Source organism: Scomber scombrus, chromosome 12 (assembly GCF_963691925.1).
Source record: "Scomber scombrus chromosome 12, fScoSco1.1, whole genome shotgun sequence".
NCBI classification, from domain to species: domain Eukaryota; kingdom Metazoa; phylum Chordata; class Actinopteri; order Scombriformes; family Scombridae; genus Scomber; species Scomber scombrus.
The window spans coordinates 15421054-15476163 of record NC_084981.1 but is presented as its reverse complement, the minus strand read 5'-3'; the positions used below and the strand labels follow the sequence as shown (position 1 = coordinate 15476163).

General features: G+C 41.7%; 3 protein-coding genes across 4 annotated transcripts; 1 reads left to right on the top strand and 2 right to left on the bottom strand.

Annotated features, from left to right (window-relative positions):
- Window positions 1–1780: 1780 nt before the first annotated feature.
- On the bottom strand, window positions 1781–10299 carry alox5a (arachidonate 5-lipoxygenase a). Its single transcript, XM_062430057.1, has 14 exons — window positions 9981–10299; window positions 8705–8903; window positions 8497–8578; window positions 8292–8414; window positions 7654–7760; window positions 7312–7484; window positions 7008–7154; window positions 6697–6900; window positions 6536–6622; window positions 4439–4617; window positions 4153–4274; window positions 3688–3788; window positions 2532–2702; window positions 1781–2335 (listed from the first exon to the last, which is right to left on the bottom strand). Exons 1-14 carry the CDS (start codon window positions 10128–10130, stop codon window positions 2156–2158), a joined length of 2025 nt encoding a protein of 674 aa, XP_062286041.1. The 5' UTR covers window positions 10131–10299; the 3' UTR covers window positions 1781–2155.
- A 760-nt stretch (window positions 10300–11059) lies between these two features.
- slc25a16 (solute carrier family 25 member 16) lies at window positions 11060–18937 on the bottom strand. Its single transcript, XM_062430909.1, has 10 exons — window positions 18687–18937; window positions 18042–18167; window positions 16993–17085; window positions 16766–16899; window positions 16471–16534; window positions 15930–16051; window positions 15758–15824; window positions 15470–15632; window positions 15266–15334; window positions 11060–14105 (listed from the first exon to the last, which is right to left on the bottom strand). The coding sequence occupies exons 2-10, from the start codon at window positions 18133–18135 to the stop codon at window positions 13949–13951; spliced, it is 963 nt and encodes a 320-aa protein (XP_062286893.1). The 5' UTR covers window positions 18136–18167; window positions 18687–18937; the 3' UTR covers window positions 11060–13948.
- A 1587-nt stretch (window positions 18938–20524) lies between these two features.
- tet1 (tet methylcytosine dioxygenase 1) lies at window positions 20525–54770 on the top strand. 2 transcript variants are annotated; one of them, XM_062431066.1, is made up of 12 exons: window positions 20525–20814; window positions 21434–23804; window positions 44692–46945; window positions 47433–47523; window positions 48178–48271; window positions 48651–48859; window positions 48953–49103; window positions 49432–49521; window positions 49958–50095; window positions 50268–50444; window positions 50577–50721; window positions 50830–54770. In XM_062431066.1, the coding sequence occupies exons 2-12, from the start codon at window positions 21603–21605 to the stop codon at window positions 51897–51899; spliced, it is 6621 nt and encodes a 2206-aa protein (XP_062287050.1). In that variant the 5' UTR covers window positions 20525–20814; window positions 21434–21602; the 3' UTR covers window positions 51900–54770. The 2 variants fall into 2 exon arrangements, with proteins under 2 accessions (XP_062287050.1, XP_062287051.1); XM_062431067.1 differs by lacking the exon at window positions 20525–20814 and adding an exon at window positions 21230–21278.
- The last annotated feature ends 340 nt before the right edge of the window (window positions 54771–55110 follow it).

Genomic DNA, 55110 nt, shown 5'->3' with positions numbered 1-55110 from the left:
CCAGCATGTTGCATCTTCTGTTTGATTGAAAAATGTTTCTCTCACATCTGGCTGTATGTTGCTCAGATGAGACAAATTGTCCCAACACACATTTCTGAAAAGAAGCACAGACTGAATACTGTCAACACATTATTTCAGCATTTCTATCAGGGTAACATTTTCAGTCCTCATTCATCACTAAACAGATCATTTATCCGTGCAAGGCATCCTTATGTATGCATTATCACTGACTGAGGAGCTGACTGCAGCGCCATCTGCTGGTGCAGTCTGAGATGGGCAGCAGTTGATTTCTCAGGGCGATATGTTTCGGGCTTTCAGCCATTGTAAGTGCTTTTGTGTATGTGGGAGCACAGCAATGCCAGGCTCATGTTGAGCCTCACAGCCATTCCAGCAACACACACATTAAAAAAAAAAAAAAAACTGTCTTTGATACCAGTATACTGTCTGTGAACAACGATGGTCCAACAACATACCTGATAATTACTGCTCAGCAGCAGCAATAACTGAAATCAATGCTTTGTTATTTGCAGCAATGCATACTGTATTTGTGTATATGCCCCTTGGTGACTTGAGATCTGGAGTCTAATATAATTTTAATACATAATATGAGCCGAGGGAGTTGTCGTGCATCAAGTCGGATTAAGACCTAGTAACGAGAAGCTTTTCTGAAACTTCAGTACCCACGAGGCTCTGTGCAATTAGACAGATAAAAAGTGCAATTACCCTTTTGTTGTTGTTCTATTCTATAGTTATGTACTGGTGTTTAATGTCCAGGGTGTCCTCTGGGTATAAAATGATTTTCTTTATTTTGTGTTGTATTTATTTTTAAAAGAAAACAGTACAATTTGTTCATTTAAAACCCCTTTCATTGGTAATTTTATGCAACTTACACTTTTTTTCCCCAGGCATAAATACTAGAAAAATCATTTTCACTCTTTGTTTTGCACTTACCTCTTTTACCATTTAGATATTGGTGTTAAAAAAAAGAAAAAGAAAAAAAAAAGTGGTTGTGAATCCTTAATCTGCTCTTCCTTCTCATTTTTTAAATAGCTTGTCTACTTTTGTTTTAAACATGCATTATCTGGACATTAACCTACACAATAAAATTAGAGTATTTCATTTTATTCATACAGTACGTGATCAACATGAAATATTAACACATATGTCTGATATTGTTAAGCTGGATAGTAGATTGTGTTTTTTTGCTTTCTACTGATAGGAGCTGGCTCCTTTCATAAAGTCTGAAACAGAAGTTATGAGTATTGAGGCCACATTAGGACGTTTTTTTTTCCCACATTGGCATGTTTCTCTCTGAGAGAAGCTTAGTCTTTCTTTCTTTCTTATTGTCTGTATCACCCTGAGCTAATTTCTTCACTTTTAGTACCCATTTGAGCAGGACGTCGACTGAGAAGGAAAGCCACTTTTCTCAGCGACACTGTCCCAGTATTGTAGGTTGAAGTCTAGATTTTTCTGTTTCTGTCTCCGCCCTGTTGCTTAAACCCATCATGTCTGGGAAAAGTGTAACTTGCATAAAGCTACATTTGTTTACTACTGACTGGACTTGAACATATATGACTGTTCCCCTGTCTTATGATATCATTCCACAAGTTTGTCTGTGAATTTTCTTTGGAATAGTAACTGTAAAAACTTTGGTAAAAGTACTTATGTTTTTAAAAGAAATATTGATGTGTTTTCAGTTTAATTTCCCATGTTTGAACAAAGTATGTAGAAATAAAAAGAACAACCAAATAAAAATTAAGTTACTTTTAAAGCTGTGAGATTTGGCTCATTTTTTTAATTGCATATTGAGTGAATCATGGGGTCTAACATTAAACATTATGCCAATTTGTTGGTGACAGAAGCAACATTACAGCATATTTGACAAGGTTCATGTTCATATTATATTTATCAGATGTACTGCAATCAAACATTTATTCAACTACACACTGTGGCTATAGAGGGAAATAGATTTAAATTGGCAACTCTATACAATAACAATAACATAACTAATTTGGTCCAAATAACTGACAAAAACAATTTAAAAGCAAAGTTAAGGTTTGTATCAAAATCATATCATTTTTTTATAACATGTTTAGACCATCAGCAGAACGTCACTATGCTTTTTGCAAAATAAAAAGAGACATGATCATATTCCTCAAACTGCAACACTGTTTGGGATTTTGTCGGGGGACATGTTGTAGTACGGCAGCTTCTTTCCCTCATTCCTCATTTTGATGGTGCTGCTTATCTCAGCCAGCTGCTTCCTGAACTTTTCCATGGCTGCCTTCACTGGCTTCTCAATGAAGTGCTCATCAGGATACATGCCCAGGTACAGCTGTAGGGAGAGAGGGAGGAGATGGGTCACCGCAAGAAGGAAAGTAAAAGGAAGCTTCGCGGGAAATCAGAAACCGTTACGCGTCTTATGTCAAAGTTACGATTGTATTGTCTGGCCCTTAAAACAACCCAGTCTGTGTGGACAGGTGTGTGAAAGTGCGCGAATGATTGCTGCTGTGTTTGGACACTTTCCATACCTCATTCTCTTGGTACTGGCTGAGGGCCCAGACGGCCCCCAGGTGCCAGCTGGAGCGTCCGCGATCAGGGAGACTCTCAATAATCAAGTTCACATCTGCCAAACCCTTCTTGTTGGGTGGGGGTCTCCGCATGGTAGATGGGGCATTGGGAATCCAAGAGCACCAGTCATACTACACAGTGTGCACAAAGATACAGTTTGTGCATACAGTCATGTCAGTAACTAAGTAAATGTACTTAAGTTCAATTTTGAGGTACTTTTTTTTGCTACTTTCTCCTCCTAAAATCTACTTTTTACTCCACTTCATTCATCTGACAGCTGGAGGCACTAGTCACTTTACAGAATAAACATGAATTTATTTTAAAAAACAATGTTAGAAATTAATATTAAACTTAAAGATCCCTTCCAGACATGGTTTAAAATACACAAAAAGAATCTGCTTGGAATAATAATTTTTTATTCTTTTTAGCTTTTCCACAAAAAATGTTCAATTACCTCCTTAAAATCTACTCCTCACTCAAAAATCACCTTCATGTTCACTGTGTCCATTCACAGTGTTTGTGCACTAGAGGCTTCAGTCTATGATAAATATCTATAAAAAGCATCTACGAGTTCAGTCTATGAGTAGAGTAACGGGTCTAAAAAGATAAAATTATCCAATATTTCATTAAAAAAAGGAAAATACACATATGTGTTGCAGGACTTCATTGTTTCTTCTTTCTTTATTGTGATCCAGTGGACAGAGACTGACTTAACTACCTACCTGTACATAAAGCAGTTCAAAGTTGCTCCATCCTGTCAACAGTCAATGCTGCTTCTTCATCAGTATTAACAATCTAATGATGTCATATAACAGCACCTCACTCTCAGGGACTGTTTTTCTAAAGAACGAATACTTTTACAGTTGATACTTAGTTGTTGATAATAGGATTATGTACAGGATCATTTTATATTGTTGTAGTGGTACTTTTACTTAAGCCAGGATGGAGGATATGAATACTGTGTGCATGTGTGCAGACCCACTGACAGTAACTGTGCATAATGCATGTCAACTAAACTTCAAGAATTCATCCACAATGGCGGAGCTGAAAAAAAAGTAAATCAGTCATATAAATAAAAAATATTGGATGTCAGGTTGCTGATTATCTGTTACTCACCTGTCCAAAGTTGACAGCTGCATGTCCGGCTGAAGCAGTGAACACAACAACAGTCAGGTACTCTGTCAGCTCCTCGCGTGTTTTCAGGGACTTGGGAAACTCTGTGCACAGATAGAATTGACAAATTAAGCCTAAATATTTCTTTCACATTCTTTTGCAATGGTTGCAATGTGGAAGCTCTTTGCACAATTAAGACAGGTATTGGTGAAATGCAGGAAGCTCATAGCAACACAGTGACATTGTCAGACTCCTGAGGCAACCTGTCTTCCTCCTCAAACATCTGTCTATGACAGAGCAGATATGAATTTGTAATGCTCTCTGTTCCCTGTTGTACCTGTCTTCACCTCCTAGACTAATGTAATATTGAAGGTGTGTGTCTTCTCTCCTTGGAAAAAGAAACTTAATGTATTGTTTAGTCGCTGCATTTTGATTGTTATTGCAATGCTAAAGAGGAATTCTACCTACCACAGTAATCGAAGTCCTGCATACCAAAGCTGCACGCATCTTTAATGAAGGCCTGGATTTCTTCGTCTCCCTGCATTGTCTCATCGCTGGTGTAGTAAATATGTACCACATCTGACACAAAGCTGACAGAGAGAAAACAGCACAGCAGTCACGTACAGAGCCAATAAAAAATGCTGTAACTTCTCTCCATTTGAAAATCTGTCACTCCCACACATGAGAGTAGAAATGTCCCCACACCTCTCACTGTTTACCCTTTGTTATGACTGTTTTCTTTCCTTTTCCTCACCTCTTTGTAGCCTCCCACACCTTGAGGCCATCGTCTCTGAAGAAATAGGTCGGCAGCTCCTCCTGTTTGTCCACACCGCGGGCTTTGATCATATCAGGGAAGCACAGAGACCTGAAGGTCAGAGTCTTCATGGCCTTCTGAATGAGCTGGACATGACCACCTCCACCTGTTGCGTTTGCCTTGATGAGAATTTTTTAAAAAGACATACTTCTTATCCTTGCAGCTGAATTCTGTGCTTGTTTCCTCCTACTCCTACGTTTACACACAACCACATATATACAAATCTCATTTACAGCTTTTCTCAATTGCTTTGGCACATTTCTTGAAACCTTTTTTTTTTTAAATTCTCAGCACAGAAGATTTCACAAAACACATCATACATGCAACAGAACACTATAGTTAACCTGTAAATGGCTGTAACTCACCCAAAGCCTTTAATTCATGTTTTAAAATTAAATTATTGTGTCAGTGAATAAGTCAATACTATTCAGACGCCGATTTTGAGTGTGCAAGATTTTACATTCCACTTTGTAAAGCAAGACATTAGACTTAGATTTGCATGAAATGTGAGCAGTGGTCTACTATATGCAAGAGTATAGTAAGACAATAGTTATTAGTTAGTTAGTTATAGTGAAGGGAATCACTGGACATCCTGTGGCTCCTCTGTTTGCAACAGATGCTCAATGACCTCAACCTAATGCTCTAACCTCCAATGCAAGGGGAAAGGAATCATCTTATATGCAGCAATTATCTTCTGCACACTGCCGCTGTGATGTCATTACAAGCAGCATCCTTTAGAGACGTTTGATTTTGTGGTCAATGATCATATACACTTTACACCTCCATCGCACCAATCCAGTGTTCACAAATTGTAGTTACCCTGCTGCCCTCAAGTTCTATAAATGTGTTTTGCTATACTCATGACTGACACCTGTAAGCTAACTGGACAGCGTGAACCACTGAATGATCTAAGATGTGAGAAACTAAACACAATTTATGAAACGTGGGCTCTGCAGATATTGACTATTCTGCATGTGATGACTTATGCAATGAAAGAATACTAATATATTTTTGAGAATAAAACTAGTCAACTGAGAAGAAACATGATCTATTTTGATCACAAGACTCATACCAATAATTGTTCAAATTGTGGATAATTGTGCTAAATTATTTGCCTAAACGTGCTAAAACACTTGCAAATGGTGATAAATCTTTCTGTTGTGCACAGGCAACAAAATGTGAAGAATTTCACATATTGTTTTGATGAATTCAAATGTTGTTCGAGAATTGAGCCAAAGTGAGAAAAACTGTCAAAAATGTTTTTTTCTTCTTGTTCCGCTCGCTCTGCAAAATGATGTAGGTGCAGAGTTTGGCACAAAAAGTCTGTTTTCACAGAAAGTTTCTCTGTGCTCACCTCAAATCTTAGTTCTAGGTGTGGACCCACGAGCATGATTTGTGATATCACCACAATTTTTTAACCCAACTGTGGTCCAATATTCAACTTGCACAAGTGTGATATGGAAACCTGAAGCCTCCAGTGTACAAATACTGACAATGTACTTCAGAGTGAAGGAGGAGACATCTTGCATTCAGTAGTTAAACTTTTTGAAGGAAAAATGTTTATGCATTCATAGATTCTGGGTTTTGAATGATGAGGAGTTGTATTCTTAAGGATTTTTAAGGAGTTAATTGAATTGAATAAATTACTTTTTCATATCAGATGCAAATGATTATTAAAAGAAGAATATTTTTTATTTATTTATGTCTGGAGGAGATCTTTAAACAGAGATAATGAATATGCCTTTTGGGGTCTTTTTCTCTCCATCTCATTATTTTGTATGTTCTTTTGTTGGATTTTTGTTTGGTTTTAACTCAAAAATAATACCCTCTATGAACTATAAACCAGAAAACAATAAAGACTGATTATGAGATGTCATGTTGTGACTAAAGTGACATTATACATTATAATAGTCATGCAGATTTGATGCTCTTTCTTTTCCTGTTTCTCTTTCATCTCGTAACAGGAACATCAACTTCCCTTTTCTTGTTCTCCTTTTCATCTCTCTTTACTGCTTTACTATACAGTCACACGCTCACCTTGTCAAAGATCCCACACTCACAGATGAGCTGCTCCCTGGCCTTGGTGTTTATAGCGATGGTGAAGCGGATGTGTGGGATGAGTAGCTGTGGGAAGGTGCATCAATCAGAGTTAATCACTCAAACTAGAAGTCAATTAAATCAATCAGAGTTTCTACTACCTTATACACAGGGTGGACAGCGGGCAGGTTTCTGAACATGGCGATAGCAAACATCTCTGTGATCAGATGTGTCCTGAGCAGATGTGTGATGGTTTGGTGGTGCTGGAAGTCAGCTGAGCGGACCCAGATCTTTGCCAGCAGCCAGTCGTATTGATCATCAGTGGGCAGGTAGATCGGGTTGTGCTCCCCTGGAGTCTGCCCCAACTGGGAAAGACATTGGACGAGGGAGGAATATGAGGAATGGATCTATACTAAAAGAAATGAAATAACAGTGCAACACACACCAATATTGATGCTAAACATCACTCTACCTGTATGGCTATAGGCAAGATCTTGTTCTGAGCGTTCTTGTACAAAAGACAGATGGGAGCCGCCAGGTACTGCAGGGTGCATGGGTCTGTACAGTTAGGTCTGATGCCGTCTATCACCTCGTAGTCCACTATGTAGATGTTACCTGCCTGGAGCCAGAGCATTGAGCTTTAAGATGGCATAGTAACCACAAACTGCTGTCATCTGATATGACTGAAAATATATGAATGAATGAAACTTTGGAAAAGAATGTAAAGAAAGAGATTAAAAGAAAGCAAAATGAAGCCATGATAATTGTGTGTCTACCTCTATTTCCTGCTCCAGAGTCAGTTCTCTCTCCAGGCTGACAGAAACCATCTCATTTGTGACAGGAAACTTGTCGGGGAGTTTGGTGCATTTTTCAATCACTACAGGGTTGCAGCCATTCAGGAATTGGTACCCAAACATGAAATCCTCCTTCCAGTGTTGCATCACATACTCTGGATAAAACATAACATACGACGTAAGACATAAGATATAAAACATAATATATAATATAATATAATATAATATAATATAATATAATATAATATAATATAATATAATATAATATAATATAATATAATATAATATAATATAATATAATATAATATACTGTTTGAGGCTGACCTGAGATTGTGTTTTTGATTCTCACAAAGATCTTCTCAAAATCAGCAAAGTCATTCCAGGAGGACTGGAACATGTGCATGAACTGGTTCACAAACAGGTTCTCAATTCTGGAAATTCATAGTTATCATAATTATTATCATCATTGATGCTCTTATGCTCTTAAGAGCATTAAATGCAAACTCATTTCAACAATTTCTGTCTAGAAAGATGCAGCTTTGTTGAAGAAAATTGCATGCTTCTTTTTTTCCTTTGAGCTACCTCCAGTTAAATATTTAAAGATTATATGTAATTTTCAAAGCTTTGTCATTTTTAGCTTTGCTCAAAACTACATGGGGGCTACTGCACATAGCAAATAGTTATAATTTGGATCTGTTTCGTGGTGTTGTGAAGATCACATGCCTGGATGATTCACAATGCAAATGTCCCTGCTGATAAATACACAATGGTGCCTGTGTTTTGCAGGTAATCCTGAGTAGAGAAAATATTGGTATGTTATCAGGCTGCAGCTCAGTATCTCATCAGGGATGTTTTGCATTGAAAAAGACCTCTGAGGCTGATGCCCCACTGACAGCTTCAGCCTTCTCAAATACTGTAAACCTGATAAAGTTTTCAGACAGGCTGTTAGAGGAAGCACGTACGCCTTACTGTAGTTCAGTACAAAGTCCACTCCCTTCTCACTGTCAAACTGGATGTCCCGGGGTAGATCCTTGTGTCTGTTAGCATCTATGCTCATAGGAAATCCTGGCTGCCACTCTCTCCATCTATAAAGGACAGCAGGGTATTATTGACTAGACTCACATTCAATAACAGACATGTTATTGTGCATGTGCAAAGTAAACCTGCCTGAAGTTTTTGCGCCTCATTTCAAGCTCTGCCTGTCTGTGTTGCTTGACCAGACTGGTCTTATCATGCTGAGGCAGGCGTGCTGAAATAGACACAAGACAAAGTGAAGAGTCGATCATGCTTGTTTCACTTGTGTTTCACTTGTGACTGATGAAAAGAAGGAAACAGGTAGTCTGTTAGGCAAACAAACAAATAAGCTTCAGACTACCTTGTCCATCCCGCAGCACCACTTCCTTGTCATCCACCAGCCAGCGGAAGCAGGGGAACTCCACATAGTCTCCTTTAGGGGTCTTGACTGTGATGTACCTGCAGTACCAGTCATCCTGCATCCAGTACTTCTTTTTCTCGATCTTCACCAGCACAATCTCACCCAGGTCCTCCCCGACCCTCACATCATAGGAGTCCACCTGCAATTCAGTCAGCGGCTAAACAAACAGCAGGTGCTGGAAAAACAGTGTTGTGCGCCTCAGTTTTTTTTTTCTTCTTTCCTCGTCTGTGTTTTGAAGTTAACATACTGTGTAACTTTAACATTTTATATCATGTTGTAATTTTATTTCACTCAATGATTAGTCCTTTCTTTCCCACTTAAATGTTAGGTTATTTTGGGATGACAGGATTAACTCAAATCTCCTACATTTTATTACTTTAATCTCAATGGCAAAATAGGTCTAAAGCATGACAACTGGATGCTAAAATATATGTCGGGACCTTCAAAAAACCTGTTTACATTCACTTTTGCTTGGTTTTATGTATTTTTAAAAAAAACTTTTTTTTATGTATTACTTATATATAGTCTATCTTGTGAAGCAAGAGGTGTATACTCAGACTTGTCCAGATCATCTTTTGTTCAGGAGTTTGAGTGGCTTTCATCTGGTCATTGATTTGTGGAACCAGTAAAAGGTCTAAAACATCCTCTGTTTCAGTGGCTTCTGGCCAGGTGAACTCTTGTTCTTACCTGTGTGTTTGTCTTTTCTATTATTTTTATGACTGATGTCACCTGGCTGCAAACCTAATTCCACCTCTTGGGGACAATAAAGATTGATTATTGATTAATATGTGCAGTCTGATCTAGAAATGAGCTGTATAAATTAACTTTACTTACAGCCCATCCCTATCTTCAGGCAATATTTGTCATTTGAAAACAAATAAATGCTGTTGTCTTTGAATAAAATATTTACATTGAACAGTGAACACTAGACAGTTTATATATATATATATATATATATATATATATATATATATTGTACATAGAAGAGAATACCTTTCATTAAAAAAGCTCCTTATGTCCAAAACAGTACTGTGGTTGTTTTATCACCAAAGCTAAATGTAAATTAACTGAATAAATTTCAGGGTTATTTTTATCTCTGTTGTAACTTCCTCTTTTTCCAGTAACATGCAGGAACCTGATCATTCATAAGAAGATAAAACTGGAAGTATTTGTCATCTTCATCCTCACAGCTCTGCAGCAGTGTAACGTCACTTACCGCTCCTCTCTCGAAGTCATTGTACAGAGCCTTGTCCAGCAGTGTTCTCTCACTGCATCTCTCCGTTCCAACCAGTGTAGTGTAGATGTAGTCATCTGTTCCCGCAAACCACTGGCTCCCTGTGGCAACAGTCACAGTGTAAGTAGGCATGACAGTCACACAGGATCAAGACGACTCCAAAAACGTCCAAACAGCGTGTCCCAAGATGAAGAAATTTATCAGAAAAGCAATTTCTACAACCACTCACAAATGGTTTGTCTCAATATTTTAGCAGTTAAAACTGTCTTTCACTGCACTGTGCACTTCACTACTTACAGGTGTCCCAACTTCTTACAAACTGTGAAAATGTGTAATCAGGCAAAAGAGGGAAGTGCAGGAAACTAATACTCTCTCCCCACCTCTTCTATGGCAATGAGGTCAGTTTTGTTCCTCATTCTCCTGCATTCTCCTGCCTAGATGTGTTATCAGTGGCGATGTATACAGACATGCATGAGGGAAGACAAGGAAAGTTGCACACCCCCCACCCCCGGAAGTTGCTACCAAATTCATTTTCTTTGTCTGCAAATAAAAAATGTTATAAAATCATAATAGATTTAATTTCTGCATAAAAAATGGAATAATTGAGTTTTTGAGCTGTCCAACTGTATTTAGCATCAGTGAAGTGTGGACATGAAAGACATAACACATCAAATTTACCAGTCAAATCAGTATGTGACACTGGACAACAACTGGTAGTGTATTCCAGCTTCAGTGAAATAAATGCAAATAATGCAAATTTATGAGGCCCTGTGGGATTCATAGGCCTCTAAATAAAACTGTCGCATCAACATGATTTGTACGTGAGAAATGATAGTTAACGGTTTCTACTTCAAAAGTTTGATTCTGAAACATTAAAAAAGTATGGAAACACATCTGTGCTAGTCAGCTACTATCCCTGCACCCCCTTTTTTTTTTTTTTTTTTTTTGAAGGGAGCAAAAGGAGGACTCATGTTCCTCCTGTAATGATACATCAGTCTGACAGTAAGGGATAAGATCATTCACACATTCAAAAGACCAATATCAAAGGCTTGGTGCTGATTTAAGAGGGTGGCATTTAATGTAACTGCTTAAAAAAGGCAGGCAAGGAGAAAAAATTAAATACATACAGTATGAGAAAAGAAAATGCATTTTGTTTGTTCAGTCATTCTCAAAACTACATTACATCTGTCAGTCACAACAAACATAGCATGATGAAGTAGTACAGCACAGTATTGTATACAGTCTCGTTACTATTTTCTTTATGTCGTGTCTTGTATGTTATTAATATTGGAGCACTTTGATTTTAAATATGAATGAATGCCATACAAATGAAATGTATTCATTTACGATTATTACATTTACATATATAAATATATAAATATTTAATTTTTTACATAATTATCAGTTGCATTGAGCAGCAGGTCCAGAGCTGGTCTGTTCTTGAAGGATTGATACAAAGAAAAAAGAAAAAATAACTGCAATAACTGTGATGAGTGAAAAACCAAAGGAGGAAATCAACAGAGCAGTTACATGAAAGTTTCTGCGGTACTGTAGATTAATAATCAGGAAAACAATATTGTTTCACAAACGGCAAAGAGTTATGAAACTTGTATTAATTTGCACCTTTTGAGGTATTTTGGGAGAATTATATGTTCCAAAATATTTAGACTTTTGTTCAAAATGAGTTCACACACATAAGACATCAAGCTGTTTCGACTGGCTGGGCAATTTCCAATTATTCAATGAAAACGAAAAGTAACTGAAGTTAACACTTTAGTTATGATAAGTCATTCCACCAATGCCAAGTGTATCAAGATATAAATATCTGCAGTAGTTTTTACTGCTTGATATTTTTCCTCGTTATGTGTCTTCAGTTGAATGTTGAGGTTTGTGGCTTTACGGTTTTAATGTGGTGACAACCACCCAACTGAAGAGTTGCTAAGAGGTGACCGAAGCCTTTCTTAACACTTCACTTCCTCTGTAGTAAATGACTTTCAGATCATTCATTAGTTTATTGGAAATCCAAGGTATTTTTCAATGTTCTGCAGTGGTTCTCAACATGGAAGTCAAGACCTCTCCGATGGGTTGCATGGTCAATGTGATCAAAAGAAAGTGATTTCTGTTGCATACATTTGTGTCTGTGTGTTTGGACTTTTCTGTAATTCCTGCTATTTTGTAAAATATGGGGTAGTATCAAGTCTCTAGCTATTATTCAAATGAAATGAGAGGTTTAGAAAGGAGACAGGGTTAGGGGTTGTGCTTAATTTTCAGGTCACAAGACTAAAAGGTCGGAAGCCACTGTTTTGTGATTTCCACCCATTCAAATACAGTGATCTAAAAAAAAACATAGGCATCACCTGCAACGTGTGGTGTGAAAGTCCAAATAAAAACACATGAATCACTGGTGATGTAAGACATCGAAAGCAGAAGGCAAGAGACTGAAAAGATGCTTGTACAACAATCAAATATGACTCACACTAAGACACACAGGCGATCACCTCAAGGCCTGCAGCGCACTTTCCTCCATTCAGTAATTAATGTTCAGCCTTCCTGGAGCAGTAAAGGCAATCAGCCATATAATAGCTCCAGTTAAGATCTGCATATATTACTGCATGTCTAACAACTTGCTTTTGTTAAGCAAAAAAGGACAAAATCATAATTTGACTTGTATTTGATAACGAGATTTGTGAAATCTGTATGACTGTGAAGTCCAGCTCTGATGGTAAACAATATAATTTGTGTTCAATGCTGCCACCCAGTGGCAACAGGCAGCTAAATCAATAAATAAAAGAAGACAAAGCTACAGTTACAGTATGAAGTGCAAATTTCTCCTGAGTCCCCTCTACCAAGTGTGTCTGTCTGGAGGTGTCAGAAGTACATCCATAATACAATCCACATGCTGACATCTCAAGAAGTCACAATAACTCAAAGTATCTCTCTGATTACAGCAGAGCATTAATGTCCATAATTCAGTACCAAAAAGTACAGACTATGTGCGCACATTAAAGAACCAATAATTCAAAAAGCGAACCATAACTGCTCCATTCAAGGTTTGGCAAAAAAAAAAAGTCAAACTGAAATAATGTGTAAACCAGGTCTTTTTTTATAAAGACCTGCTGTATACAAAAAAGGACTGTTAATAATTGATTTTAAATTAATGTAGAAGACAAAGGCAACTCTATGCACAAACAAATGACTGCATCCCAAATCTGCAAGAACCACAGTACCTACAGACACACTACACCCTGAATAAACATTAGAAATCATCCGATTCATTTTAAAATACCTTTCAACAATAACCTAAGAAGCAATGACACACAACTATCAAGGGTACCAGCCAGGTACCAGATAAACCATAAAGAAGCGTTTAAGAGTGACATAACTGCACATCACCAAGTTTCCTTCTTTATAAGGAATTTTATCATTTTCGTATGATTTTAAAATCTCTTCGGCAGGTCATGAAAGAGGCAGAAACAGACGAGTGAGTTTATGAGCGAGAGGGCTTCTACACAATTAGTGGGTTGCTGCATTGTTGCCAACAACATAAAACAGCACACACATGTTGGCACGAGTCGTCCAACCAAGCCACACCAACGGTGCTGCTGTCTGCTGTATCCATGGAGACACTGATGAGGGAGTTGCTCAAAGTCAAGCCACATGTCGTGAGAGGTTGAGTAAATCATCTCTCAAGAAGGTGGCGAGTCAAAAAAGCAGGAAGTAAGAGGGGACGAAATAGCACAGAGATGGAGTACCTTTCTGTCCGAGATCCAGTTTCCTCTTTCAGCATTAACTGACTTCCCTGCGACCTTCAGTGAAGTCGGGGCAAAAAAAAAAAAAAGGCGATGCCCACACTGAAGGGTTTAAGACGAAGTGAGTGAGCCTCAGATCACTCTATGAAGGAAGCACTGAGGTCGGTCTGCTTAATGACTTGGAAGGTAGAAAAACAACAGCTAGTTCAGGTGGAGGAACTGCTTCATGAACTCGTAGGTGGTAAAGGCCACGGCCTGGGAGGGGATGCAACGGATGTAGTTGAGAGAAAGGCCTCGGTACAATCCCTTCTTGACCCCATACTCGTTGTACACATACGACAGGGTCTTGCTCAGCGATCTGTTCGGGTGCAAGAAATAACACACTTTTTTAGAACAATAGGAAAAAAAATAGAAAACTGCTGTGGATAAAATAACATGTCTCTTAATAAAATCAATTATTCATGCAAATAGCCTTTTTAAGCAGGTTTTTGACATTTTTATTTTTATCATCATGTTTTTTATATGAGTTCACTAAAGCAAAACCCTCTCAACCATGCTGAAATGGTAGTTAAGTATTAAGTCTTTTATCTTTCTTACAGTTTTGTGACTGATATTCCTGATGTGATTAATATAATGTAATTGTTGAGGTCTCCCTGTAAGCAACAGGAAACTAGTTGTTGCTGCACAGCACAGCAGCCATATTAAGAGAGAAAACTTCTCTTGAGCTGCAGACAAACAAGTTCACTGATGTACTGCCTGAATGCTTTGGCATTCTTTAAAAATCTTAAATATGAATGGAAAGCAGATAACGCAACAACAATGAGCAGAGTCTGAACAGGCATTACATGAACTTACACAGGAATGAACGGTATGTTGCTGTAGTTTTGCAGCTCCACTGCTACTCTACTCCTCAATGTTTTTTGTGCTTTAACATTGTATCTACTGTCAACAGCCTCCCAACCTCTGGAATTTTCCTCCCCAGTTTTCAGCATTAAGTAATCCTCTACATATAAAACCAAATGTGGAATCAGCTATTTCAAAAGCAAACTCTTCATTTAGCGTCCAACATACCTGTACGCTAACTTGGAGAGCATAAGCTTCACATCGTTTTTTTTAATTTATTTTTTTAAACAACATAGAAAAATACAGAAACAAGAACTGTATTTTCTTTATTTAGAACCCCATTTTGCAGAGACTGCAGAAAAACCTGCCTGAGACTACTGTTAACAGGTTCATTTTTAAAACAACTCCCCCAATTACAGACACAATAACAACTTCAGAGTAGATGAGTGCCAATTAATTATTTAGCAGCTATTCTATTTTTTGTCACTTTGAGCATTGAAATGCATCATGACAAAATTATTCAGTGATACATTTAAGAGGAACTCTGAAGGCCAGAAATAGCTGAAACCACAACTAAACCTTTCCAAGAGGACTGCACATTCTGACAAGTGTGATGAACATCGGAGCATCATGGTTTAACAGAATATGGAGAGTGGGAACATTGGTGGTACTTACACACACTTGTCAGAGTCAGGAAGCACAGCTCCTAACTGCATTCTTCTCCTCGCCACATCCAAGGGGTACCTAGGAAGAAGAAACACAATATGATGGATCAGGCATCAATATACAAGTGTAATCAATAACACACACAGGCAGCCACGCTATCAGTGCATCATTTATGAGTCTTAGGCGAGAAGCCTGTCTGCCCACACTGCTTACGATATTGTCTGAGCGATGGCACCGGCAACCCCTCCACAGAGCAGGTTGACGTAGGTTTTCAGAATAAGGACATCCGGGTTGTCTGAAGAGGGACGTCCCAGCATCTCTGGGAAATGTTTCAAACCGAGGCTTTTCAGGGTACCAAAGGTAAAGAATGAAAAACCTGAAAGAGCAGCAAAACAATGAACAAAGGTCATATGTGGGAAGGAGGAAATCTGTTCACAATAATAATAAAGCTAGTCATCATTAAATTGGGATTAATATATGCAGAATAATGCCAATAATCACCTGCATAAGGGGCCATTCCGATAAGTGTTGGAGTGAGTCCCCTATAGAAGCCCAAGAAGCCCCCTTCCTTTACGAAAAAAAGAGAATCAGGTCAGATTGTATATGGTAAAAATTTAGACAAAAAAAATTATAATGGAAGAAATACTAAACGTTCAATTTTTTGTACACTCACCTTAAGGTAGATGGTGTGGAAGGCGTTGGCAATTCCAGTGTAGCGATGCTCTCCTTTCACCTGGAAGGCCAGCCTGGCTCGAACCATGTCCAGGGGATAGGTGCATATCACCGCAGACATCCCTGATGACACACATGAAACAGTTCATGACTATGTATGCTTGTGAATTACTGAGATTAAACATACATTGTGCCACAATTTCATGTGATTGACTTTCCCTTCTTGGTCTCTCCATGTTTTGGCACTGCCTGCACACAGATTGTAGCTGGAAGCCTGGCCATTTCAATATATTGTATTTTTGATTGAATACAATTGAATTGAATTGAACTGAATTGTAATTAAAGAGTACCCATCACGACACAACATGAGATGCTTTGAGGTGAGAATTGCAAAGACTGCTTGCCACCAATAATAAATGAAATGACATTAGAAATGTCATGTATGCCAGTTTTCATTCCTTCATAATGCTTGCACTCTACTGTATACTGAGGTGTACAGTACATGATATCTACTTGTCTTATCAGTGACAAAGATAGATTACCTGCCAAAGATCCTGCCATGAGTCGGTGAATGTGTCCAGAGATCCCGAGTTTTTTACTTAGCAGCTGTAAAGGGAAGGTAAATATTATCAGTTTTTATATCCGTTTCACCAACAGATAAAAAAACACACCAGTCAGAAATGTTTCTAACTGCATCAAGCTGTAGTTTATTAAGCAACAAACACAATATAAAAGCATGTAACATTCCTCTAAACACTTTAAACTGTTTTACTAACACTCAGTTTTTATGACATTGCCCTTTGAAAGGGTTAGTCCACGATAAAAGATGCACTGTACCTTTTTATATTTGTCAAAGGCCATGAACTGGATGGCCCCATATGGAAATATCCTAACCATCATTGCCCCATTACCCTTGTACAAGCCAAGGTAGCCTTCTTTCTTTGGCACAGCTTTGAGAGTGGAAATCACTCCTGCAAAGAAAGATCAGACGTTTCAAAGATGTGGCAGGGAAGTGTGAAAACAAACACTTCTTGCCTTTGCATGTTTGGCTGCTGATGTTTTACCCAGATGTTTGTAGTGTGGGTTCTGGGCCTGAAGCAGAATCTTGACTCTGTCCAGAGGAGCAATGGTCGACTTGGCACAGCATCCTGCTACGCCTAAACAAAATCAGAGAAACAGCAATCATGTATTTATCATTAAATATTCAGCTTTCAATGTGAATGTGAATGATTGATGAGGTTTTTAAATTCATCTGGAGCAAAGCTGGCAATGAAACAGGACTGCAGGTAGAGCTCATTGGGATAATTTGTATTTGAAGTGACATGAAGCCTGAGGTTATGGCACTAAAACTGATACTAATGGAAAGTAAGTCTACAGTGTTTTTACTATGTGAGATCCCTTCATGATTGGTTGTGCTATTTTTTCGGCATCATGTGTCAGGTACCTTTATTGTTCTTAGAAGGGAAACTCTATTTTTGCTCGCTGCCTAATATAGTGAGGTCAGATCAGGGTCAGTAGACAAAAAGTGCAGACTCCAAAACCACTAGAGATTCAGTAGTTGGCTGAAGTGCACTTCAGCAGTAATATATATATATATGTATACTATATATATTGAACCATAAGGACATGTAATGAAATGTGTACAGACAATCACAGGACCCAACCATGCCTGGCCAACGTTATACTATGACAGGGAATATATTAAACTCAATACAACATATGTAATGTATGTTGACTGTAGTCTACAGACATGTCAAGGATATTTAAACTGCAATACAAACTTTTAGTATTTAACACCAGAGTACCTGCTGTTATATAATTGTCCAAACTGTGCATATGATCAGAAGCACTGCATGTGAAAACACTTCCCAAAGGGATACCTTTGTCTTTCTTTCAACATAACTACTATAAAGGCTTTGGTGAAGACACCTTTTTAGTAAAGTTCTGAAGGATGGCTGTGCAGACATCAGTTTTTAAGTCAGATAAGAGAACAAGCGACAGTAAAGCAAAGGCGAAAACATTTTCATAGTAAAAGATTGGATTCAGACACAGAAGCTTGAACTGGAATCATATCATCACTGTTGAGACTATAAACTGATGTGTCAGATCATACCTCCAGCTACGAAGGAGCGAAGCCAGTAGTAGTCCCTCTTGGCTGAGGTATTGCTTATGGCAGTGGGTGTGGAGGCCGCAGCCTCCGTAGTCATTCTGTCTGCTCAGGAATCTGTTGCATCCATGGCTGTACAAGTTGGCAAAAATACTGTAAATGCACATGTGACTATGGGTATTAAGACATTATAAAATATACCATTATTATTCTGGCAAATATTTCACCTGTAGGAGAAAATCAGACCATTTGTTTGTACTGATATGAGGTAAGACAGTCAAGATTTGCAATTAGCATTTGCAGCCACAACCTGAAGATAGATTTAGCATAAAGAACAAGATGACATGTTTTTCAAGCCTGTCTTAAAACAACAGTCAAATATCCAAATGAAAATAGGTTTTCTTGCCATAATCATTCCTCCTGTTCATACTGGCCACTAGAAAATCCCTTCATAATAATGTATTTAAAAGTTTATCTGAAGCTTCAGCCATGCAAAACCTCCTCCAGTGTTAATGGGCACATGATTGTTGTTTTATGACACACCAGAAATAAATGCGAACCTGTCCTTTGACTCAGCTCTGAGACTGAAATAATCTTGGCCAGCATCCAGCACCGATAAAATGAGTTGCTGTTAAAAAAGCAGATACTCACAAGATAATCAAACCCGTCTGAAGCACACAAACAGCAACGGGAAAGGTCGGCTGGATGAATTCATCTGTTTCTCCTCCAGCTTCCCGTTTCCTTATTTAATCCCTGCCAGTAAAATCTCGCGTTACCATGTGAAATCAGGCAAGTATCGCACTGTTGAGGTCGTCCTTCACTGTTTCAATTACAAAAACATGCAGGAAAAAATGTAGTTGTGGATTAACCGGGGGGACTTTAAAGGCTCATGAAGCCACATCTGTGCCCTTCGCCCCGGAGACAACTGAGCTGCTGGCCAAAAACAGGCGCCTGAAAATGACGTATGGTGACGTTGACGAGAGAGTTGGAGAGGAGGGGGAGTGACTTATTAGTGGAATAGTTTTTAATATAATTTATCATTTTAATATTATTATCACATTGCTGACAACGAACACAACTGGAGAGACGAGATTTAAATTAACAGCTTAGAAATTGTTATTATACCTGAGGGCAGCAGAGAGCGTTGATATTTTTAAAAGCACATTTAAGATAGCCTATACCTTTTTAATCTGTCTTTATTTTTACTCTGTTGTTTAGCTTATGTTTTGCCTATTTTTACTACTTGGACTATTCTTTTTATTTCTATTTTATTTTCTGATAACCCAACTTTTATGCCTGGTTTTGCTTCATCACGTTTACTCCTAGTTGTTTTATCACTTTTTCCTCTTATCTTTTTTCCTTTGAATTCACATCCTAACTTTTATTATTTCCTCATTACATATATTTTTATATTTTTGTTAATCTTTTAATGCCTTTTATTTTATTTGGGTATTCTTCATTTTTACATTTTTATCTTACCTCTGGTGTTTCCTCGCTGCAGATTCATGAGAGTTATGGTAGCGTTTCCTCGCTTTTCTGTTTGTTTGGTTTTTGTTTGTTTGTTTGTTTTAAATATGTAAAGCACTTGTAATGTGTAACATTACCATGTATGAAAAGTGCTATATAAATACATTTTGATTGATTGATTGATTGATTGATTAAAACAGACTGCATATTCCAATGGTCCTCTTTTTACCAGCAGAGGTAGCTTGCTGACACTAAGGTACAATAAATCTTTATTTAACGTGACCAACTATTAGTTTTATATGTTACAATTATATTGATCTAGCGCACTCATGCGTCCACTTGTTTAAACACACCTGTATGGAAGGCAATTTCCGCCAATGTGATGAAAAAAATATGTAAATCATTATAATGAGAAACTTTCTGAAAAAATGACTTAGAAACTCAAAATAATGAGAAACCATCTCAAAATAATCTAAAATAAAAAATAAAATAATTTAAAATACAAATAAAAATGACTCATTATTTTGAGATAGTATTTATTATTTTGGGTTACTAAGTCATTATTTTGAGATAAGTCATTATTTTGAGATAAGTCATTATTCTGAAATAGTATCTCATTATTTTGGGATAAGTCATTTTTATTTGAGATAGTTGTTATTTTGAAATAACTTAAGTCTAGATAGTATTCCATTATTTGGGTTACTAATTCATTATTATTGGTGTAATATGTCATTATTTTGCGATAAGGCATTATTATGGGTTACTATGTCATTATTTTGCGATAAGGCATTATTTTGAGATTCTGTGTCATTATTTTGAGAAAGTTTCTCATTATATTGACATACATTATCTTTTTTTTTTTTTTCATAACATTGGCGGAAATGGGTTTCGCCACACATCTCTGTGTGATCCTGGACTGAACGACAGCTTGAAGTCCACTCCTGGTTTTCGTGTCCACCTTTTTCCTCTAGAGCCGACGACGAGTTTTTTGGGCCAGTGGAGCCCGTAGGTTGCGTCTGGCGGAGGCAGAGAGGCTGGGGGCTGAATGGATTGGCATAAGAGGGATTTACATTTTAACTGGTGCCGTGCTCCGTGAAGACTACACGGTGCTGCACGCTGAAAAGCAACTATACCGACTCGCTCGACATATGTTCACGTCGGTGCTTGTATCATGTCCATGTGTCACCGTCGAGAAAGGATTGAACTTGCCAGCAGTCTATATTTGCCGAGGAGGGAAACCAATACAAGGTCTCGCTGTCTCGCTGGAGCGGAGTATTATTAGCAGTTCAGACAGTGCAACTGTCTCTCTCTGGTATGTAAAGCATTTCAGCCAGTAAACGACGTGTAAATTAAAAAAAACCTCACGGACAGCAAAACAAGCCGTACCAAAGTAAGGTTTTTGGCCGTGTTGGGGGGTTTTAGTGGCCGGCGGCGCTTTAAATGACAGCGGTCAAGTGCAAAAATAATAATAAACAGCGACGTTGAGGGCGTTTTTACACGGTAATAACCTCCTCTTCCGCCAGCCAGAAAGACGAAAACAGGATCCGACCTCCGGCCAAAGCCCACTCCTCAACGTGTTTGCCCTTTAAACTGTTCAAGCCACGTTAACCAGTCAGGAAGCTGTACTATTTGTTTTTATGTACTTATTATCTTAGCAAAAATATCCTACTCAGCATTGGTGCATTAAATTGTCTTTATTGACGTCAACCTTAAAGCACTTGATCGTCCGAGTAGATGTTTCAGGCGTGGCAAAAAGTGTAATTTAAAGCAGACAAAGTAAGGAAACATGGATTTATATTTGTACAACTTGTTTATGATGTTTGTAAGTTACTGCAACAAACGTTTTATTTACATTATTAAACTGTAAACACATTTAAAGGTGCTGACATGATTTGTATTTTCATTTTTTTCTGTTTACTTTTCCTTTATAGGTCATGCACTGCAATTACACAATAACTACAGCATCATAGTTTACAGCTCCAGAATAAAATACACAAGAGGAAGATTTTTGAAAGTTAAAATTGTCTGCTGATTAAGAGTTAAACATTCATCTGGCTCCCATGCTGGCTTTCAGAAATCCTCCCCTCCATACCCTCAGCCATGCCTGCTACTACCAAACCCACCAGGAGACAGACACCTGCTCAGAGAAAAAATGGCCAGAAAGTGATCAGCAGCAGAAGGCAAACTTGTAACTCAAATAAAACCAGGGGTAGAGCCACAGAGAGGTTCCAGAAAACACCACCAGCACCCAAAAGGTCGACAGCCAGGGCTCAGGCGCAGTCGGGTCAAAGCCCCCGTGGGAGAGGGGTTTGTGGACCTGCTGGTCAGGGCCCTGGGAGGTCGCCTGGCAGAGTTAACCATGCCCTTAATGTAACAGGATCTGCAAGGCTTAGACGTCTGAGTAATCCACCTGACCACTGTGGCGAGTTAGAAGACCCCCTAGGGCGGAGGAAGTCCCTGCGTGGAGCACTGGTGTCTACTACTCCCTGCCAGCCTCCTAAACCTAGTAGAGGAGGGAGAAACAGCAGGGGGAGCGCAGGGAGAGGACCAGCATCAGATAGCTTAAGAAACCAGTCTACAAGCACCACCATCAAGGATTCAACTCCTGATGATAGAAATAAGAAACTGGACACCTGTGATGCTGAAGAGATCCTTCCGGTTTCTCTGAAAACTGATTTTGAAGTCCCAGCTAAGATAATGGAACAGGGTCTAAAAGTCAGTAATGCTAAAGAGGGCAGCCCTCTTAAAGCTGATTCACCACCGTGTAATGACACACTGGAGGACTGTATGCAGGGCAGCTGTGACAGTACCGTAACAGAGCAAGACAAAAAGACTGTCAGCCATAACAGTGAAGATGACCTGAGGTGTGTGACTGGGGCTTCTGTGTGTGATGATGTTGATGGACAGCTCAAACTCTGCAGTGACAGAAGTGAAGATGGCCCCTCTGACCTCGCTATGCTAACGAGTAGTGGCTCACCACTGGTGCAGGGCAGCAGCGAGGGTAACAACACTTCATCTCTCGTAGGAAAGAAGCTTGATCATCTCATCAGTGATCGTAAGCAAGATGATGTGCTCACTCTCCACGAAGAGGAGGGCAACATGCAGGACTTAAAAGAGAACAGGACAGGAGAACAAGTGGTTGTTGACACTGAGAGGAAAGAGGAGATACATCATGAGAGAAGGGAGAGTTTAGAGGCAGAGAGAGTTGCTGAGAGAATAGACAAGACTGAGGAGGAGATGGAGGAGATTGTTGAGAGGCTGGGTAATTGTGAGGGAGAAGAGGGAGGAAACAAAGGAAAGAAGAATTGTGTTTTCATCAATCCTGCTGACGCCCACCCCAGCACTTCTCCCTGTCAACCCTCAGATGAACCTCCCTCTAATGATGTTCCGACAGCACAGTCAGAATCACTTGTAAGGGTGCTACCTGTCTCCAACACAGCTACCTCAAATCCCACCAAAGCCCCTACCACCTCAGAGTCACCTGAACTAGAGGTTCTGAGCCAGGGTAAGACAGACATGCAACCTACCATTCAGGGTGCTAAACCTCAATTCCCAGGGTGCTCTGTTGTCCCTGAGACTGCCCTGTTGTCACAGACTGATCTATTGACCCGGAGTACGCCGGTTATTATCCGTAGTGACTCCCTCAAACCTTGGAGCTTGAGGGACACAATACAGGGGAAAGCACAACAACAGCAAAGCCTTGAGAGTCCTTCTTCTCAGGAGGAAAGACAAGCTTGCACACCAGCAGAGACGCAGACCAAAGAAAGTGAATCTAATCGAGAGCCATCTGAGCACCACAACCACAAAGAGAATTCTTTGCTGCCAGTGTCACTAGTTTCTCAGTCGAGCACAGATGCCCTGACAGCTGAGTGTGACCCAAACCTCAGCGAGGACAGCATTGTGGTAGCAGTGCCAGAGCAGGACTCGGTGCCAAAGATCTCAACTCCCTCTGTGGACAGTAGCTCCACATTCTCCTGCAGCTCGGAAAGTACTCGCTCCTCTTTTTCTTTTGACACTGAATCAGAAGCAGGGTACGGAGAGCCAAGCCCCTCCGTTATGCCAGGATCCTGGGGGCCGGACGGGGCCTGTTTGCCCTCCTGGACCACTCCAAAATCACAGAAGAAGGAGAGGAAGAAGCGGAGCAGGTGTGGGGCGTGCGAACCATGCCTGAGGAAGATCAGCTGTGGCCAATGCAGCTGTTGCCTCAACCGCAGGACTGGCCACCAGATCTGTAAGCTGAGAAAGTGTGTGGAGCTAAAGAGAAGAAGAGTTTCATACCCACTCACTCTGTCTGCTGCACAGGTGAGGCTTCCATTATGCTGCATGAGTGCATTTTAATAACATGTAGTGGCAGCACATTGTAGCACATTGTATTGCAATCAGGTGTTCAGTTCATTCCCACAAGGAGGTTTATTGAGGCTGACAACAATTCAAGTGGGAATTTATTGGAGCCTCTTTTTGTTTCTACAAATAGGTGACTTAAACAAACTGATAAACGAGTGGTAGTTACAGTCTGACAGCGGTGCTTTTGATCTCTGAGGTTTCCCAGCCGCCCACTAGTATTAGCGGTGATCGAGAGTTGAATGTGCCAAATAGTTGAAACAGTGGGTTTCACTTTCACACTGAGAATTTCCTCTGTTGGGAGTAACTGATGGTGTGCGCTCCGCTTCGCAGTGTCTTCCTGTTAAATGTAAAACATTGAAAGATAAAAAGGGGAAGTGTCCGTGTGTACACATGAAGAGATAATAGAACAGAGATCAGGTGTTAATACATGTGTATGCTTCATTATGTCCTGCTTTAGAGGGGAAGCCGCTATCACATGACCAGCAACAGCTCAGCACGTGGTTGGAGTATGTGTCGTGTTTTTGTTTGTTGGTGTGTGTGTGTGTGTGTGTGTGTGTGTGTGTGTGTGTGTGTGTGTGTGTCTCTGTGTGAGTGTGTGCGCGTGTGTGTGTGAGTCATCCAAGGCACAAGCAAGAGAAAAAGCTATTTTATGAGTTTCATGTGGTGACTGTGTATACGTGGATGCTTGTGTGTGTGTGTGCATGGGCACGGGTATATCATTAAAACCAATCTGAGTCGGATGTTATCGCACAGCAGCACTGAATGGCATTGTGTGCGCATATTTTAGAAGGGAACCCAATAAGACTATAAACACCTAGCACACTGGTTAAGAGGGGAATAGTTGTGGTACTGTTTCCTCTGTGTCGCTGTTATCTTTATTAAATTAACTTATTAGTCAAATAAGAAAGTATAGCTGCATAAAGGCTCAGATATTTTCTCAGCAGTTGAGAGCAAAACAGAGGTGAAATGCGTGTGAATATTGGTCTTTTATTTTTTGATTCTACAGAAACACAACTTCAATGAGATGATTATGTTTCTCTGTGTATGCAAGAACCTGTTTGCCAATAACAACTGTATGACCTAATATTATGTCAGGAGTGTGTGTTTGCAGCGTGAAAGCGTTAAAGTACAGTTAATATTATTCAGATTTTGCCTTTAAAAAATGTATAAATGAAAAAAAGCAAGGTGTTTGTGACATTGCATGTACCATTTGTCATTATGGTGCATGTTTAGAGACAACAGGCTAACAGACATCTCATTCATTCTGGCAAGTGGGAATAACAGTTCCTTACAGCAGCTGGCAGTTAGAGCTACTATATAACCATGTACATAGTTCAGTGGTGTCCATGTGGCTGGGGGAGGGCTCTGCGTGAACAACTGTGAGTGAGGGTCCATGTGGCTGTGTAGTCTTGCGTGTGCAAGCGTGCATGCATACACTGACTACACCAACAGCGCCCTCAGAGTCAGAGCATTGGCAGTAGCAGATTAGGACCGATTATATAACACCTGCAGAATTAGTACTGGAGACCTTTGTGCATTATTTCTGATTATAAGAGGGGGTGAGGAGGAAAAGATTAGGACAGGCAGAGATTTACAAACATATTATTTGTAATGCCCAGAAATATGGGTCAATGTGTGTGTGGCGCAGAGGGGAAGACTCATTTAGTGTAGTAGTCAGCTGTGGCTCAGGAGGTAGAGCGGGTCGTCCTCTAATTGGAAGATGAGTGGTGCGATCCCCAACTCTTCCAGTCTGCATGCGTGTGTGTGGCAGCGTGCATGGCAGCCTCTACCATCAGAGTATGAATGTGTGTGTGCAAATTAATGTTGGCATGCTGTGTAAAGCACTTTAAGTGGTTGGAAGACTAGAAAGGCGTGGTAGAAATGCAGTTTGTGTGGTGTCTCATTTAGCAGCCAGGGTGACACTAACGTCAATCAATCAATCCATTTTTTTATTTTTTTTATTTTTTTATATAGCACCAAATCACAACAAAATGTATCTCAAGGCACTTTTCACAGAGAGCAGGTGTAGACTGTACTCTTTAATTTAATTAAAGTAAGATGACAGAAATGTAGATTCAGTCTCATTCAAACAACAGAGCCGCATGTTGTTTTCCCCATTTATCTTAACTGACTACTACAGTAAACGCCTGTGTTTGTAGTTTAGAAACAGTTTTTTGTTTGATCATGTGCGCTCGCAGGGGTGGAGCCTGCTCTAGGTGCTTCACTGTCAAGACACTGTGATGAGCTGTGGGTCAAATACCTTTCTCCTTTATTTAATTCTAAATGCAAAGCAGGTAGAGCCAGATTAGCCTTAATCATTTATTGGAGTATATTACTCAGGGAAACACACTGTGAGTGTATGTGTGTGTTGTATTGTGTACTTTTAGTGTGAGTAATATGTTAATATATGCTGGCCAGTCTTGAAGATCAAGCTCACACACCCTTCCAACTAACAAACATTTCTAACTCCAAAAGATTGTGTAAGAAAGGGCAGAGGCCAAGGAGAGCTGTTCATGTAGTGGCATGTGAATTATGTTCCTGTTTTTGCCATACTGACTTTGGTTGGTTTGGCTATGGCTTAGTTTGGTTTGGTCACACAACATACAACACAGATTCAACAGCGTAAAAGTGACATGTATGAAGGCAAAATGCAAAAAAAAAAAAAACATTAGCCATGAGCGTGTGTGGTTTGTGTGTGAGTATGCAGCAAGCACAGTGAGAGAGGAGGTTTCTTTTTAAAAATGTCTGGTTTCACTCAGGCTTGATGGCCCCCTCGTGGCCTCGCCTCGTATTGGGCAGAGGGGACAATGCTGAGACCTGGCACTGAATGCACACAAACACTAGCACATACACAGCGGAAACAAAATATATCAGTTCATAGAGTGCAAAAGCTCCTGTATTTGTATAGTGAATTTCACTGAAACAGTCCTGACATGTTTAGAGCTGTAGGCTGCATAGCTGACTCAATTTTTTATGGAGATGTCAACACTCATAGATAATGTTATTAATATTCACATCTAAGCAAAATAGGACAAATTGCTCCACATAGCCATTATCTGCATGTGAACAAAGAGGAAGTGAGCTATTGTACAAACAGTTGGACAACAGTTGGTCATTTCTGGTCATTGATTTGACTTCCAGCACAAACCCTTCCTGACTGAAGCACTGATATTAAAGATGCAAGACATTTTTTTAAAATAACAAATTCTATCATTATAATGTAGCTATGATATGCAAACACATCCTTCATTTACTAGTATAGTGTTTACAGGTGTTTGTGGGAGAAGAGCAAATATTACTTTAATTTAAAACGCATGAAATTATATTGGCATAGAAGTTTCAAACACCTTTGCTTTTGCATTTTGTCTAAGTAGAGCTACACATTATAATATGTGTGTTGCTTCTTTGACAAATGCAAATGACACAGCTCTCACAGATAGCATTGCACATGTGAGTGTCTTCTTTTTTCAAGACCGTGTACCTGGTGAGGTGTAATTTAGGTCAGTTTTAGGTGCACCATAATGACATATTCACAGTACAATACAGCTGCAGACACTATACTTTTTACAAATAGTAACCTACATGCTTCCAGTCAGCCAGCTCAGCTCAGTCCAGCTCCTCCTGCAAACTAATTTATCTCCAGCGCTTCTTCCACTCCTCCGTTTTCTGCTGCAGTGCATTTGCCAGAAGAGTAGCCCAGCTGAGATAACACCTGTATAAGGAAAACACTCGCCAATCCCTCAGACAGTGCTCTGTTATGGAGGACGGGCAGCCTGCAGCACCCGAGGGTGACTGTCTGGGATAATAACAGATATTCAAAGCTGAGCCTGTGTTAATTTTTCCTGTATGTTTGTGTCTGAATGTGGACGTTTAGTCATATGGCTGGGTGTGTGTGTGTGTGTGTGTGTGTGTGTGTGTGTGTGTGTGTGTGTGTGTGTGTGTGTGTGTACTTAGATATATTTCAGCTTCACGTCATCATGCAGCAAAACACCCTCATTGTCCTCCAAGGGAAGCTGCTTAATGTAAAGTGAGGGTGATTTCTCCAAGCAGACGCGCCTGTCAGGTCTGAACCCCACTTCCCCCTCTCTCGCACACAGCACTGGAGGTCTTCAGCACAGACGGTTGCCATGGGGACCTCATTGTCTGTTGCTGATCTTTGACCTGCCACGGTTGTCTGATGGAGTATTCTCAGTGTCGCAATGAGGATTAGTGGCGATAACCAGTAGACACCTATTACGATGGGTTTAAGGCTTTGAACCCGGTAACCTACATCCAGGTAATTAGGTTAAACTATGCAGGTTATCCTGCTTATGGAGGGTCAGCAGCCAGCAGCTAGGGCTGCTACAAGAGACGAACACCTCAAACATGGCAAAAATACCTACATTATCTCTGTGCAATGTCAATAAACACATTCAGTGAGATAATTCTACTTGTTGCTGATCAACTCGTGGCAGCAGTGTAATAATACTCTGTATTAGCTCTTCTTTATATCATTAGGATTGAGAAATATGAGCCACATTCTGCTTTATATACATTTCTTTAATTGAAATAAACCACCATATGTTGTAGCACTGTGTTGTTATACTGTTATGCAAACAACCTCATCCCATTCAACATGGTAGAAAATGTCACATGTACAAAGGCTATTAAGAATATTGAGCACTGCTAATGATTAAGTAAATCTTAATTTTTTTCAAGATACTGTCAAATATTCTCAAACAAGCATAAATCTGACTGCCATCCATCCATCCATCCATCCATCTTCTACCGCTTATCCGGGGTCGGGTCGCGGGGGCAGCAGCCTAAGCAGGGAAGCCCAGACTTCCCTCTCCCCAGCCACTTCGTCCAGCTCTTCCCGGGGGATCCCGAGGCGTTCCCAGGCCAGCCGAGAGACATAGTCTCTCCAGCGTGTCCGGGGTCTCCTACCGGTGGGACGTGCCCTGAACACCTCACCTGGGAGGCGTCCGGGAGGCATCCTAACTAGATGCCCGAGCCACCTCATCTGGCTCTTCTCAACGCGGAGGAGCAGCGGGTCTACTCCGAGCTCCTCCCGGATGACCGAGCTTCTCACCCTATCTCTAAGGGAGAGCCCAGCCACCCTACGGAGGAAGCTCATTTCGGCCGCTTGTACCCGAGATCTCGTTCTTTCGGTCACTACCCAAAGCTCATGACCATAGGTGAGGGTAGGAACGAAGATCGACTGGTAAATCGAGAGCTTCGCCTTTCGGCTCAGCTCTCTCTTCACCACGACGGATCTGTGCAGAGCCCGCATTACTGCAGACGCCGCACCGATCCGCCTGTCGATCTCCCGCTCCATCCTTCCCTCACTCGTGAACAAGATCCCGAGGTACTTGAACTCCTCCACTTGGGGCAGGATCTCATCCCTGACACAAAGGGTGCAATCCACCCTTTTACGGCTGAGGACCATGGACTCGGATTTGGAGGTGCTGATTCTCATCCCGGCCGCTTCACACTCGGCGGCGAACCGATCCAGTGAGAGTTGGAGGTCACGGTCTGATGAAGCCAACAGGACCACATCATCTGCAAAAAGCAGTGACCCAATCCTGAGGTCACCAAACCGGAACCCCTCAACGCCCTGGCTGCGCCTAGAAATCCTGTCCATAAAAATTATGAACAGGATCGGTGACAAAGGGCAGCCCTGGCGGAGTCCAACCCCACCGGAAACGAGTCCGACTTACTACCAGCTATGCGGACCAAGCTCTGACACCGGTCGTACAGGGAACGGACGGCCTGTATCAGGGGGTCCGATACCCCGTACTCCCGGAGAACCCCCCACAGGACCCCCCGAGGGACACGGTCGAATGCCTTTTCCAAGTCCACAAAGCACATGTGGACTGGTTGGGCAAACTCCCATGCACCCTCAAGGATCCTGCAGAGCTGGTCCACAGTTCCACGACCCGGACGAAAACCACATTGCTCCTCCTGAATCCGAGGTTCGACTATCCGACGGACCCTCCTCTCCAGTACCCCCGAATAGACCTTACCAGGGAGGCTGAGGAGTGTGATCCCCCTATAGTTGGAACACACCCTTCGGTCCCCCTTCTTAAAAAGAGGGACCACCACCCCAGTTTGCCAATCCAGAGGCACTGCCCCCGATGTCCACGCGATGTTGCAGAGTCGTGTCAACCATGACAGCCCCACAACATCCAGGGCCTTGAGGAACTCCGGGCGGATCTCATCCACCCCCGGGGCCTTGCCACCGAGGAGCTTCTTGACCACCTCGGCGACCTCAGCCCCAGAGATAGGAGAGCCCACACCCGGGTCCCCGGGCCCTGCGACCTCCGCAGCCGCCCCCCGCTTGGCCTGCCGGTACCTGCCTGCTGCCTCCGGAGTCCCACAGGCCAAAAAGAACCTATAGGATTCCTTCTTCAGCGTGACGGCATCCCTCACCGCCGGTGTCCACCAGCGGGTTCGGGTATTGCCGCCACTACAGGCACCGACCACCTTGCGGCCACAGGACCGGTCGGCCGCCTTGACAATGGAGGCGCGGAACATGGCCCACTCGGACTCAATGTCCCTTGCCTCCCCCGGTACATAGTCAAAGTTCTCCTGGAGGTGGGAATTGAAGCTCTCTCTGACAGGAGACTCTGCCAGACGTTCCCAGCAGACCCTCACAATGCGTTTAGGTCTGCCAGGTCTGACCGGCATCCTCCCCCACCATCGGAGCCAACTCACCACCAGGTGGTGATCAGTTGACAGCTCCGCCCCTCTCTTCGCCCGAGTGTCCAAGACATGCGGCCGCAAGTCCGACGACACGACTACAAAGTCAATCATCGAACTGCGGCCTAGGGTGTCCTGGTGCCAAGTGCACATATGGACACCCTTATGCTTGAACATGGTGTTCGTTATGGACAATCTGTGACGAGCACAGAAGTCCAATAACAGAACACCGCTCGGGTTCAGATTGGGGGGGCCGTTCCTCCCAATCACACCCTTCCAGGTCTCACTGTCGCTGCCGACGTGAGCGTTGAAGTCCCCCAGCAGAATGATGGAATCCCCAGAGGGAGCACCAACCAGCACCCCCTCCAAGGAGTCCAGAAAGGGTGGATACTCTGAGCTGCTGTTTGGGCCATAGGCACGAACAACAGTCAGGATCCGTCCCCCCACCCGAAGGCGGAGGGAGGCTACCCTTTCATCCACTGGGGTAAACTCCAACATACAGGCGCCAAGCCAAGGGGCAATAAGTATTGCCACCCCCGCCCGGCGCCTTTCACCAACGGCAACTCCAGAGTGGACGAGAGTCCAACCCCTCTCGAGAAGACTGGTTCCAGAGCCCTTGCTATGCGTCGAGGTGAGGCCGACTATATCTAGCCGGAACTTCTCAACCTCACGCACCAGCTCGGGCTCCTTCCCCGCCAGAGAGGTGACATTCCACGTCCCTAGAGCCAGCTTCTGCAGCCGAGGATCGGACCGCCAAGGTCCCCGCCTTCGGCTGCTGCCCAGCTCACATCGCACCCTTCCCCTCTGGCCCCTCCTGCGGGTGGTGGGTCCGCTGGAAGGGGGTCCCATGTTTCCTCTTCAGGCTGTGCCCGGCCGGGCCCTATGGGTGCAGGCCCGGCCACCAGGCGCTCGCCATCGAGCCCCACCCCCAGGCCTGGCTCCAGGGGGGGGCCCCGGTGACCCGCGTCCGGGCAAGGGAAACCAAGGACCATGTATTGTATTCGTCATTTGGGTTTTGTGAGCTACGCTTTGTCTGGTCCCTCCCCCCGGACCTGTTTGCCTTGGGTGACCCTACCAGGGGCATGAAGCCCCCGACAACGGAGCTCCTGGGGTCATTGGGACACGCAAACCCCTCCACCACGATAAGGTAGTAGCTCAGGGAGGGGTAGTAGCTCAGGGAGGGGTAGTAGCTCAGGGAGGTAAATCTGATATCATATTTTATTCAGATGTATTGATTGATCTCTGCCCAGCAAAATGCTCTTTATAGAAATATAGAAACACACAATATAGTACATTTAACCATATAAATATAATATTATCCTAAAATAGAATTAAATGCATATAAATGAATTAAATTAATTAGATATCAAACTTTTCTACATTTGACTGCTTGAACCTTTGTTAATGCTGAGCGGTGGGCAGAGATGATCGCCACATTCGTACACCTGTCTCTGATAATAAAAACACACAGGTCAACACCTCAGCGCTTACTGGACAATGAAGAAATCCTGTCTGTCTGGAGAGCAGTTAGTCTGTCAGAGATATTCTCATGCAGCCACATCTCAGCGAAAATGAGAGCACAGCAGTTTGTCAGTTTATTGTCAATGGAGTTGACGAGAGAGCTGGTCAGCTGATGTTAGCCTTTAGCCTAACTTGGATGCCAGGTCGCTTGCCGCGCTACCGCTTTTGGCATCCCCCTGGGCGATGCCACGGTCTTGCAGGTCCAAGGTCTTGCAGCGTGGTGTCTGGAGCAAGCCAAGGCAACACAGATTCTCCAAATTATCACCATCTGGTTGTGTTTGGCAATTAAAACCTTTTGCAGTGATGACGTTAATGAGCTCCACGGTTGGCATCACATGACTGAAGTAATGAGGTTATCATCACAGCCCTATGCACTGCATTACCACACTGTAATAACATGCTGTAACATAGTCAATAATGTTTACTGTGATGCATTACCTTTCTCAAACTAGTTTTAAGTCTCTTCAAATTGATTGTCACGCTGTACTGAGGTGCAATAGAACAACTGGCTGCCTGCAAGGTAGGAAACCGTGTAAAAAAATTGTCAGAAGAAATGTAAAGTGTGCATAATCAAACATGCCAAAATATTCAATGAAACACGAATGGTCTTTTAACAGATGGCACAAACAAATTTTCTGAGCCATGATAGAGTTTGATGTGTCACTTTAAATTCTCCATTCGTCACTGAAAGCAAAATCATCTCCTTTCACAAAAATGAGCACAGATTCCTCCACATACGCATGTGGGCACTCTGGCAGTGAGCTGAAGGCAGATGCACCTCCACGCTCTCTCTCTTTTTTTTCCTCTTCATTACGTAAACGTGTGGGACAGAAGGGGGCCGAGGTAGCGAGGAGGGTGCAAGATTCGTGAAATGTCAGAGGCACTGCCAACATTTTAACAGAGCCAACTTGTTATGACCAAGCATAGTGCGCTGTGCTTTAGCCTACTCGCTCTCCGCAGACTTCTCCTCCTCCTCGGCACAGACACGCATTTTATTACACTGGCTTGCCTCTGATTAGGGCTGCTTTGTTTTTTCTGTTAACCTGGTCCAAGCCAATTAAATTTAAAACAACCCTGTGAGGTAGTTATCTGTAATAGCTGCAGGGCTTGGGTAGTGGCCAAGAAAAAAGGCTCTGTGAAAGAGGGGGAAATGTCTGTTTTATTTGATTTGGGGCTCTGTCATTTTGCCAGAGCACGCTATACATCCGCAGATGTATGGCCAAGACTGTAACAGGTTGAAGGCTTACATCCAACCAGAGACATTGATTTAATGATGGGGGACTCCACTCAGATGCAGTCTGTTTGCTTTAATTCACATTAAGCTGCCAACCATTTCTAATACACAAAAAACTTCTTCAAAAAACAGTAAAGCTAAGAGTCGTATAAACACATGGCAGCAAGATATTTGTAGAGTTAAACTTTGCCACCACTAATGCTCCACTCCTGAGCCCTCTTAGGTTCTTTGCATCTGTGAGTTTGTGCCGTGTCCTGACTGTTGTGAGGCTCTAAGTCCCTGGATAAGCTTTGAAGTCGTGCCACTTGGTTTCTCTGGGTGAAAAGAAATCCTCACTTTGCCCCCCAAAAGAAATGCCACTCAAATCTTACCAAGGGCACACAATGGCCTCCTTCTGGAGAAACCAGAGCTTATTCTTGCATCGGCCCACCTCATTTAGAATATAGCTCATACACCTGAAGGATAAAAACTGCCTCTTATCTATTTGGCCAGAATGCCATCCACTCATTTGTAATGAATGCAGTGAATTCATGGGCTTGTTGATCATTTTGCTTTGTCCATTTTTCTCTTTGTTCATCACTCTTTATCTTCTCATTTCTGTCTGATGCTGAACAGTATGTGCAATAAATCATAAATGCACCACTGTACATGCATCTACTGTATCTGCACACATATTTGCATATTTGTGTCTGTAAATGTGTGTGAGTGCATGCATACACACGTGCAATCATATGGCCAACATGCCCACTCAGCATGTTGTACTAGCACAAACTTAAGTAAGCCTTTTCCTGTCTCATTGTGAGCAGCTTTGGGGCCCCCGGGCTGCTCTGCCTGCATAGTGTGTGTTTGTGTGCGCATTCAGGTCAGCGTGTGTGTGTGTGTGTGTGTGTGTGTGTGTGTGTGTGTGTGTGTGTGTGTGTGTGTGTGTGTGTGTGTGTGTGTGTGTGTGTGTAAACTGACAGACCCACTCACCTTTTTCTGTCCTTCCCAAGGTGAAAACACTTATTTCTATATTTACCCAGAGCAAATTCAAAAGTCAACACCACATCTAAAAGAAGAGTTTATAATTGTTTGTAATGTGTGTATAGATGTTTGTTTTATATCTACTGACAAAAAAGGTACAGTGTATAGGAAACATATAATAAAAAACTTTTGTCTTTGCATACAGGTTTTAAAGTTCATCCCTCCCCTCCTCGGTTGACGTAGGTGTGACAGTTGGAGTGATCCACTGTCCCTTTGTGTCCAGCAGCCACTGTCCTCCCCTAAATTGAGTCCGTGTGGGTTTAGGGTGTGGTCTTGCATGGTGCACATTTCCTTCCAAGAGTGAGGTTGTAGTATGTTACATAACCCACTCTGTGTTTGTGTGTATTTGAATGTGCATTCATTGCATCCTTAAATTAGGCTCACCCGTGGGTTACAAACTATTCATACAGGAAGTGTGAAGACTACGAACATGTATTTGTATTTGTATGACTGTGTGTTTGTTGAGGAGGCAGAGATCATGTAGGAGAGAGGGCAGGAAGCAGTTGTTTTCAAGCTAAAAGCAGAAGTCCACTTTTTGGAAGAAAGATAGATGATTAAAGGAATACCACTCTCATAGCTGTCTAGGGCTGCAACTAATGATTGTTTTCAATATCACTTGATCTGACAATTATATTCTTGACTAATCAATTAGTCTTTAAAAATCAGTAATGTCTCTTAATAATAATAATAATTGTAATATAGCTCTCAGAGTCCAAAGTGACATTTTTATGTCTTGTTGTTTTTGACCAGTCCAAAAACCAAAAATGTTCAGTTTACTATAATTTTTGACAAAGAAAAGCATTAAATAATCACTTATGAGAAGCTGAAACCAGCTAACTTTTGGCATTTTTCTGTAAAAATTACTCATTCGATTATTCAGTTATGAAACAGTTGCTTGATTTTTTTTTTTGTCAGTTGACTAATTGATAAACAGACTAATTAAGGCAGCTCTATATCTGTCTATTAAATAAAAGACTACATAGAGCAAGCAGTTGGTTAGCCTAGCTTAGCACAAGGACAAGAAACATAGAATCAGCTAGCTAGCCTGTTTCTGCCCATCGGATCTGCCTCTCAGCGCATGTAAAACTCACTACTGTACACTTTATAACTTGTTTGTCTAATTCATACAAAAATGTAAGTGTTAAAATAATTCACTACTTTTTTGGACCAGACTTTTTCTTGGCTCTGAGCAGTTGCCAGGCAACCAGGAAGTTACTTGTCCTGGCCAAGAATTAGTCCAACCCATATGGACAGAGCAAGGATAGCTTTTCCCCTATTTTCAGTCTTTTTGCTATGCTAAGCTAATCAACTGCTGGTATCAATCCTCATCAAGCTCTCCACCAGAGAACGAATAAGCAGATTTCCCAAAATGTCAAAGTAATCCTTTAATAGAAGTTAAAGTGTCCACATATTCTTTTGGAAAAGTTAGTAGTGTGATGTGTGATTGGTCTCTCGGGGCTGCTGAATATGAGCCATACTGCTGCTTTTTCTCGGGTTACACAGACTTTATGGTTTTCAAGGTTCCCTTGAAGGAAAACCAGTTTTCATACTTCCTTGATCTGGCTTTGCAGGACCCAAATGCTAATATGAGTTTTGACATATTAGTCTCATACATTTGTGTGTCAGTCCTTTGGGCATTGACCTGACCTGTGGGAGTGTGTGAGACGGTGTGCTTGCGTGGACTAGATGAGTTGCATGGGGACAGATCCAAGCATGGAGTCACCTTTTTCCCCCATGGTTGTCATCACTCACTTGAGCACTTCCAACACATCTCTTCCATGAATAGTCCAACCTGCTGTTTCCTCTTCTGACTCTTGCACTGTGCTCACCACCTTTCACTTAACATTATAACTGCAGCTACAGAGCAACAACTTTAAAGAGAGGAGAAAGAAGAAGGGAAACTCTCAAACTGCTCCACTTCTCCAAAGACCTGCAGCTTTTCCATGCAAATGAGAGACAAGTTTACATTAGAGTCAGCAGTAATAGCATTAATGACAACTATTGGCAACATTCGCATTTGGCACAGCTCCATCACTGGGCCGGTCTCCAGTGGGTCAGCCTCCAGATGTGTCGGAGACAGTTTACGACTGTGCCACGGAACGACTTTCTTTACCTCGCTTGCATGCTCATGTACTGTAGTTTAGGGTGATTAATGTCCAGACTGCTTGCTCCTAATGAGAGCTGGGCAGCTTGTTAAAGGGGGAAAAAAACATGCGGGACACTTAAAGAGCTGAAAATTAAGGGTGCGGTGGAATAATGTTGGTAGTTGTGGGGTATTTTTGGATGAGGAAATGGAATGACTGCAGGAGGAGGAATGGCTCAAAGGCTGAGACGCACAGTACAGCCGATGCACTAAATTATATTAGGCATACTCTGTAATGTTTTAAAAACTGTGTGTGTTGACAAATTTCACAAGTATTGAGGAATAAAGTTTACCATGGTGGAATGATATAATAGATTTTCAGCATTTTAATTATTGTTTTGATACCAGAGAATCAGATCAGCTGTTTCTTTAAAACAGTCAGAGGAAAACTGCAAATTGTTTGTTTACTTTTCTTCACACACACACCATATCAACAGGAAGTGATGATGCAGTTTCTATTTATATGTGATTAAATGTCATCATTGAATTATATAGTTTTAGAAAGCCTGTACTATTAAATTAAACACTGTACAGTATGTAACATCTTCATCTTCAGCAGCACATGGCAGTTGGTAATTACATGGAAGCAGCTGTTAGTTGTATCACAAGCTTGTGTTATTGTTTGACTTGGTGTAACCTGTTTAACAGTTTAGTATGTAGACTTTGACATGATTGTCAAACCTGTCAGACTACCTATGACAGCTCCCATTCAGAGCAGAGCTCAACTATAACTGCCACAATGAATATGACCATCGGTTTTCTTGTGTGTGTGTGTGGCACCAACTGCAATAAATCAATTTAGGTTTCTATCATAATTTATAATACAGTTTGCTTTTACAACTACACATTCATATTAATAGTGAGAACCTTTTGTTTAACACCTAATCAAAGTGTTTAAAACCCTTTCGAAACATCAATCAGTTAAGATAACTGCTCTGCTCCTTTTACAATATAATATTAATAAAATGTAATGTAATATAAGTTGAATGCAGTGCATCCTGCAGGTCAGGACATGATTGTTTATTTATGGGAGTGAAATATTTGAGCAGATCTAAATGGCAATGGAACTGTACACACACTGATATTGCAGGTGTTCATACAAGTTTATTTTGTTCATCTTGGGATCAAACACTGAAAATCTACCATGCACACATGAGTAGGCAACATGGACTCTAAATCTGGAGTCAGTAATCCGCGTTGTGATTAAATAGCAGAGTACATGTTGTTGTAATGTGGCTTTCTGTTTCTGACAGTGTGTGGAGAAATATTGTTTTGTGGAAATGAAGTTTGCTTCAGCACACCGCACACATGCATGTGTGTATTTCAAGTGTTTAGTCTACATCTGCGTTTGTTTTTAAAGCGTGTGTTAGGAAAGTTGTGATTATTGCTGTCAGGGGGAAAATGACTTATGCTGAATATTAGTCATTTTTATGCTGATTGCGCAGTCACAGATATACAATAAATCATTCATTTTACAAAACAAATCAAATGAATGGAAGAAAACAATTGCACTCAGCAGTCACCACCATAACAAAAATCCATCCATAAAGTCTGGTTTGTAGTCTGGCGTTTACCCAAACCACTGGTTTTGGAAATGTTATAACAAGACTACCTACACTGAAAGCCACACCGTGCAGGAGTTTGACCATGATAAGTCTTAAGCATCTAACTGACTAACCGACTGTTGAACTCTGTAGTGTGATAAACAACTGTGTGGCCACCATGAGACTAACAGCGTACATCTTTATTATATTTGCAGTAAAACATAGTAGTTAAATCTTAATATTGAGTGAAAATGTCAGTATTTATAAATGAACTGGGTAAGATTTGTTGGCTTTCTCTGAACGGCTCTTATCCCTTATCCCGCATTTGATCATGTGCCTTATTGGCTTTAATTCAGGCCTATTGGATTGTAACTTGCTTATGAATACCTTTTGAGGTTTTGACATGGCTTACAGCTTGATCCTCCAATAATGACTGGAACTTCCACCATATGATGTGCTGGAACATTTGTGTCATCCTGATGTTTATCGCATGCGTAAGACTACACTTACATAGTTTTTATTGTTGTGTCTGGATTAATATGCACGCTCCCTGCCTCCAAAATCAAACACACGGCTGAGGTTGGTGAGTTGAGTGTAACAGACAGGCACTGGCTCAAGCTGCCTTCATGTTGTCCTCGTGTGACCTCGGCGTCTTGGCCACATGGTTGCCTTAAAAAAAAAAAAAAGAGGAGGGGGGGTACTTTACTCTCTCATAACATTTTTCTCTCTTTGTCTTTTGCTCTCTGACTCCTTGTTTATTCTCCAACCACAGCTTTTCCTCAGGGAATCGTTTAGAAAGAAAGAAAGAAATAGTGCTATGGGAGTGGATGAAAGAGATGAGAGGAATAACAGTAGAGACAGAGAGAGGAATGACAGTATGGATGCTGTGAACATCCTCTTCCTCGCTCGCAACACAAACTTCCCAATATTTCTAGATGAGGTGATCAGAGGTGCTGCAGAAAATCATGCTGTAACTGTTTAAAGAGTATAGCATGACATCACAGGCTACACACTGTGAGTGATTGGACACACAACAGCACCTCATTATAACGTAATAAATCATGTCTTAAATCTGTAGGAGTGTAGTTTCAAATGTAAACACACACTCATGCTTATAGCTGAGTAGTCACCAGTGTCACTGTCACAGTGATGTTGGTTTCTGCTTAAAGGTACCATGTGTAGGATTTAGTGGCATCTAGTGTCGAGGTTGCAAATGAATACCCCTTCCCTCAGACGCTCCCTTTCAATCCGCCACAAAACTTGTGAAAAACACAAAAGTCCTTCTCTAGAGCCAATGTTTGGTTTGTCCATTCTGGGCTACTGTAGACACATGGAGGGCTACAATGCAAAGGGTTCATTCTAAGCTAACGAAAACAAAATGATTCATATTTTCAGGTGATTAAACACTAACTAAAACATATTTATGAATATTATATATAATTTCTATCTAGTCTTTTTCACTAGATGCCACTTAATCTTGCACACTGTGCCTTTAAGAGAAGAAGTATTTTGCTTATGAGCATTGTTTATTTTCATAGCCCAGCTTTTCTCTGTTGGCTTGAAGAGTCAAACCGATCACACTTCAGCTATAAATTTAAGTACAATTATAAGTAGTTACACGTTTTGATTAATTGATGTATTGTTTTGTCTATAAATTGTGAGACTATAGAAAAATATATTTCACACTTTCCCAGAGCCAAGCTGACATCTTTAAATTGCTTGTTTTTTCCAACTTACTGCCTAAACCCAAAAATGTGTCATTTACATTGATATAATATTTTGCTTTTTCTTGCTTTTTTTTTTTTTTTTTTTTTTTTTTGCTTGATATGAGGTTGAAGCTGTTAATCAATTTGTTCTGGCTGAAGATTTGATTTTTCTTATTTTCTAATTGCTTAACGGACTAATCATTACAGCACTATTGATTCAGTCTAACACACCAGTCCCAGTAGGAGTGTTGGTGTGCTGTTTCAGGGGTTAATATTTCAGTTGTTTTCCTGTAATCCAGATCCAGCATGTGTGCGGTGTCCGTTCCACAGCTTGCCTCCAATCCATGTGGTAGGGCTGGAGTAAAAAGCCCACATAGGGGATCCTTTGTTTAGGAGAGTCTAGGCATGGAAGATAATTTACAAGCTGCTAAGGTCCTCACGCCATTGGCTGATGAGAATCTGTCTGCTCCTGCGAAAGGCATCCCATATGTGTGTGTGTCTATACGTCAGTGTGTGTGCAGCGAGTGTGTGCGCGTCTGCTGTAGCAGCGTTTTGCTACAGAGGCTCACAGTCGCCCTAGTCATGACACCCAGGAGCTTGCCCTGCGCGCGGCTACTGTAGCCAGCGTTTCTTTTGAGGCTGAAGGAGGCAAAGCAAGATGGCCACCAATACCTTTTAGGGATATGCTGCCTAAACTGGAGGGGCTTCCTCCAAGGACAGACAAGGTAAACGCAGCCAGAGTGTTTGCCCTGGGGTCTATTGTCTCACTGCAGATGGGTCAGCTACAGTGGAGCACACCTAGAGGTTATCCTCCGTTCTCTCTCTCTCTGCCATCCTGGATTTAGCTGATTGGAGCGCTTTATTTGGAAGCTGATGTTATTGTTTCTGCTGAAGCACTGAGGACCCGGGCTTCTGTGTTTGAGTGTTTGGCTTGTCTTTTCCAGGTGGGTTTAAAGGATGTGACAACAAAGTCAGCAACAAAGAGGTCAGTTTCCACGGTAACAGACACCCCTCTTCTTTTTGCCCCCATCGTATGTCTTTTTTAGCCGCTGTAGTTTTATAAAGAGCCCCTTTGCTTCCCCTTTTTTCTTTCTTGCAGTGTTTTGAACAGCCATATTTCTGCACCTGCTGTTTCCTGACGGTGCTCAGCAGAGAAGTGGAGTGCTTGTAAGCCGTGGGTCGTAACTTGTAATTTGGCAGGCTTTACTCGTTTGGCTGCAGTAGTAATGGTATTATTATTGTGCGGTTTGTAGAAAAGGTCCTCCTGTTACTGATGCAGTCTTAATCTGTGTAATTTTATAGTTGATTAGGCTGAGATTCCTGCTGATCTGCTGTGAGCCAGTTCTTTCAAGTTTCTTTTGTCACCATTTTTTTGCTTTTTAAGCAGTGTGTTGACTCGTGATGTTGAGACAGGAAACGCTCAACTCTATGAATGAGGGAAATTCTCACATGCTCGGAGAAACACACATAAACCACTGCTTATACTCTAAGCCAGGAAGGAAGCGTGCTTTTTTCAGCATTTCGTTGTAAGAGCATTAGACCCCCCCCAACAACGTGTGATTTCTGCACAGCCACAAAGTGAACTAGCTCAACACAGATGAAAGTAATGCAGAATTCATTTCAGGAAAGTGTAGCATGCTCTTTTCTGTCAGAGTAGTTCAGCCCATGTGTTTGAATTCAGGTGTGTGTGTGTGATGTGTACTTGTTTATATGTACATGCGAGTGTGTTTGTGTGTTGAATCAAGATCGGCTACAAACTCCGAACCTCCTCAGAGACCCGTCTCTCTCCGGAGACAGAGGATTGTTAGGATTCAAGCGACGGTCACACTTCTGTTGCCAGGATAGGTCTCTGAACGTGTGTTTGTTTATCAAGCACTCACCCTTAGATACTCCAGTGAATGTTTTGTTGATCTAGCTTCCAACAGTCATTAGGAGAAGTTGGGTACATGTGTGTATCAGAAAAAAGACTGTGTTTGCACTTAAAGCAGTACAGTACCGTGTGAGTGACTTTGGGCGCCCCAAGGCAGTCACAACAGACATAGCACAAAGACATAGCCCTAACTCATCACAGACCCAGCTCTCTCCAGAGACCCAGTGACTAAATGAGAGCACATGACTCCGCATTTATATCCTGCATTAAGCTTTTTTGTTATCACAAGGGTAAATGTAACATAATTAAAAACAGTGCTTGTACTTTGATGTCAGCTTTGGATCATGAACACTCGGATGCACAAATGGATGAACAATCAGCCACACGCATACACACGCACAGAGACACGTGTGTGACTGGTGCAGTGCTGGAAGCCAGCCAGCGTCGCTTTGTCATTCAAAGCAGTTTATTGTGACAGACACACCGCCTTTTAACCCTCTCTCTCTCTCTCTCTCTCCCCCTCTCTCTCGTTTCCCAATCTTTTTTCACTCTCTTCCTCACTCTCCTATTTGAATGTGGCGGTCACCCATATCCACATGATGTGTGGAGCGAGTATCTCACCCTGTTGCATTGGCAGCTTCAGTATTGCCTCAGTCTTTGCTCCAACTATCTGTTGCATCAGCAGCGTTTCTAATGGCACCGTCCCAACTGCTGTGGAGAGTGCAGTGGACTGGAGAGAAAGCGTGATGGATCAGAAAAGGATCAGGGAAAACCACATCAGTTAAACGATATGGTCATGAATTGGCTCCACCATGTTAAACATGTCTGGTCTCAACATTTTATGTCCACTTGTTCTCTTCTTGCATATTCAAACAACATCTACTTAAAGGAAAAACATCACAAAACACCTTAACAGAGTTTAATATACAGCATTTGGTAATGTATTCCTGCAGATAACCTGCCATTAACGTAAACAAAGTGCAGTTGAAATATTTCCAGCACAGCTACAATTGAGTTAAATATGAGAAACATTTTTCAATAATCTCAACCATCAGTAAGACAGTCAGACAGAAGAGGTAGAGACAAAAACTGTAATGTATGATTATTCTTGTGCTTTAAAAAAATCTGAGTCTCAGAAACTTAAACAGCTACAGACCCCAAACTTGGCAGATGGGTTGGAAATCTCTCTGTTCATAAATGATCACAGTTAAACATACATGTGATTGAATGTTTATTCTAATAATAATAATGTAATACATAGTAATATAAGCACTAGCAAATTATAATTAAACACAATAATGTTATGAGTGCAATAGAGCAGTGGTTCACAAAGTGGGGTTCTGTTTCACGCCCCCACCTTTCAAAGCCTTTTTCATCAAGAATGACAGTTTGTGCTTCTGCTCAGCAGCCTTCACATGTGCGATGTCATGTTTTTACTCTACTAGCTGCTTTGTACCAAACTCAAACCCACTGTTTTCATCTCATCAAGTCCAGGATGTCTCTGTACTTTTTAATGCGGACCAAACCCAACACAAGTTTTTGATTGATTTTCAGCAGCAGTCTGGCTTTGAGATTATTTTGAGAAAAGCAGAGAGGAGAACTTACAGTTGTTCATATTGTGTCTGTTGGACTGTAATTGCTTTTATACCTACCTCACTCAAAGATGATCTACTTATTTTTGTCCTTTGTTTCAGTTTTTTAATACTCTATATTGTAAAATCACATTCTATTTATTTGAATTTTTTGTGACTAATGTCTATGAAAAGTGCTACATAAATAAACTTTACTTTGATGGAAATAGAGAGAATAAAATTGAACACATGTAACTGATGAACTCAAGTGTTTTGTGTTTAGTCTGTGGGTTCATAGGAATCTGGTTTATATTGAAGTGCTGATGCTGCTGACTTTTGATATATCAGTTTGGGGTGCACATGCTGCTGTAAAGTGCATAAAAACAGTGGCGGTGGTCGAGTTTAATTGGTTTTTATACCAGATAAACAGTGATAAAGTACATATCTCCAGATCCCCTGCAGTTGTGTTCCTTCCTTAAAGGGAAAGTGGGATGTCTCTCTCTTTCTCTCACACACATAGAGACACACACATTTACAGTACACATATCCTCCAGCTCCTGCACACGAGTTTGAAATCTTTTTGTCAGCTGAGTCTTGGCACATGATGCAGTGTTTTTTATCTTTGTCACGCTGCAACATTTTTATTCAGACTTCCACTGCTGAAGGCTTTAGCTCTGAATGAGATGCAGGGTTAAATCCTAAAATAAGAAGCAGCTTGACATGACTTCAGTTGATCATATGCTCACTCAAGACGATGAAGAATAAAGAACACTTTTACTTACATACAGAGAGACTGTATATTGGCTATATTTAGTATATCAGAGGGGCTTTACTTTACTTTACTCTCATTTTCTGTTGCTTATGATTGTCTGTATTTAGTGTGCAGAGTAGACAGTGTGATAGTGTGTAATCAGCATGGCTGGAACTAATAAATATATCAATACTGTGGACCTTTGGATGGTTATAGCTCTGCTGGCAGTTAGCTGAGGGGTCAAGCAGCGCTGAAACTCCATTGGGTCTGGATGGCAGGGCAGCTGCATGAATAATCACATGTGCTTGCACACGCACACATGCATGCTCAGGAACACACCCACAAAACTGAGTACAAACACAACCAGTATGTGCACGTTGTCTACATGCCCTCAGTGACCCACCGGTAGTGACGCAATCATGATCCGTTTGGACTCCAAATGTTTACTTGTTGGCTCTCGGCTACCTGGGGGTCTGTGGCTCTCAACACTCCACATCTCAGGGAGGAATGTAGTCCTGATTGAAGCCTCAGCCGTGAACTAACGCAGTTTAACTTTTTAAGAGCTTTGTTTAGAGATCCGTTTCTGCAAGATTTATAGAGAGCATATTCTTTGTTTTCACATGCCATAATATTTTCCACAGCCTTGATAGTGGCTGCAACAGATGCTCATGCCATGCTGGGAGGCAATCTGTTGTGCTGTGTGCCGTGACTGTTTAGAACAAGCTGAATCACTGTATACTGCCAGAGCTTGTTGAGTCACCTCTCTCTCCTTGTTTCTTTCCCTCTGTCTCTCCATCTCAGGTGGTTACAGAAAGTGGGTCGGTAAATGGCAAAGTCAAGGCACAGATGGATGATACCCACATGGCAGCAGAGGAGGATGAGGGGGAGGAAGGCCACATACCTCATACACAAGCGCCCCCCGTTACCCACTTGTTCACCCACAATCTGGCCTCGGACCAAGGCGGACGGCCGGCACTTATTAAAAGAGAGTCCGAGCTGGAGCTGACCAGCATTGCACTTCACCAACACGTATGCTCTTCTCTGACTTTTCAGAATGGTTCTGCTGAGAACCTGACAAAACCCAACGGTGCTAAAATGACTACCGGGTCGCACTCTGATCCAAAGTCTGCATATCAAAGGACTATGATGGTATCAGAGTCTCAAAGGACTATAATAGCTGCCATCCCTAAAGACTGCTCTGAGAATGGACCCAAGACTCCTCCAGATGACACGTCAGTTCCACTAAAGAAGATCAAACTGGAGGAGCCGTGGGTGTGGATCACTGAACAGGCCACCACACAGCTGAGTGATGAGGATGAGGTCTGCGAAGACTCGCTGTCCACGCTGGCAGCTGTGGTGTGTCTGTCTGTTACAGAGAGGAAGGGACTGGAGGAGAAACTGTTCACCTCACGTTCTTCCATTCTTCGCTCCATCAAAACTGAACCACCAGATTTGCACTTTGTCAAAAAAGAGCCAGAGGACTTGAAGAGTGACTTGTGTCAGAAAAGCACTCCTGTTAACCTGCAAAAGACTCCCCAGACTATCAAAAATGAACCTCCTCCAAATGACTTGCTACCAAGCGTGCAGTCTTTGGCAGAGAGGAGAAATCTTAGTTTTGATCAGGCTATTGCTATTGAGGCCTTGACTCAACTGGCAGCTATACCTCAAAGAACCCCAGGGTCCAGTAAAACTGAAAGTAAGTGTGAACATCCCATTTCTGCGGCTGCCCCACTAACAACCTCCAATACAAATACACCCCTACAAGAAGCCAAACCCACAGCAGCTATCCGCTATAATAAAGTCTCGGTCATCAGCTCACCACTTCACCAGACATCAGTTATACGCCCTCCTGTGGCCAGACAAGGGAATGTCATCCAGTGCTCCCAGGGGCCAAGCTCCAACACAAAGCTGTCTCTGCAGGACCTCTTAGAGGCCAGCTCAGACAGTGATAGAAGACCCTGCAGCAGGGTAGAGCAGGGCTATGGCTCTCATGTCATCAAGTCAGAATGCAGCTATAAAGTTCCCAGTGACATAAAATTCAGTAAAGATCATGAGCGGCTGTTTGGGGAGGACAGAGAGAGGGTTGTTAAAATGAGAAACAGAGATGAGGAGGAGGTGGCAGCTCAGCTCGCTGACCTGGCCTTCATCATCCAGTCCCGACACAACCTGCAGTCAGAGAACAGTCCTCCAAAAGGAATGCCTGTGTCAGCCATCAAATACAACTTCAACTCACAGCTACCACCCAGTCAGAAAAAGACCCTCACGAAGAAAACAAAAGCTACACCTTCCAAGCCCAGGAAGAAGAAAAGTGATGGGCTACAAGAGGGAATCAACCGCAGGACCCCCCTCTCAAAACGCATGCCAAACGGTGAGACACCCAACAAGAGCAGAGGCCAGAAGACTCTTCCACAGGGGAAATCAGGTCTTTCCCACAAGAGAAACCTGTTTCTGCCTCAGGCTCAAATTGACCTGAAGAGATACTTAGCTGAAGCTCAGGAGGTAGAGAGGCAACTTATCCATCACAGTAACGCAAACAATACAGCCCTCTTAGGGCCGCAGACTCAGAACTACAGCACTCTCACAAGGATCAACCACACTCTTGGTCAAGAGAACCAGCCGTGGTCCCTTTCAAATGGTCCACTCCACCACCACAATCCATGTAATGGTCATATTGCAGGACCGGGGCAGGAGTGTGAAAGGCGTTTGTTTACTCAGGTAGCGCAGCACGGTGCTGATCCTAACCCCAGCCCAGCCAATACTGCTTTCCTCAGCCACAACACTGGGTACAGTGGAATGGCTAATGGTTTCTCAGGGGCTCGGCAGTCCCCTCCACCAAGTCAGCAGGGCTATTACAAGCTGGAGAGGTCTGGACCCGTCACTGTCCTGTCCACGTCTGCTGATACAGATCTGGGCCACTCTGCGGAGTCTACTCCATCCAAGAACAGCGTCAACAGCTTTCTGGAGTCTCCTATGAGTTTTCTGGACACCCCCACCAAGAACCTGCTCAATACACCTTCCAAAAAACTGTCTGATCTTCCTTCTTGTCAATGCATGGGTGAGTTGGCTGCTTAAGATTTTTGTAAAATAAGTAAAGTCTGTATTTCCGACCTTGGTATCAGATTCGTTATTACTCTGTGACTAAATCTCACCTAAAAATTTGCTTTCGAGTAATATTACAGTTCTTTGACCTCAAACAAACTCTTATTTTCTATTTTTAGCTGTCTCTCTCTGATGCACACACACAAACACACACACGCGCACACACACACACACACACACACACACAAACACAAACACACACACATGACACACACAGGATGCATTTCTCTGCTATATTTGGAACAGCCTTTGGGTTGCTTTCTTGACCCATTACTCTGTACATTGCAGCCCCTCTTCCAGAAACATCAGGTCAATCAAACCTGTGGCTTTCTAGTTATGAAAATAACCTCTGAAATGATGTTCCATTGGGCAATTTTAAGGACAATTCTACAATAAGTAAAGTTGCTGCGATATCCAACAGATGTTGACTTTTTTTTTCACAGACCAAATCATTGAAAAGGAGGAAGGCCCTTACTATACTCACCTTGGGGCAGGACCTAGTGTTGCTGCAGTGAGGGAGCTGATGGAGAACAGGTAGACCGACTGATAATACCTCTCTGTTTTCGCTAGCCAACCACAGGCTTGGTGGAATGGGGCGAGGTTACAGTCAAAGAGTCTGTCATTAAAATGAAGCTTTGCTGAGCTAGCGCAACACGTGTGCACCCTCTGTCTCAGCTACACACATGTACACACAACACACACATAGCATGTTGAAACAGGAAACACCCCCAGAGCTGAGACTGGGGGCCCATAAACCAAGATGACAGTCAGTTTAAAACAACTGTAGGTTGACAGTCCATCTTATAGCCACACTTAACTGAAAAAAGAAGTATGCAGTCAGTGACTTTTTCAATAACAAGTTAATCTTTTAATCTAAGGAATTCAGTATTTGTTGTAATTACAACTGTTGGGAATATAAACAAGTACATTTTTCTGTGTGTATATGCACTTGTTGCTGTACTTCAGTGTTGAACTGATTACTGCAGTCTGTATTTTATTGGTTGCATGTGTGAGCACAAGTGTTCATTTAATATTTATCAATGCCGGAGGATTTGTGTCTTGTCAGTCGCCCTCAGGCTTGAGTAGTACTGCATGTTACCGAATATGTGTTGTAAGTGATATGAGTGCTGTGGTGTATAATACACATTTCTGATAAAAGTTGCTCTTACGTGTGTTTGTGTGTCACAGGTATGGTGCCAAAGGAAATGCAGTAAGGTTGGAAGTTGTTGTTTACACTGGGAAGGAAGGAAAGAGCTCCCAGGGCTGTCCAATAGCTAAATGGGTATGTGGCTGGTGTTTGTGTCCATGTTAGTATTCCTTGATGTCTTGAATATGTCTGCTCACTTAATGCTTAATGCATTCCTCATGTGGATTCCACTATAGTGTATGTAGGGGCAGAGCCTGAAGTCTGTCTCAGACTCTAATCCTAACTTCAACCCTTACCTAATTCCAGTCCTCTTTAGCTATAAGTTAAACATAACTTCATCCCTAAACTTAGACATTAAGTACCTTAACATAACCATTTTAAACAATTGCCCTACATCCAACATTGTAGTTTTGTTGGCTCATCACAACACTTTAACCATAACCCCAGTCGGATCCATAATTTTGTGATATCAGTGGGTTAGAGTGTTCTGTGTGTGCGCACCATCATCTGACAGGTGATCCGGCGCAGTAGCGAAGAGGAAAAGCTGCTGTGTTTGGTCCGCCAGAGGCCAGGGCACCACTGTGACTCTGCCGTGTTGGTCATCCTCATCCTGGCGTGGGAGGGAATCCATCGACCGGTGGCAGACCATCTCTACCAGGAGCTCACAGATACACTCTTTAAATACGGCTCCCCCACCAGCCGCCGCTGCGCCCTCAACGAAGAGTGAGTGTGTCTTTTCTTTTTTTTTGCAATGATGCTACTTCTTATTAGCTTTGTCCATTTCTTTATCTTCCTTCCTCCACTCCGTGTCTACAGTCGTACGTGCGCATGCCAGGGTTTAGACCCGGACACCTGTGGAGCTTCATTTTCCTTTGGCTGCTCCTGGAGTATGTACTTCAATGGCTGTAAGTTTGCCCGTAGCAAAGTGCCCCGCAAGTTCCGTCTGATTGGAGACTACCGGCAGGAGGTGAGGGAGTGGTCATCTTCCAGAAATCCTAGTGGAAATCATCAATCTCTATGTGTCCTATGTCTTATATTTTCTTCTGTTATAGAGATGTGAGATAATATTTAGTCAATAATCAGAGTGCTAGATTCTTGTTATAATGTGTGGTTTCTCTGTAGTTTGTATGGCATAATTACTGTGGCTTCTTTACATTTTAACTTTACTCCCTACATTTGCCTCCTAGTGGCAGATGTTACACATGACAATCATAACTGTAGGAGGACTTACAAAAAAGAGTGTTTTTTTGCAAATCTTAATCATCAATAATCTTCATTCTGACTCTCGCTTTAAGGAGGAGAAGGTAGAGAGCAATCTTCAGAGTCTTGCCTCTGACATCGCACCGCTCTACAAGAGACTGGCTCCTGAAGCCTTTCAAAACCAGGTATGAGAAATTAAACAGCTGTCATACTTATTGCTCATAGTCCGGGGCTCTCTTAGGCTAATATTCATAGAATTGATTTTAAGTTGCTTTTCTTATACTGCACACCCTTGCTTCAGATTTGACATTGATGACTTCCTCACAGTTTATGATCTCTGCATTTCACTCTATCTTTAACATTCGTTGTCTCTCTCTCTTGTAGTTTGATTTTTAAATATCTTTTTTCTTGATTTGCATATACTTTTTTTCTTATTTTTATTTAGCATCTGTCTTAATTTGTTTTATCTTTTGTGAAGCACAGTATATTGAATCATTGAATTTGTCAGTTTTTGTTGCCTGTCTCTCTCCGTCCCTCGCTTCATTCTTCTGTTAATTTCTGAATCCATTTTTTGTCATCACCACAAACCAAACTCCTCTCATGTCTTTTCATCCCTACTAGGTGGAAAATGAGAGTTCAGGGGCAGATTGCCGACTGGGCTGGAGAGAGGGACGTCCATTTTCAGGAGTCACAGCCTGTGTGGATTTCTGTGCTCACGCTCACAAGGACACTCAAAACATGAATAATGGCAGCACTGTAGTAAGCAAGCTATGAGTGACACTATGCTGCCTAATTTTATGACTTAACACTTACCCAACCTCTTTCAAATGTAATTGGTTCTAGTTTTGGTTCAATCTCTTGAAGTATTGATTGGATATGGCCCACTGTTTGGTTAAACAGTTTGCCTTTTGTTTAATTTCCTTTTTTGCAGGTTTGCACTTTAACCAAGGAAGATAACCGTGCAGTCCGTAACATACCAGAAGATGAGCAGCTCCACGTTCTGCCACTATACAAGATCTCTAACAGGGATGAGTTTGGTCGTGTTGAAGGACAGTGGTCCAAGATGCAAAGTGGTGCTCTGCAAGTTTTATCTTCCTTTCCCCGAGAGGTGAGCGACAGCAAAGCAACTTTTGCTATTTTTTATGATGTCAGGTTTCTGCTTTTCAAGCTCAAACGTAAATGCAAAAAAATATTCACCAAATATTTGTCTTTAAATCATTTACTTTTTTGTATTTATCAGGTGCGTCTACTGGCTGAGCCAGTGAAATCAGCCCGTAAGATAAGACAAGAGGCTCGTCTGAAAGCTCAAGCAGACCGGCTGGAGAAGAAGCTCGGGCTGACCCCTCTCACTCCTGCGAAAGTGAAAAGTGAAACCCCCAACAAAGGTTGTAAATCCAAGTCTCTGTTCATGTGTTTCAATAAGAAATTAATTGAGGTCGGAAAGCTTTTTTTTTTTGCTCATCATATATATGTATATTCTACTTTCGAAACAGACCCACAGGCCTATTACAGCTCTTACAAACTACCACCCAGACCTGCCAGCGTTGGAAGGTACCTACCAGAGAGGAATCAACCCAGCACTTACAGCCAGAGCACCAGCAGCTATCCCACTCCGGGTACAGGGGTCACCCCACAGAGGGAGGTCATCTCCCCCAACCATCACGGCCTGCCTGGCCTCCAGTTTGGACAGAATGGTTTAGGTCTCACTTACAAGACAATGAGTGAAGCTGTTAATGGTAATTCTCCTGCATCTGGTGACCAGAATGCTCCCAAAAACCAATTTGGGAACCCATTAGAACATATACCTCCACATAATGCCCTTAATGACTACCCCCATTATTTTAAAACTGAGCCCAACGAGGTGCACTGCTCTCCTCTGCGGAGACCTTCCCCCACTGGAAGTGCTCCTCCTCCCTCCTCCTTCTCCCCCAGACCTACCTCTGAGGGCCTCTTCAGCAGGCTCAATGGACTCCACAGGGCTGCAGGAGATGTCGGCGCAGAGGTCAGGGGCCATGGCCTCACTCCGCTCTCATCTCTCCCCCTTCCCCCACAAACGACCCCCCTTGAACCAGAGGAAGTTAAGCAGGAAGAGGTGTGGTCAGACAGCGAGCACAACTTCCTGGACCACGATATAGGCGGAGTAGCCGTGGCACCATCACATGGCTCCATCTTGATCGAGTGCGCACGGCGGGAGCTCCACGCCACCACCCCTATCCTCAGGCCAGACCGGAGCCACCCCACGCGCATCTCACTGGTCTTCTACCAGCACAAGTCCCTGAATGAGCCAGGCCACGGAATGGCTATGTGGGATGCTAAAATGGCCAAGCGGGAACGGGACAGGGAGGAGGAGGCAGAGAGATTAAGGATGGAGGAGGTGGGGAAGAATGGCAATGGAGCCGGAGGTGCAGAGCGAGAGGAGGAGGCGGGGGAGGAGGCAGAAGAGATGAGGAGGAGGATGAATGTTCCCACACGTCAAGCATGGACTCTTCCAAGGGATGGTGTCATCACCGTATCCCCTTACGCTCTTACCCAAGTGACGGGCCCCTACAATCGCTGGACTTAGTCAACATATTTTACACACACACACATGCACGCACACACACACACACAGAAAACTCCTACACCCTGTGCTTCTGCCTTACCTCAGTCAACTTCAAACTTCTACTCTCATTTTTACGTCGTTTTCATTGTGCTTTTCTAATCTTTTCGTTCACTTTGTCCTCCTTCGTCTCTGCCTTCGAAGTGATGAGGAAGACCAAAGTTTGTTGGCTTTTTAACTGTGAGTTTTCGGTGTTGGTTTTTATTGTAAAGAGATGGTGCTTTGAAGCATTTTAAAGATGTTGTTAAACTGGTTTTATATACATGATTAAGAACAAAAAAGATGTGATTATTTATTCTGATCATAACGATTTCTATTTAATTCCTGGTGTAAGCCTGTTTACTGCAAGATTTCTATGATAACCTGCATTATGTGTTGACGCTCAGAATTTATGTTGTACAGTAGGACTATGCTTTTTATTTCAGCTCTTTCCACAAGATGAATCTTATTGGCTTTTACATTGGTGCCATTCTCACTGTCACCTTTTGTTAAGCAAACGCATACATTACATAATGTAGAAAATAAGACTAATATCATGCATATATTTACTACAGATTGTCACATGTAGCATTGTGCTTTTCCTTCTGCTGCCTCTAACGTCTGCTGGCAGTTAATGAAAGAATTGTACTTCTTTGGTTTGTTGTTTTGTTTGTTTTCTCCACGTCTGGATGGTTTGTCTTTTATTCACAGAATATGTATGGCATACTAGGAAGCACTTTTTTATTTTCCTAAACTTAACTTGAAAAAGGGTCCCAATCCATAGGCCTAAATATGTATGTAAAAATAGAGATATATAAAGCCTCTTTCACACATAGTTCCCGGTAAAACTGGGATAACCTTTCAGGCACCGCAAGTGATTTTCGCTATTTACTCATGCAGCTAAATTCAGGAACATTTCCGTCTTGCGCCTTTGTACACATGCAATGGCAATGCCGGAATAAATGGGGCAAGGTGCTGTCCAGCAGATGGCGGTAATGCAACACTTTTGATTGCCAACTTCCATAAAACTCGATTGAGTAAATAAGATGGGGCAAGGCCGGATGTACAAGTACACAGCGAAAACATTGGCAAGGCAACCATTAACAAGTAATATAATAATAATGCGTCATCATTGGAGTCTGGTCATTGGTTTGCTCGCTCCATGTGAAAGCTTCTGTCCCTGCAATATTACTGCTTTCAATCACACCACAGCTGTACCAGCATTTTCAAGTTGGGAAATTAACGGTACAGATTTCCCAGAATTTCGGTCTCTGCTCCCATTCACACGTATAACCCCATGCAGGAAATGTTCCTGAATATTTCAGGGATAGACTGCATGTGTGAAAGGGGCTTAAACAGTTTAGCATGAACCTTGTTTTTATTTCACAGTATTTCTGCATTTTTGTTTTGATTGAAAATGGCATACATATCTAAGGAAAGTATCTCTCTAAAACTTAGAATAATGAGGAATCAGAATGAGAAATCATAAAATGCTGCAACAGTAAAGCCTTCATCATTGTTAGCACTTACTTTATGTTCACCTTTGGAAAAAATGAAAAGTGCTTCAGTGGGCACAAACACTTGATAATAGGATTACACAAATTCTGACTTACTGTACATTTTAATGGTGCTAATGAGACCTCTCTTTTCTTCACAGAAATCACATGTCAGATGTCTCAACTGAATATTGCCAGTTTTTATGTCCATACTCTGAGTACAAAACTGTGTTAGTTAATGCTAAATCATCCAACTATTTCTTCTCTTGCATCCTCTCTGCTTTTGTTGGATAACCACTCATAAACAGTCATCGGATCCCACTCAAACTTTTGCCTAAGACAATTTCGGGTGCTTGACCCTTGTGAAGACTTTGTTTACAGATAGCTTTTCTTACAGGGTCTGAATAAGGGGGTTGTTGTCAACTCCTTGTGAATCAGGATTTTATTTTTTATTACCCACGAATGAGAAGCTCTTCAGTTTAATAACTCACCAGTGAAATTTCAGCACAAAGACATTTACTGATATTCACACTAACACTGGTGGCATAACATTTTCTTTGAGAAAGGTATTGGTTATTTTTACACTTTAACTTCCTTTTGGTGCTAATAGGACAAGATGTCAAGATTCATTCATTGACTCAACCAGGTTTTATACTGAACAGTGATGGCATGGTGCTCTTTGGAAACTCAGCACACACTGATCTTGTATATACTTGAACACAAAGGTAGTTTTATTATTGCTTCGGATGATAACTGACTTGACAACAGACTGAGATGCTGCAGGATCTCACCCCTGATCATGATGTTTTTTAAGTACCAGTAAAATGCAAAATTATTGTCCATTCAGAGTTCAAAAGTCTTCCACAGATAACCAAACTCTCCAACAATTCTCAAAAGGTCAGTTGAGAAAATCACAAAATGTAATGAATGTAAACCGTTTTAAATCAGTTGATTTAGAAATAACATTTTTGAACATCACAAAGCAAAGTTACAGTTGTAAGTGTGTCTTTTAATTTACTGTGGGTAACATTTTCAGTCCACATTAAGCAAGTACATTGAAAGTCTTTCTTTTTTTTATCAACGAGGAACTAACAACTAGCACCAGCATTCAAAAATCTGAAAAAAAAACTTTTATTAGTAGAAAATGTGTAAATATGTATGTGAACCATATTGTTTTACTGTACTGTTAATGGTGTTTAGACAATGGATGATCTTGCTTATTTTGAAACTGAATTACTGTACGTTGCTGAAAGTATATCCAGTTTAGACTTGAGAAGAGACTAAATTTAGCATTCCTTTTATGGATGGCTGATCTCTTTTGGGATTGTGAAATAAAGTCATATTTATATTTTGGACCTGATCATGATTTGTTCCGTTCTGTTTTGTTTGTGTGTGTGTGTGTGTGTGTGTGTGTGTGTGTGTGTGTGTGTGTGTGCGTGGGTGTGTGTGTATAATAAAGTGAATGTGTACACAACACTTAAAAATGACACCTATGACAGTAGCATTTTCTTCCTTTAAATGTACTGTTCAGTACAGTTTCAGTGGGCTTTTTAAAGTATTTACTCTCTTTATTTCAGCATGGCTCATCAATTCTGAAACAAAGAGAAAACATTTTATGGGTTAATTTTTGGTTCTTTGAATTTCCCACACTAGCAGCTGACTCACTGCTGTGGAATTTTGGTTTAGTAACTTAGACTTTG

Excerpts from the sequence above, each read along its gene's own strand:
- alox5a (XM_062430057.1), bottom strand. The coding sequence starts at position 10,130 with ATGCCTACTTACACTGTGACTGTTGCCACAGGGAGCCAGTGGTTTGCG. Across the intron at positions 8,415-8,496 it reads ATGAGGCGCAAAAACTTCAG|ATGGAGAGAGTGGCAGCCAG; the intron begins GCAGGTTTACTT and ends TGTCCTTTATAG. Across the intron at positions 4,618-6,535 it reads AGTGTGGGATCTTTGACAAG|GCAAACGCAACAGGTGGAGG; the intron begins GTGAGCGTGTGA and ends ATTCTCATCAAG.
- slc25a16 (XM_062430909.1), bottom strand. The coding sequence starts at position 18,135 with ATGACTACGGAGGCTGCGGCCTCCACACCCACTGCCATAAGCAATACC. Across the intron at positions 16,900-16,992 it reads CCCACACTACAAACATCTGG|GAGTGATTTCCACTCTCAAA; the intron begins GTAAAACATCAG and ends CTTTCTTTGCAG. Across the intron at positions 15,335-15,469 it reads GCCATCGCTCAGACAATATC|GTACCCCTTGGATGTGGCGA; the intron begins GTAAGCAGTGTG and ends TCTTCTTCCTAG.
- tet1 (XM_062431066.1), top strand. The coding sequence starts at position 21,603 with ATGCCTGCTACTACCAAACCCACCAGGAGACAGACACCTGCTCAGAGA. Across the intron at positions 46,946-47,432 it reads TCCTTCTTGTCAATGCATGG|ACCAAATCATTGAAAAGGAG; the intron begins GTGAGTTGGCTG and ends TTTTTTTCACAG. Across the intron at positions 48,860-48,952 it reads CGCTGCGCCCTCAACGAAGA|TCGTACGTGCGCATGCCAGG; the intron begins GTGAGTGTGTCT and ends CCGTGTCTACAG.